At 38.5% G+C, this 71,034-nt stretch overlaps 5 protein-coding genes, 1 non-coding gene and 1 pseudogene across 9 annotated transcripts in view; 3 read left to right on the forward strand and 4 right to left on the reverse strand.

The window, feature by feature from the left end:
* LOC107483114 (uncharacterized protein At4g37920) overlaps window positions 1–2,669 on the reverse strand; it is a 3,152-nt gene extending 483 nt beyond the window's left edge. Inside the window, exons 1-6 of one of the 3 annotated variants that reach the window (XM_021139989.2) lie at window positions 2,475–2,669; window positions 1,923–2,263; window positions 1,293–1,461; window positions 678–922; window positions 228–415; window positions 1–127 (exon numbers count right to left, since the gene is read on the reverse strand). The exon at window positions 1–127 is cut by the window's left edge and continues 483 nt beyond it. In XM_021139989.2, coding sequence (XP_020995648.1) covers window positions 58–127; window positions 228–415; window positions 678–922; window positions 1,293–1,461; window positions 1,923–2,263; window positions 2,475–2,616 — 1,155 coding nt within the window. In that variant the 5' untranslated portion in view covers window positions 2,617–2,669 and the 3' untranslated portion in view covers window positions 1–57. Of the gene's footprint in view, window positions 136–227; window positions 416–677; window positions 923–1,292; window positions 1,462–1,922; window positions 2,264–2,474 lie in introns of all 3 variants that reach the window. The other 2 variants (XM_016103725.3, XM_016103724.3) reach the window with 2 other exon arrangements.
* A 342-nt stretch (window positions 2,670–3,011) lies between these two features.
* Window positions 3,012–5,805, reverse strand: LOC107483115 (uncharacterized). Its single transcript, XM_016103728.3, has 13 exons — window positions 5,636–5,805; window positions 5,451–5,541; window positions 5,185–5,365; window positions 5,013–5,103; window positions 4,729–4,764; window positions 4,514–4,612; window positions 4,280–4,410; window positions 4,118–4,166; window positions 3,921–4,010; window positions 3,771–3,824; window positions 3,631–3,696; window positions 3,354–3,451; window positions 3,012–3,249 (listed from the first exon to the last, which is right to left on the reverse strand). Exons 1-13 carry the CDS (start codon window positions 5,720–5,722, stop codon window positions 3,186–3,188), a joined length of 1,137 nt encoding a protein of 378 aa, XP_015959214.1. The 5' UTR covers window positions 5,723–5,805; the 3' UTR covers window positions 3,012–3,185.
* Window positions 5,806–26,454: 20,649 nt separating this feature from the next.
* On the forward strand, window positions 26,455–26,562 carry LOC127746940 (small nucleolar RNA R71). The gene has a single exon (XR_008008745.1). It is a non-coding gene; the product is annotated as a small nucleolar RNA R71 (small nucleolar RNA).
* Window positions 26,563–31,507: 4,945 nt separating this feature from the next.
* On the forward strand, window positions 31,508–32,097 carry LOC110280405 (uncharacterized). The gene is made up of 2 exons (XM_021141420.1): window positions 31,508–31,694; window positions 31,889–32,097. The coding sequence occupies exons 1-2, from the start codon at window positions 31,508–31,510 to the stop codon at window positions 32,095–32,097; spliced, it is 396 nt and encodes a 131-aa protein (XP_020997079.1).
* Window positions 32,098–40,610: 8,513 nt separating this feature from the next.
* On the reverse strand, window positions 40,611–45,332 carry LOC107483117 (sugar carrier protein C). 2 transcript variants are annotated; one of them, XM_052260135.1, is made up of 4 exons: window positions 45,219–45,332; window positions 42,369–42,820; window positions 41,655–42,284; window positions 40,611–41,548 (listed from the first exon to the last, which is right to left on the reverse strand). In XM_052260135.1, exons 2-4 carry the CDS (start codon window positions 42,678–42,680, stop codon window positions 41,087–41,089), a joined length of 1,404 nt encoding a protein of 467 aa, XP_052116095.1. In that variant the 5' UTR covers window positions 42,681–42,820; window positions 45,219–45,332; the 3' UTR covers window positions 40,611–41,086. The 2 variants fall into 2 exon arrangements, with proteins under 2 accessions (XP_052116095.1, XP_015959215.1); XM_016103729.3 differs by lacking the exon at window positions 45,219–45,332 and having other exon boundaries at window positions 42,369–42,827.
* On the reverse strand, window positions 42,892–47,760 carry LOC107483088 (NADH dehydrogenase [ubiquinone] iron-sulfur protein 1, mitochondrial-like; annotated as a pseudogene).
* A 9,881-nt stretch (window positions 47,761–57,641) lies between these two features.
* On the forward strand, window positions 57,642–58,723 carry LOC107483090 (uncharacterized). Its single transcript, XM_016103705.1, has 3 exons — window positions 57,642–57,857; window positions 57,895–58,178; window positions 58,276–58,723. Exons 1-3 carry the CDS (start codon window positions 57,642–57,644, stop codon window positions 58,721–58,723), a joined length of 948 nt encoding a protein of 315 aa, XP_015959191.1.
* Window positions 58,724–71,034: the final 12,311 nt, after the last annotated feature.

Consider the following 71,034-nt stretch of genomic DNA (forward strand, 5'->3'; position numbering starts at 1 on the left):
GTTTTAAGGACCTCCAATTTTTGGATGACCTCTGGATTCAGCATATCCCTTGCTTCCCTAATAAGGGTACCTTCTGTGCTCAAATGATAAGTATCCACCACAGTCTTTATCCATGTGTGAAGTTTCTCTGGTGTCCTAAAAATTAATAACGAAATGATTAACACAAAAGTGTAAGTAAATTCTATTTCAGTAAGTTTACATTCTGAAATTGATACATTCATACATACGTGTACAAGTTATCAACATCGATTCCTTCAAGTTCTTCTCCAGGTGTAAATGCATCTTTGAGAGCACACAGTTGTTCCTCAGGATCCTCAATTCTAATAAGATATTTGATAATTCGAATCTCTTTTGGCACAAGTCTCTGGAGGTTTCCCACAGCAGTCTTATATAAATGATAAAGTACATCTTTTACCTGCATACAATAATATAAAAAAATGGCAAGATTTGCATATAATGTTACGGTAAACATAAATCTGAAATGAGTATACCCTTTTATGGCATCTCTCCTTTAACAAAAATGGAAATTCCCATGTGGTTACACTACCGGTGTACCCTAAACAAACTATATTAGTTGCAATAATCATCCAAAAATTTCTTAACCTTCGAGCTTATAAAGTTAAGTAGATATATCAACATAGATAGGAATAGGAAAATGCAGATTTCATCATCAATACCTCATCTTTCATCATGTTTGATTCCTTAGCAGCCGACCAAGCTTTGGTGATCATCAATACCAATGTGGAATCAAGTTCCTTTTTTTCGGCCAAACTGTCTATTTTTCTGCAGGCAGCTTCAAGTGAGGGAGAATTGATAATATCTTGGAATTTCAACTCTGCTTCATTTAACTTTTCCATGCTTTTGGTTGCATCATCATAGGCTTGTACAGCAGCCAAGCAAGTGTTCCCAAGCTTTGCAAGTTCTTGTCACAGAAGGAGGGAGGGGGGGTGTTATAAACAAACAAATTAGTTAAATATGCAGGACTGAACTACCGCCATTAGTATTCTGATGATCAATTAATATTATTCTAGTTTTTAAGTTTTGATATCAAGGGTACTAAAATTTACATAAATTTAAGAGTTTAAGTTCCTTCTACCTCATTTAAATTAGTTTATGGCAAATGAGAAATAATTTAATTGTTCAAAATACGTTCAAAACTCAGAACTGAATGAACTAAATGTGGCTTGATAATTTACAAGACAAGAAATGAAGATGATATGATATTGGAATCTAAACCAAAGTGTTAGAGAAAATAGACAAAGATGCTAAAAGTCTGTGAAACAAAATCTTACCATTTTGCATTTCAGCATTGTCATAGTAGGATTCAGCTACAGTATGAAGGTGCACAAAGAATTCTTTTGTAAAATCTTTACGACGCTTGGCGACAATGTTAGTAATTCCTGATGGGTCCCCTTTGATCACTTCAAGCAGATCATTATGTCTCTGCACATCCTCATCAATCTGCACAAGAACTTCTTAATAAAATTGCAACATTCTCTACTTTATCCCTCCCAAATAAATACAGCTTATGGCAGGACTGCATTACAAAAATACAATAATGATCATATCCCATTCAAACTGTGACAAAACAAAAATGGAGGACTGAAAAGCAAGAAGATATTGTTCCTTCCCTCCTTCTTTCTTTCTTTCACACCTTTTCCGTGCACATAGCAATATGGTTACACCCTATAAACACTGCAAATGGTATATACTTAAACTCTTAAAGTGCAAGACTATTTCCTTTATACAAACATCTGTCTTGTTAGGCCCTTACAAATGGTGTTTCCAGGGCTTCAAACTTTGACCTGTAACAAATTTCCAGTATAACAGTTTGGTTTGTACTATCTAACACCTTTCTTATTTAATATTCGTTTCTTGTCTTACAAATAGTGCACATAAGGCTCTCATTCACATAGTCATACCTCTTTGAGCTTCCTTCCAAGGCGGAGCAGCCTCTCCTTCAATGTGGGATCAGCCTCGGCATCTGCCCTATCCTGACATCGCTTGAAGAAATGGGGCCTAATGCTATCCCACTCCCTGCTAAAAGCCAGCAACCTCCTCCAATCGGTAGGTGTGGGCTTGTCAACCATGAAAACACCAATAAGCTTATCACACACCCTAACCATTCGACTCTCATCCAACAGTACCTCTTCTTTTCCGCCGCCACCGCCACTGCCATCATCAACATCAACACTGCTTCCAGAGGAACTGGCAGAGGACAAGCCTTCACTAACAGTTAGACAGTGCCGCAACCTTCCCCCTGCTTCATATCAAAAATTAAAAAAAAAGGTTCACAGTGGCAGCCCTATGATTTCTTGAAACATAGAAAACAAACAAAACAAATTAAATATGAATAAATTTTGCTCCGCAAGTATGGATCCCATATAGGCATTTATACAAACATATGGAGTGCAAGCTTGAATACTAGGGTAACTAATAATTGTAACTAACTGAATAAATAAGTGGTTAATTACCTGGGGTGGAAAAATTGAGGCGCGGAAATGAAAGAGAAGTTTTGGAGGGAAAACCAAGAAATGGAGGAGTGGGTTGGATAGTGGACAATACTAGAGGAACTGAATAATAGCGAGACAGAAGAATCGTTGCGTGTGACTCCATTTAGCTTCAGCTTTAGTTGGGAAGTACTTTGAATTGAATTGGTAATTTCCTTTGCTTATTCTTGTATTCTTATATAAGGACTCCATTTTACGCTGTAGTGCCTGCTTTACCCTCTATTCTTTCTTTTCTCCCTTTAATTTTAGGTTAACAATAATCTTGTAAAAGTTATATATTTCATTTTTATTCTCTTCCAAGTTTGTAACAAAATAATTTGGTTTAGATTCTTATAGTAATATTGAACTAGTCTTTATTATTCCCCTGAAACGAAAATTCATTGAATGTTGCATCAGTAAATTTGCCTTTGCTTGTTTCATAACTTAGAATAGACACACACAAGCTTTTTCTATATAATAACAAAATAGAGCCCAGAAAAAGGAGAAAAAGAAACATACGAATTAATGAATTATACACTAGCATAGCAATATCCATCTGCTTCAAATACATTGAGTAACAAGATGAAGTTCGATAGCAAATTCATTTAAATTCAAACAAAAAAGATACATTGATCCAGCAGACCAAAATTACATGTTTATAATGAACCACTTTAAAGATTCCGCCCAACAAAGTTATTATTGAAGCTGACCCTCGCTGCATTGTCGCTTGAAGTTCAAAGCTTCATCTGCCAGAAACTCACTACAGAAATGACTCGCATTAGCTTGGATTGGATTGGATGACGCAGAGAAGAACCTACCATACATAATGGCAAAAACCAAGAAGATAATCTGGAAAACACTCACTAGATTCGCTCAGCCATCAGCAACGGTTCCCATCTTGGACTCCATGGATAATCAGCTATAGAACGCGACTTAAGTGGCGCCATTTGGGAATTAAAATGCTAAAAAATAACAAATGCAAAATAGGGTGAGTTATAGCCCAATGAAGAAACGTTAGCTACAAGCCTAGATGAGTAAAACTGTCCCACAAGAGCATCTTATTTATCTGCTGCCCAACATTTCTAACACAGTAATGCCTATTTTAAATTTCCAAACAGAAGTATGTTGAAATGAAAATAACCTGTGAACTTTGAAGCATAATAGCTGGCTGTTGCTTTGGAAACTGAGTTGGAATTAGAAAGTGTACCTAAATAAACAGAACAGTCAGACTTTTGGTCAAACTCAATTCATAATCCATCAGTAATGATATCTGTAAATTACCAGGAATGTGAAAACTCCAGTTGCAGAAAGAAAAGTTGCTTTTCTGCAGAAGACCTGACAACAAAGAAGCCAGAAACTAGCAATTATTAATGTCTAATGTCAAAACCGAACAATACTAACAATTTGAGAATACGAGTCAAGGGCAAGTACAGGATCAGCTTCAACTGGCCTTCCTAGCTGAATGGCCAATGCTTCAATGAATTGCCTTCTTAGATCAATTAACGAGACAGCCTCCGAGACCTAAGTTAAACACAACTTAAAATTTACAATAATTTTAACAAAAACAAGGATGTCCACAAAACACTTCTAAATTGTAACAGACAACACAAAAGATATTTTCAGCTAACCTGTTTCTCAAGATATTCTTCCAAGTTTGGAAGATATTCTGCCAAACACCTATGAAAAACAGAATAAACACAAAAGCCAACATATTGTCAGTACTCAGAAATCAACTTAATCTTGGATATATCTATCATTGGGGAATAAAGATAACAAGTCAAAAATCTTACATCCCATCCAACCAAGGAGGCAGCTTGACATCATCAATGGAAAATAGAGCTTTCAACTCAGAAGAAGATACCAATTTGAGCCGAGGAGCTGAAGGAGCAGAGGTATATTTCCTCCCAACAGGATATACAACCTACATTTAGCATATGATAAGGTTTTCCCTTTATTTGTTTGTTGCCAAAAACAAGTCGTTAAGATGTTAAAGAGAGTCGTTTAGAAAGAGAAAAGAAAGCAACCTGCAAGTGTATCTTCTGAGGATACCTCCATGGGCAACTAGGCACCATCTTGTTTATGTTCATGTCCAGTAAGGGCACAGCAAATTTAACCTCCTCTGGCTACACTAAAATGCAAACTTATAGGAGTGAAGAACATTGTCCAAAACCTACTTTAATTTCTTCAACCATCCATGAGTAGATCGTAAAAATTATTAACACATTTCGTAAAGAAATACCTTCTCAGCAACAGAACTCATGTGCATTTCTATTCCCTGCAGCAAAGTTCCACAGTCAGACATATCTCATTCAAGGGAAGGATCAATCATATCCATATCCATTACATATAAAGCATCATCCAAAATTCAAATGTGTTCTCCAAATCAAAGAGATGGAAGAGATCAAGCTGCATCACACTAATCAAGTCAAGAACTACTTGCACAAACAGAGACATATACACCAAAAACAACTACTCAATTTTGTGAATACTTTGCAAGAATGCAGTGATGATCTGAAAATGTACCTCCCTGGATAAAATGGTGCTGATTTCGAACTTCAACCGATCATCATCGACTTCTCCTACACGCTTCCTCTGATACAACACGTATTGATCCCTATTGAAGCGAAACCACATTCACTCAACAATTACACACTAGAAAAACAAAAACCCGTAATTTTATCTAATTTCATTTCACCTCAAGAATTGAACAAGTGAAAGGAGGCGGGCAGGGTCTCTGTAGTTCCAATCACTCAAACAGTTACTAGCTTGTGTTCCATCATCAGAAGACATGGGAAATGGGTGAAAGTCTTCATCTTCGGGTCCAAATATAACATCAGGCGCAACGGTAGGACACTCGGCATTGTATATAACATCCCCTGAAATCCCATAAAAAACCCTAATGATCATCCCAAAAAAAGGGAGAATTTTTTGCAATTGAGAAAGGGGGGAAATAAATAATACACTTGATGAAGTCCAAGCAGAAGGGAATGAGGAGTGTGAATCTATCGAAGGGGCCGGAATTGTACTTATCACCTGACCACATTTGTTCAACCTGCAAAAAGCCCCAAATGTAAGATAGAAAACCCTAATTAGGGAAATAACTTGGTGGGAGTGAAAAAAGCGAGAATATTGGGAGAGTGCCTTGCCTTGAGAGTGAAACGAAAGTGAGAGAGGAGGTGAGTGAGCTGGGCGGCGATGAAGGGAGGGACGTTATCTGCGGCTGAAACAGCCATTCTTGGATCTTCTGTTCTCTCTCTCTCTGCGTCTCTTGGAAGTGTGTATGTAATATGTAATAAGAAAAGATTTTTATTTTTTCCCTTCACAAGCTGATTACTATTTCTTTTCAAATAATGGTACATCCCAAATTCGGATTTTTTTCATTTATAAAATAAAAAAATTATTATTTTTTTCAATATAATTTTTGAATTTTAATTCTCTAAATATGATTTTTTTGACATTTAAACAAGTTCACCTAACAAGCAAACTCTTTTTTAAATTTTTTCAATTCCGTGTTTTTAATCCATTATCATCATCTCCAAATAGTATATAGATCTACAAATAGTATATAGAAATATATACAAAAATACACGGACAACAAACATGATTTTTTTAAAGATTTTTTTAATTATAAATTAAAAAAATAAACCATATTTAACAATGCCAACCATTGTTATCATCTCTAAAAATACATAGGTACACCAGAATAAGCCATATTTAACAATGATTTTTTTAATTATAAATTAAAAAAAATAACTATTTCCCCAAAATAACAAGGATTGTTATTCTGTGTATTTTTTGTGTACTTATGTACTCTGAAAACGATGATAATGGTTACTGATACGTTACCTCAAACCTCGGCCGCCGCCCGATAAGCTCGGCACGTAGGCAGATAAGCTCGGCCTCACCCATTTGAAAAGGGAACGTGCTTAACAAACCTAATCACCAAAACAGAATATCATAACTAACCTACAAACTCGGACTTATCCACAGTAAACGGGTAAAACAGCTTCTATAAAGCCGAGCTAATATCCTCGGCTAAGGTTCAGGTTCCATTCTCAGTCTTCATACTTATTTAATTACTCTCACTCGAGATTATCACTAACTTGAGCGTCGGAGTATCTTTTGCAGGTATTCCCGCCGCGGTGTTTGATCTTGGCCGACGTAAAGCTCTTCCTCTTCAGCGACGACTTGCTCGGAAGCGCTTAAGCTCGGCCTCCCCAGTGTTCGGACGAACCACTTGGCGCCCACCGTGGGGCCGGAATACATCTAACCCCACTTTTTCCTTTGTTTAGTCTTTCACTCTATTTTGCAGGATTCCCAATCCTCGAACATGGCTGACAAGGAAAATCCACAACTCACACAAGCTGAGCTCCTGGCCCAAATCGCTGAACTTCAGGCAGAAGTACGGAGAATAGCCGAGCTATCCACGCAGAACAATGGAGAGAGCTCCAAAAGCTCGGCTCAGGGTAACACAGACCCCTTGAACGTCACTCCTCCAAAGGAGAAGCTCACCCTCGACAACCCTTTCTCCGAGGAGATCACAAAGTACCAAATGCCAAAAAACTTTGCACTTCCCTCCGCTCTTAAACCCTACAAGGGGTTCGGAGATCCCCGAGCTCATGTAAAGAAGTTCCAATCCATGATGTTCTTCAACGGTGCCAACAATGAGCTCGTCCTTTGCCGAGCATTTCCCACTTACCTCGATGGTGCTGCGTTACTCTGGTTCTCTAAGTTGTCTGCAGGTTCAATCTCTTCCTTTGAGGACCTGGCAAGGTCGTTCATTGATTATTTTGCTGCGTCGAAAATATATGTGCACGGATCAGATTATCTCAGCACCATCAAGCAAGGCCAGCACGAGAGCTTAAAAGACTACATGACCAGGTTTGCTGAGGCTACCATGGAGATCCAGGACTTGGATCCGGCCGTCCACTTGCATGCCCTCAAAGCTGGCCTCAGACCTGGCAAATTCCAGGAGACCATCGCAATAACCAAACCAAAGTCACTTGAGGAGTTCAGAGAAAGGGCCACGGGCCAGATGGAAATAGAAGAGCTTAGACAAGCTCGACGGATCAATAAACCAACTCAATCAAAAGAAGATGACCAGGAGGATCTTTGTGAATCAACAAATTGATCGGCAAGGGATTTATACCCTTCAAGCACTACTAGGCAAAGAAATATGGCTCGAAGATGTACTCTTTTTTCCACTCACACGACTTTTTCCTACACCGAATTTTGCTTGGAGAGCTTTTTAATGAGACACTTTCATCCTATACCTTTTATATTAAGAGGGTAATTCTCAATAAAGAGTATATTATTTTTAACTTCATCATTCTTTATTTTTATCTATGCCTTTAGTTTAGCTATTGTTTACGCTCTACACATATTGTGGCAAACTAATATTAAAGTTGGCATACAAAAACAAACCGACAGTTATAAGTCGGAACCAATCTAACAAATCGGCAACCATAAGTCGGAATCAATACAACAAGCCAACACCTATAAGTCAGAATCACTCCAAACAAACTGATGATAATAAGTTTGAATCAATCAAAGCAAACTGACACCTATAAGTCGGCGCCATTCCAACAAACAATCATCTATAAGCTTGTTCAAAAATATATTGAAATAAGCAACCCATTTTCCCATGACAAACTTGTCCAATTTTATTTTCAAGATTATCAGGTTGATCTTGGAGGCTAATCCTCATATCTCCGAATTAACACAACTGCATCTCTTCTATATCCTGCCGAGTTATACCTCAAAAGCTCAACCTGCTTCTTTTAAAAATAAATAGGTCAAGCTTGGAGGCTATGATCTGGTCACTATAACTCGACGAATACAAGCTATAATTCGGAGATTAGGTCTGATCTATCCTTATAAGTCGGCCACGTAAGCTATAGCTCGGCCACTTGCAAATTCAAAACAGAGCAGTTCGTGATCCATCCGTATAAGTCGGCCGCATGTGCTATAACTCGGCCACGTGCAGCAAATTCAAAAAGAGAACGGTTACTTGTTGAGAACCCTAAAAAGATCTTTTCAAGGAAGTCACAAAATGATTCTCTGCGAGATTCTCGGACCGTATCCATGCCTCATGGTACATAACGTATACCTCGGCTATCATAACAAACGTGTACCTCAGCACAAACAAAATCAAATAATAACAACCTGCAAAATCCAGACGAGCTATGTAAAGCTCGGAATCACAGCTAACAAGTCAAACGTTATCCTTATGGATAACTTCGGCAAACCCGGAGAATCCCGAAACTACAACTAAGCAACCTCAAACGCCTATATAAACAAATAGGTAACCTCGGACTAAGACAGGTTACAGAACACACAAACGTTTCAGAATCCATACAGAACCAAGCCGAGCTTGGGGGCTGTAAGGAATATACATGACAACAACTCAGCGACCGAGGCTTGCGACATCATTTTCGAAAGCTCGCCTTAGTCCTGTCCAAATCAAGGCAAGCTTGGGGGCTATGATACGTTACCTCAAACCTCGGCCGCCCGATAAGCTCGGCACGTAGGCAGATAAGCTCGACCTCACCCATTTGAAAAGGGAACGTGCTTAACAAACCTAATCACCAAAACAGAATATCATAACTAACCTACAAACTCGGACTTATCCACAGTAAACGGGTAAAACAGCTTCTATAAAGCCGAGCTAATATCCTCGGCTAAGGTTCAGGTTCCATTCTCAGTCTTCATACTTACTTAATTACTCTCACTCGAGATTATCACTAACTTGAGCGTCGGAGTATCTTTTGCAGGTATTCTCGCCGCGGTGTTTGATCTTGGCCGACGTAAAGCTCTTCCTCTTCAGCGACGACTTGCTCGGAAGCGCTTAAGCTCGGCCTCCCCAGTGTTCGGACGAACCAGTTACCATTGTTAACTTTCCAATCTGATATATTTACTGTCTCTCCTACTGACACTATCGCATCAATTGTGCCTTCTATTGACAGTACATACTCATTTACAGAGGATCCTATTCGAGTGTTGCTCAATTTGTTCCTTAATTGCATAATTCTAGCATTAATTTGAGAGGCAAAGTGAGTCTCTAATCTGTTCCAGATCTGATAGGTGAATACACAACCAACTATCCGAGTAGTGTAGGGTTTCGTCATTGCCGCTAGAAGCCAAGATTTAAGCAAAGCATCTTGCCTTTTCTATTTCTGAAATTCTGGATTAATATCGCCATTTTCAAGAAATTGACGAGTAATTCCAACTCCACTGTAAAAAGTTATCGCTGTCGAGCTTCATATAGATTGGGGTTGCAGCAAAGCCTAGTGAGCTAGCCGTTTGTGCTGAGCTGTGGGTGCTTCCTGAATCTGCCATGGCTTGGGTCTCGTTTTTCGTTAGAAGACCAGCTCTAATACCATGAAGGAATCAGAGACTGGTGAGTGAGAGCAAAAAAGATGAGTAAGAGAAGAGAGAGTTCAGAGAAGAGTGATTTGAACGGCGGAGGATTTCATTACGTTGACAGTTGTACAAGGCTTATATAACATACACTAGAAGCTTCTGAAGAGTTAGGCCACTTGTACCAACTCAGCAGACTTAACTAACCTCCTAACAAACTTAACAGCTAGATAAACCTAATTAAGTAACTGGGTTCATTTTCAGTATCTTCTTTCACTCTATCATGCCGGATAAAATTGGAAAGTTAATAATGGTAATCATTATTATCGTTTTCAGAGTACATAAGTACACAAGAAGTACACAGGATAACAATCCTTGTTATTTTTGGGAAATAATTATTTTTTTATTTATAATTAAATTTTTTTTATTAAATATGGCTTATTCCGGCGTACCTATGTATTTTTAGAGACGATAACAATGATTGACATTGTTAAATATAGCTTTTTTTTAATTTATAATTAAAAAATCCTTAAAGAAGTGTTGTCCGTGTATTTTTGTGTATTTCTATATACTATTTGTAGATCTATATACTATTTGGAGATAATAATAATGGATTAAAAACGCGAAATTGAAAAGACTTAAAAGGGAGTTTTCCGAAGTTAGGCGAACTCTATAGATTAGGCGAACTTGCCAATTTTTATAGAGTTCGTCGGACTTGCTTAAATGCCCAAAAAAAATAGTATTTGAAAAACTAAAGTCTAAAAATTATGTTGGAAAAATTAATATTTTTTATTTTATAAATGAAAAAATTCTTCCCAAATCCACGTCCAAAAATTCTGACTCTCATGGATAATATCTAATTTTTGTTAATTGATAAAATAATTTTAAAATAATTTAAAAATTTGACAAATATATCCTGAATTTGTCAGAACACATTTCTAATAGAGATAATGTTAATGTAATTATCGTATTTTACTGATTTGACAATTCTATTAATCTAATTATTTAGTTGTAATTAATATTTAAACTAAATACAAATTAGTATAATGTCACATTATAATTAACTCTAGATATGAAATTAAGACAATGTTTGATTTATTTTAAATGTTAATTACAGTTAAGTAATTAAACTAAAAAAATTATCAAATCAGTAAAACATTGTGATCACATAAGCATCGTGTTGATTAGAGATGTCTTTCGATAATTTTGGAAGTATACTTGTCAAATTTTTAAATGATTCAAACATTATTTTTAGAGTGTTTGAAAATCCTTTGATGAATTCAATTCCAGTATTTGAAACAAAAATAATTAAATCAGTTAAATTCAATTCAATTACATTGGTTTCTTTTAAAATCAATTCTAATCCAAATAAGTATGATTTAAAATTTTATTTTATTGACATTTCACTTAAAATTTAAAAATATCTAAAATATCCTTATAATTTAATTATTTATTATAATCTATTTTGTTATCACCAAAATCTTTTGAATATTGATTTGGTATTTATCTCTTTAAAAAATATTAAAAGTACTAATAAATTATTCTTAATTTTAAGGATAAACCACAAAAATACACCCAATAATTTTATCGCTGACAAAAATACACTCAAATTTTATTATCGATAAAATGTTCCCAAATAATTTTAAAACGCGATAAAAATACCTAACATTAAATATGTATTTTCAAAAAATATTTTGGAGATTGAATTTTAATGCTATTTTTTGTAAGCATGATTAGAAAAATAAAATATTTTTATTTTTAAAATTTGGTAATTTTTCGCTAAGTATATATTTTTTGTGATTTTTTTGTGAATAACTAATCATACTTTTAAAAAATCACAAAAAAATATATAGTTAGCGAAAAATCACTAAATTTTAAGCTTATTTTTTTAATTATACTTGCAAAAAACTGCATTAAAATTCAATCTCTAAAATATTTTTTGAAAAATATATATTAAATGTAGAATATTTTTATTGCGTTTTTAAATTATTTGAGAGTATTTTTATCAATAAAAAATTTAGCTGTATTTTTGTCGGGGATTATTCAAGTACATTTTCGATAATTTATCTAAATTTTAAATAAATAAAATCTTGAAATTATTATTGTCATATTTTAAAAAAATTAAATACATGTGAAGTTCTATCTATTTAAGAGATAAGAAGATATTTAAAGAAATAAAACAAATCAATCATTATTTTTCAATTTATTTTAATTTGCAACTGTATATTTATTAAGAAACTCGATCTTATCTATTTACATTTAAAACAATAAGTTTTTATTAAAAAATATAAGTATGATATTTTCAATAAATTTATTATATAAAACCTTTAGGAAATGTTTTTCTTTTTAAAGTCTTAATAAATGGCTTATATATCGTATCAACTTGTGACTTGTTAACTAAGTACTCATTTTCCTATGATTTTTACTATGTATGTATCTAATAATTCAACATGATTTGACAAAAGGTCCTAGAAGCTGGTAGGATTTTAATGATAATTATTGTTTTTGCCTATAATAACATTACGAATTATAAATTTTTTTAAATTATATTAATTTGACTCTGGCATTGTGAATTACATTAAAAAAAATATTTGCAAAAAATCACTTTTATAAAAAAATTGTAGGAACAAAAATTTTTATCGACTAAAAAAAATTAGATTATTATAGACTAAAATAAAATTAAATGATAAATTTTTTGGTTATTATTTTTCATATAAAAACTTTATTGATTTATTTAATTTATTATTTTATGAAAGAGTTTAATTTGAGTATAAATTAAAAAGATAAATAATAAAACTTTGAAACTAAATATGAGGGAGAAAAATAGGAAGGAAGGAAGGAAGGAAGGAGATAGTTTATTAATTTTAAAATATTTTAATTGTTAAATTAGTAATTGTTTCGGTCCAGCTCAACGGAGGGGAAGTTTTCTGGAAGGCGGGTCTGCTCCTGTGGGACCCGTCCTAGGTGTAGATTATATAAGGGGAGGGCCCTACCCCTCCCCCTAGGTACGTTACTATATCTACACCTTTTCTGCCACCTTGTACGGATTCTGGCTTGAGCGTCGGAGCCCCTTTTGCAGGTGCCCTCCTTCAACACTCCAACAACCTGTGAGGTCATGAAACTCTATCCTTCGCTCATCAACACTAGCCCGGGAGATCCACTCATACGCCAGCAACCTAGATCTAGATCCCCTCCAATCAACACACGCTCATAGTATCCCCGACTCGTTCAGGAATCGACATCCCGAACATTGCCGCCGTCTGTGGGGACTCTGGCCTGAATGGATTTTCTGTTGGGTCCAGTGGAAGGAGAAGATGGAGGCGAGCCGCGCGTAGAAGAAATCGCTCACCGAACCAGTAGGGTGGCCTCCTTGGCTTCTTCCCGTGAACGCACGAGATCTCCCCAGCTTCCCTCATGTTCCCAAGAAAGGCGTCCCTTCAGAGGAATGGAGAGCGACAGTGTGAGAATAATGCAGGAGCTGTGCCACAGGGTGCAGAACCTTGAGAGGGAGCTGGCGACCAGGGAGCGCTACCAGCCCTGTCTGAGTCAATCTCGTTCCTGGTCTCCTCATAGAAGAGGGGAAACTCAAGAAAGAAGCCTCCGGAGAAACCGCTCCAGGCACACATCGACCTCCCGATCCCCCCCGACACGCGGGGAGTTGGAGGGCCAAGGGGAAAGCAGGGAGGTACCGCGAAGACGGCAAGACCCCGTAATCTACACGCGACCCCCAGCGAGACACGCCGAGGAGGAAAACTGAGGAGATAGCAGGGAGAGACCAAGAAGGCGACGACATCCCGTAATCATGGGGGCAATCCCTTTTCCCCACTCTATTCTCGAGGTCCGGCTGCCGAAACATTTCGACAAGCCAACGGACATGAGATATGACGGAACCCAGGACCCCCAAGAACACCTAACGGCCTTTGAGGCCAGGATGAACCTGGAGGGTGTGGGTGACGAGGTGAGATGTCGCGCTTTTCCCGTGACCCTCGCGGGACCGGCAATCCGGTGGTTCAACGCGTTTCCTCAGGGGTCCGTGACGACTTTCGCGAACATAACTCAGGGCTTTCTAGCACAGTTTACCACGCATATTGCCAAATCCAAGCACCCGATCAACCTTCTAGGGGTGACCCAAAGAAGCGGAGAACCGACCAGGAAGTATCTGGATAGGTTCAACGACGAATGCCTAGAGATAGACGGCCTGACCGACTCGGTGGCCAGCCTTTGCTTGACAAACGGGCTGAATGGACTTCAGGAAAGACCTCACCACCGAACCCGTGTGGACAATGCAGGAAATCCAGAATGTGGCGAGAGAGTACATCAACGACGAGGAGGTCAGCCAAGTGGTAGCAGCCAACAAGCGGCAGCACGCCTATCATCCTACTCGTCAGCCCCGGAACGGGGAAAGGCCCAAAGAGCACTCCAAGGATGGGGGGACCTTTTAAACCATTTCTCCAGGTAGAAAAGTTCACTAACTATACCTTTTTGATGGCCCCGATCGTGGAGGTATACCAACAGATAGCCGACAAAGGTATCTTGTTGAAGCCTCACCAGCTCAAGGACAGAATTGGAGGAAACAAGAACCTCTACTGTGACTACCACAAGGGTTTCGACCATAAAACCCAAGATTGCTTCAACTTGAAGGACGCTCTGGAATAGGCGATCCGTGAAGGAAAGCTGGCAGAGTTTTCGCAGTTCATAAGAGAACCCAGGAGGCGAGAGCGCGACCAATCTGATAACGATAGAAGCCGTGTCGTGAAGCCAAGGCAAGAGCCCGAAGAAGATAACGATTGCGGCCTCACCGTCGTGAATGTCGTAGTTGGGAGGGACGCTGCACCGAGATCGAAGTTGGCAGCAAGGAAAGACGCTAAGATCTTGGCTGTGTCATTGGCTAATCATGGACCCTCCCCCAGGAGAGTCCTAACGATGTCATTCGGACCAGAAGACCAATGGTTCCATGATGTACTGGAGAACCCTCCCATGGTAATCACAGCAAGAGTGGGAACAGGTTTGGTCAAGTGAATTCTCGTTGACACCGGAGCCGACTCAAACATTATGTTCCGGAACGTGTTTAACGCCCTGGGCCTCCGAGAATCCGACTTAAAAACTTACCAGCATGGGGTGGTCAGCTTAGGGGATAATTTTATCAAGTCCGATGGAATAACCTCCCTCCCGGTCTCCATAGGGGGAGGTCAAGGAAAGAGGTCGCTAACGGCGGAGTTTGATGTTCTGAGGGACTCCACGGCTTATAACCTTATCTTGGAGAGGAAAACAATCAACGAGTTCGGAGCAGTAATATGTACCAAGCTGCTAATAATCAAGTTTGTAGCCGACGATGGGTCGGTGGGATCCATTAGGGGAGATCTGGAAACGGCGGTTGCGTGCGACAATGCCAGCCTCTCCCTAAGGAAAAAGTTGAAGGAGGCATCTGGGGTTTTCCTAGCCGATCTGGACGCTAGGATTGACGATAAACCAAGACCAGAGCCTGAAGGAGACCTGGAAAAATTTAGGGTCGGCGACTCGGAAGACAAGTTCACGTTTGTGAACAGAAACCTCCCCTGCAACTTAAAAGAGCCTTTGATGGAGATGATTCGAGCTAATGGCGATTTGTTTGCTTGAACACCAGCCGACATGCCGGGGATCGATCCCCAGTTCATGTCACACCACCTGGCCGTAAGAGCAGATGCTAAGCCCGTAGCCCAACAACGAAGGAAGATGTCCCTGGAAAGAGCCAACGAGGTGGCCAAGCAGACGGCCAGCTTGTTGGAAGCTGGGTTCATTCGAGAACTAAACTACTCAACTTGGCTGTCGAATGTAGTTCTAGTCAAAAAGGCAAACGGAAAATGGAGAATCTGTGTAGATTACTCGGACCTCAACAAGGAATGCCCCAAAGACTCATTCCCCCTCCCTAACATTGATGCTTTAGTGGACGCGGCTGCAGGATATCATTTTCTGAGTTTCATGGACGTATACTCTGGTTAGAACTAGATACTGATGCACCGACCTGACGAAGAGAAAACAGCGTTACTTCCACCAGAAAGTTGGCCATAGCCTGGGCCTTAATTGCATGTCTGGGTTCATATTGCAGGTCAAACTAGGACAGCTCAACTGCCTAAGACATCATCCGACCCGCCAGGTCGGATTTTTGCAAGATCTGGCGGATCGCTTGATCTGTTCTGACAACCACCCGATGGCCTTGGAAGTATTGTCGCAACCTTCGAGACGAGGTCAAGAGCGCATACGCTAGCTTTTGCAACTTGCTATACCTTAATTCTGCCCCTTGCAGTGCCTTGCTGACAAAGTAGGCTGGCTACTGTATCCTCCCCTCCTCTCGCCCCAAAATGGCCGCCAGGGTTTTGTCTGTTACTGCTAAGTATAGGAACAACGTCTCACCGTCCTTGGGATTGCCGAGGACCGGGGGTGCCGAGAGTGTGCTCTTGAAATGGTTGAATGCCTCTTCACACGTTGGTGTCCACTCGAAATCTATTCCTTTTTTCATCAAGCTGAAGAATGGGAGAGAAAACGGGATAGGGCCGTGAGCCTTTCGGCTAGCCTTTGCACGTCCTTGATGCATCCTGGGCTCGTCATTAGCAAAATTGCCTCGCATTTCTCGGGGTTGGCTTCAACTCCCCTCTGGGTTATCATGAAACCCAGGAACTTTCTGGCCTCCATGGCAAAGGCGCACTTGAAGGGGTTAAGCCTCATATTGTGTCGCCAGAGGAACGCGAATACAACCTTTAGGTCACCGACTAGGTCTTCCGATTGGCTGGTCTTTACCAGGATGTCATCCACGTACACCTCTACCGACTTTCCGATTAGGTCACTGAAGACTGTGTTCATCAGCCTTTGATAAGTTGCTCCCGCATTCTTTAATCCGAATGGCATTACCCTGTAGCAGTAAGTACAATTAAGAGTTTTTTGACACACACTTTCATTGTTTTAATTGACACAATTTTCCTAACTTCAGAAGTAACAGAATCTTAACTTCGTAAAGTCGTTTCTTTCATATGTTAAACTCTAGGTGTCAATTAAATTTGATAAAATTTCTAATCCTATAAAATCTCCACACTAACACTCTAATAGTTTTGACTCCAAGCGCTAATAGACTCAACAGAATTTCTAAGTCAATTAGGCTTTTGTATTTATGAAGTACATACCCAAATGTCAATGAGAGATTATTTTTGTCCATTTCAATCTCTTTTTCTGCACCAAGAAACCAAGAAAATTCCCTGCACTCACACCAAAAGCACATTTTAAAGGATTCATTTTCAATTTATGCTCTCTCATTCTTTCAAATGCTTTTTTTTTAAATTTTCTACATGCTCTTTTTAAGAATTTGATTTGACAACCACATCGTCAACATAAATTTCCATAAAATTTCCAATAAAGTCATGAAAAAATTTTATTCATCGCTCTTTGATAAGTTGCACCAGCATTTTTGAGCCCAAATGGCATCACAACCCATTCAAAAATTCCTAAAGCACCTGGACACCTAAGTGCAGTTTTTGACACATCTTCCTCAGCTATGTATATTTGATTATAACCTAAATATCCATCCATAAAACTTAACATTTCATGACCAGCAGTAGAATCTATCAACATATCAGCTATAGGCATTGGATATTCATCTTTTGGTGTTGCAGAATTTAAATTTCTAAAATCAATGCAAACCCTTAATTTTCCATTCTTTTTCATGACAGGAACAACATTAGAAATCCAGTTGACATACCTTGTTGTCCTTATAAACTTAGCCTTAAGAAGTCTTTCAATCTCTTCTTTAATCTTCTGCATGACTTCAGGAGCAAATCTCCTTGGTGGCTGCTTGACATGTTTGACATTGGCTTTCAATGGCAATTGATGTTCTACTAATTCACGATTCAAGTCTGGCATCTCTGCATAATCCCACGCAAAACAGTCGCAATATTCCTTCAAAATTTCCACCATTTCTTATTTGAAATCATCAGGCAGCATCTTGCTTACATATGTTGGTCTAGGATAATCACCGTTACCAATATCTACTTCCTCCAAAGGATCCTGCACTTCAACCTTTTTTACAGTGTCAGTGTTATTTTTTTCAAAACCTAAAGGACCATCATCATATATACAATCATAAGATACATTGTCAATGCACTCTTCTCTGTCTGCCATATAGGCTGACAGCCGAGCCAGTTGGCTCGTCAAGCTAATCTAATTTTCTCCTGAGGCCGTATCCGCCCCGGCCTTAGGGACCAAAATAAAACCATTCATATCTATTTTGCACATCTCAATATTTTTAGGATTAAATGCATTGGTGTTAAGTGTCAGCGGCTTGACTCCAGGATTATACATCCTGAACTCCACATGCATCTCATCATAGTAACAGGTACTGTTGTCAGCAAGAACTTCTTCCACTCCTTCATCTTCATTCCAGAAAGTCAATTTTTGATGTAAAGTGGATGGAATAGCACCCATTCCATGAATCCAATCACGTCCCAAAAGCAAGTTAAAACCAGCCTTTGAAGGAACCACAACAAATAGAGTTGGCCTATTGACAGAACCAACCTCAATTGACAGTAGAACCACACCTCTAACAGAAGAAGTCTTTCTATTAAAATCTATTACCCCAATGCTACTTTTAATTAGATCTTTTTCAGTCTTTTCAGGCCTTTCCATCATTCTTTCAGGCATGAGATTAACAGCAGCTCCCCCGTCAACCAAAATCTTATTGACTATCCTTCCATCAACACGAGCCTTGATATGCAATGGACGTAAGTGTTCCTTATCATTTTCAGTAGGCTTCTCAAATAATCCTCCACCACACATATTGTCATCTAGCAATAAGCATTCGCTTCCAGGGAAGACATCATAACAATCATCTTCTAATGACTCTACTTCCTGGACTTGACTATACTCCTCAGGCAGTATTGACACCACAGCTATAGGTTGCTTAATACCAAATATTGCTTCTAAACTGTCATCAAAACCAATGTCAAAATTATCAGTAATTAAATCTTCATCATTTTCTCCCTTGTTTTCAACCATTACTCTCTTCCCAGTAAGATTCTTCTTGACATTTTTATTGCATTTAGGGTGATTACAAGAATTGCCTGTTTCTGCAGACTTGGCCATGGTTGGAAAAGGAGGAAAATCTACTCCGTGTCCTTTGTATGGATCCAAAGGAACATACTCAGGTATATTCTCTTTCTGCTTAAAAGTTGTAAAAGGAGAATATTTTGGAATATTTTGACAATTTGGCCAAGGAGAATAATTAGGAACCTGCTACATGTTAGGATTATAATAAGAATAAATTGACTTTGAAGGAATAGGCACATTTTTTGGAATATATATACTACCTCCATTTTGTGCATGATTCATGTTCCATAACTGAGACTCATAGTACCTGGGCTTGAAAGGTCTAGGCTTCACCCATTTGTTTTTTCTTCTTGCAAAAGCAGTAGGTTGATTCTGCACATTTCTCACATTCTGGACCCATTTATCATTTGAAATTTTTGTGGGAGGAACTCTTGTCTTTTAAGAAAACCCATCAGGTTTTCCATCAATCATGACCACAGTCTTCATCTTCTGGTTGACGGGTTGTACCCCAGTGTTGTTGACGCACTTGTTCAAAGGAGTTTGACCGCCCAACTTTTGTTTTTCCTCGGCTATCTTCCGCTTTAGCTCATTAGTTTCATTTCCTTTTTCAACAATCTTCTTTCTCAACTCAGCCTTTTCTTTCTCTTCAACTTTGTACTTTTCAAACTCTTTTGCAGCTTCCTTGTCAAAAACAGCATTGCACTTTGGGCACATGGCGATGGTGCTATCAGATTCTTTAATTCTCAACAAAAAATCTAACAAATCCTCACCAGGACGAGGATAAATTGGCTTCTTGTCTTGCTCAAAGATCCTCAGGTCTTTATTTTCATCTTTAGCACTAACCATTGTGGCATCAACTTCTACCATTGACTGACGCCCCAGAAACAGGTACATTTGACATACCATATGGATTTTGATAAATAGAATTTTGAAAAGTTGAGTTGAGAGGCACAGACAATCCTTGTGTCACCATGGAGGGGACATACCCCAGTGGCAAGCCATATGGCGGCCACCCCACGATATTTATTTGAGTTGCATTTAACCCTGTATGGGCATGGCCAACGCCATCATGCCTCACTGACATCAAGGTAGGCTCTGCGTTTGAAATCACAGGAGAATTTTCGGATTTATTTCCTCTAATCTCATCACTAGAAGTAGAAGAAGATGCTACAGAAGTATTTGACATGTCAACTGACGCTGATTTCGTTGGCTCTGGACGCACGAACCTACCACTGCGCAACCACATGGAAATTCAAAACCCTTGGTTTTCCTTTTGATAATTATAATCTATTGACAAGATCCCACCGGGCGTGCCAATTTGTTTTACTCAAATTTTTGTTCTATTGTTAACAACAAATAAATCAACAATTTTTGAGTTTTGTTTCACAATCTTAATTTAAGGAACGGAAACGATTCCTTTGTGGGTGTCTCAAGGTCTCAATTGTAGTTTCGAAAGTAAAATTAAAGATGAAAAGAAAACATGCAAGGTGCCAGAGGCAAAGTAAAATGCAGAAATTAAAAGAGAAAGAAAGAAGAAGATGAAGAAGAACAAATAAAAAGTAAAGAACTTTGATTAAAAATAGAAAATAAAGTACAAGTTTGAGTTCAGACTTCAGAGGAATTACTTAAGATTCTCTGTTTTACTCTGTGATGCCAGGGAGGCTGAAAGCGTTTTTGAGTCTCCAAGTGTTTTCCAAGAAGAACAGAACTCCTTACAATATTTTCCTAAAGCTCTATTTATAGACTAACCTAATGTTAGCTAACAGTTACCATTTGCACACCACTTGCTTCCAACCAAACGTCTGGATGAGTAGGGATAATCCTCGAGAGCCCGACATGAATAGTATATGAGCAGTCTATCAAGTTCGAGTTCCTAGTCTCCAACAACCAGGCAGAGTATGAGGCCTTTATTGGCGGTGGTGCGCAAAATTCGTGACGGTCCATCTTCTTTGGTAAAAGCGTTGAAAACTCAATATGCGCGTTTATGATCTTTAATTCTTTGTCACAACTTCGCACAACTAACCAGCAAGTGCACTGGGTCGTCCAAGTAATAAACCTTACGTGAGTAAGGGTCGATCCCACGGAGATTGTCGGTATGAAGCAAGCTATGGTCATCTTGTAAATCTCAGTCAGGCGGATTCAAATGTTTATGGTGAATTAATAATTAAAATATAAATAAAACGTAAAATAAAGATAGAGATACTTATGTAATTCATTGGTGAGAATTTCAGATAAGCGTATGGAGATGCTTTGTCCCTTCTGTCTCTCTGCTTTCCTACTGCTTTCATCCAATCCTTCTTAATCCTTTCCATGGCAAGCTGTATGTTGGGCATCACCGTTGTCAATGGCTACATCCCGTCCTCTCAGTGAAAATGGTCCAAATGCTTTGTCATAGCACGACTAATCATCTGTTGGTTCTCGATCATACTGGAATAGGATTTACTATCCTTTTGCGTCTGTCACTACGCCCAGCACTCGCGAGTTTGAAGCTCGTCACAGCCATCCCTTCCCAGATCCTACTCGGAATACCACAGACAAGGTTTAGACTTTCCGGATCTCCGGAATGGCCATCCATGGGTTCTAACTTATACCATGAAGACTCTGATCTCACTATCAGGAGGCTAAGAGATACACATTCAAGCCTTGTTTGCATGTAGAATGGAAGTGGTTGTCAGGCACGCATTCATAGGTGAGAATGGTGATGAGCGTCACATAATCATCACATTCATCATGTTCTTGGGTGCGAATGAATATCTTAGAATAGGAATAAGCTGAATTGAATAGAAAATAGTAGTACTTTGCATTAATACTCGAGGAACAGCAGAGCTCCACACCTTAATCTATGGTGTGTAGAAACTCTACCGTTGAAAATACATAAGTGATAATAGGGTAGACATGGACGAGTGGCCAGCCTCCCATGGAGGTCTAAGATAGCATAAAACTAATCAAAGATGATCCAAAGATGTAAATACAATAGTAAAAAGTTCTATTTATACTAAACTAGTTACTAGGGTTTACAGAAATAAGTAAATGATGTAGAAATCCACTTCCGGAGCCCACTTGGTGTGTGCTTGGGTTGAGCATTGAGCTTTAAACGTGTAGAGACTTTTCTTGGAGTTAAACGCCAGTTTTGGTACCAGTTTGGGCGTTTAACTCTGCTTTGCAATGTGTTTCTGGCGTTTGACTCCAGAATTGGGCAGAGAGCTAGCGTTGAACGCCAGTTTGCGTCATCTAAACTGGGGCAAAGTATGGATTATTATATATTTCTGGAAAGCCCTGGATGTCTACTTTTCAATGCAATTGAGATCACGCCATTTGGAGTTCTGTAGCTCCAGAAAATCTATTTCGAGTGCAGGGAGGTTAGAATCCAACAGCATCAGCAGTTCTTTGTCAGCCTCTGAATCAGATTTTTGCTCAGGTCCCTCAATGTGATTTTTAATTAAAGACTAACAAAAATATAATAAAAACTAAATAAAACATACTAAAAACAATGCCAAAAAGCGTATAAATTATCCGCTCATCACAACACCAAACTTAAATTATTGCTTGTCCCCAAGCAACTGAAAATCAAATAGGATAAAAAGAAAAGAATATACTATAAAGTCCAAACTATCAATGAAACTTACCTCCAATCAGATGAGCGGGACTAGTAGCTTTTTGCCTCTTGAATAGTTTTGGCATCTCACTTTATTCTTTGAGGTTCAGAATAATTGGCATCTATAGGAACTTAGAATTTAGATAGTGTTATTGATTCTCCTAGTTCAGTATGTTGATTCTTGAACACAACTACTTTATGAGTCTTGGCCGTGGTCCAAAGCACTCTGTTTTCCAGTATTACCACTGGATACATACATGCCACAGACACATAACTGGGTGAACCTTTTCAGATTGTGACTCAGCTTTGCTAGAGTCCCCAATTAGAGGTGTCCAGGGTTCTTAAGCACACTCTTTTTGCTTTGGATCACGACTTTAACTGCTCAGTCTCAAGTTTTAACTTGACACTTTCACGCCACAAGCACATGGTTAGGGACAGCTTGGTTTAGCCGCTTAGGCCAGGATTTTATTCCTTTAGGCCCTCCTATCCACTGATGCTCAAAGCCTTGGACCCTTTTTATTACCCTTGCCTTTTGGTTTTAAGGGCTATTGGCTTTTTCTGCTTGCTTTTTCTTTTTCTTTTCTTTTCTCTTTTTTTTTCTGCAAGTTTTTGTATTCACTGTTTTTTCTTGCTTCAAGAATCAATTTTTATGATTTTTCAAATTATCAATAACATTTCTCCTTTTTCATCATTCTTCAAGAGCCAACATATTTAACATTCATAAACAACAAATTCAAAAGACATATGCACTGTTCAAGCATTCATTCAGAAAACAAAAAGTATTGTCACCACATCAATATAATTAAACTAATTTCAAGGATGAATTTGAAATTCATGTACTTCTTGTTCTTTTTGTAATTAAAACATTTTTCATTTAAGAAGGCTGATGGATTCATAGGACATTCATAACTTTAAGGCATAGACACTTAGACAACGATGATCATATAGTAAAGACACAAATATAAATAAAACATAAAGCTCAAAAACCGAAAAACAGGAAAATAAGAACAAGGAGATTAAGGAGCGGGTCCACCTTAGTGAGGGTGGCGTCTTCTTCCTCTTGAAGAACCAATGGTGTTCTTGAGCTCCTCTATGTCTCTTCCTTGTCTTTGTTGCTCCTCCCTCATAGCTCTTTGATCTTCTCTAATCTCATGGAGGATGATAGAATGCTCTTGGTGTTCCATCCTTAGTTGTCCTATGTTGGAACTTAATTCTCCTAGGGAGGTGTTGATTTGCTCCCAATAGTTTTGTAGAGGGAAGTGCATCCCTTGAGGCATTAGTGGTTATGGAAAAACAAAAAGCAACACTTTTACCACACCAAACTTAAAAGGTTTGCTCGTCCTCGAGCAAAAGAAGAGAATAGGGAGTAGAAGAAGAAGAAAATAGATGAGATGGAGATGTGAGAGTGGTTTGGCCAAGGGGGTTTTAGGTGGTTATAATGTGTGAAAAGGAAGGATTGATGGGTTGACGTTGAGTGGGTGGTTGTGGGTGGGTTGTATGATGGTTTTGGAGGAGGAATGCAGGTGATTGGTGGAGGTTATTTTGGAAAAGAGTATTATAGAAGGGTGTGAAGAGGAGAGAAGAAGAGGTGGGGTAGGTGGGGATCCTGTGGGGTCCACAGATCTTGAGGTGATCTTGTAGGGTCCACAGATCTTGAGGTGTCAAGGAATTCACATCCCTGCACCTTTTAGGCGTGTAAAACGCCCTATGTATGCAATCCTGGCGTTTAACGCCAGACTGCTGCCCATTTCTGGCGTTAAATGCCACTTTCATGCCCATTTCTGGCGTTAAATGCCAATGCCATGCTTGTTTCTGGCGTTTAATGCCAGCTTTCCCCAGGGTGCAATCCTGGCGTTTAAACGCCAGACTGCTGCTTGTTTCTGGTGTTTAACGCCAGTTTCATGCTCTGTTCTGGCGTTAAACGCCAGACTGCTGCCCATTTCTGGCGTTTAACGCCCAGAATGGTGCCAGACTGGGCGTTTAACTCCCATTCTGCTAGCCTTACTGGCGTTTAAACGCCAGTAAGCTCTTCCTCCAGGGTGAGCTATTTTTCATTCTGTTTTTCACTCTATTTTTCATTCTGTTTTTGATTTTTCAGTAATTTTTGTGACTCCACATGATCATCAACCTAGTAAAACACGAAATAAATATGAAAATAAAAATAAAATAGATATAATGAAATACATTGGGTTGCCTCCCAACAAGCGCTTCTTTAATGTCAATAGCTTGACAGTGAGCTCTCATGGACCCTCACAGATGTTCAGAGCATTGTTGAGACCTCCCAATACCAAACTTAGAGTTTGGATATGGGAGTTCAACACCAAACTTAGAGTTTGGTTGTGGCCTCCCAACACCAAACTTAGAGTTTGACTGTGGGGGCTCTGGTTGATTCTACAGTGAGAGAAGCTTTTCATGCTTCCTCTTCATGGTTACAGAAGGAGATCCTTGAGTTTTAAACATAAGGTTGTCCTCGTTCAGTTGAAGGACCAACTCTCCTCTGTCCACATCAATCACAGCTTTTGCTGTGGCTAGGAAGGGTCTTCCAAGGATGATGGATTTATCCTCATCCTTCCCAGTGTCTAGGATTATGAAATCAGCAGGGATGTAAAGGCCTTAAACATTTACTAACACGTCCTCTACTTGTCCATAAGCCTCTTTTCTTGAGTTGTCTGCCATCTCTAATGAGATTCTGGCAGCTTGCACCTCAAAGATCCCAAGTTTCTCCATTACAGAGAGTGGCATTAAGTTTATGCCTAATCCCAGGTCACACAGAGCCTTCTCAAAGGTCATGGTGCCTATGTTACAGGGAATTATGAATTTACCAGGATCTTGTTTCTTTTGAGGTAGAGTTTGCTGAACCAAGGCATTTAGTTCCTTGATGAGCAATGGAGGTTCATCCTCCCAAGTCTCATTACCAAATAATTTGGCATTCAACTTCATGATTGCTCCTAAATATTGAGCAGCTTGCTCTTCAACAATGTCTTCATCTTCTTCATAAGATGAGTAGTCATCAGAGCTCATGAATGGTAAAAGGAGGTTCAATGGAATCTCTATGGTCTCTAAATGAGCCTCAGATTCCTCTGGTTCCTCAAAGGGAAACTCCTTATTGGTCATTGAACGTCCCAGGAGGTCTTCCTCACTAGGATTCACGTCCTCCTCCTCCTCTATGGGTTCGGCCATACCAAGCAAGGTTATGGCCTTGCACTCTCCTTTGGGATTTTCTTCTGTATTGCTTGGGAGAGTACTAGGAAGAGTTTCAATGACTCTTTTACTCAGCTGGCCCACTTGTGCCTCCAAATTTCTAATGGAGGACCTTGTTTCGTTCATAAAACTTAGAGTGGCCTTAGATAGATCAGAGACTATATTTGCTAAGCTAGATTGATTTTGCTCAGAATTCTCTGTCTGTTGCTGAGTAGATGATGGAAAAGGTTTGCTATTGCTAAACCTGTTTCTTCCACCATTATTAAAGCCTTGTTGAAGCTTTTGTTGATCCTTCCATGAGAAATTTGGGTGATTTCTCCATGAGGAATTATAGGTGTTTCCATAGAATTCCCCTATATAATTCACCTTTGCTATTGCAGGGTTCTCAGAATCATAAGCTTCTTCTTCAGAAGATGCCTCTTTAGTACTGTTGGTTGCAGCTTGTAATCCATTCAGACTCTGAGAAATCATATTGACTTGCTGAGTTAATAGTTTGTTCTGAGCCAATATGGCATTCAGAGCATCAATTTCAAAAACTCCCTTCCTCTGAGGCGTCCCATTATTCACAGGATTCCTTTCAGAAGTGTACATAAACTGGTTATTTGCAACCATGTCTATGAGTTCTTGAGCTTTTGCAGGTGTTTTCTTTAGGTGAATGGATCCACCTGAAGAAGTGTCCAATGACATCTTAGCTAACTCAGACAGACCATCATAGAATATATCCAGGATGGTCTATTCTGAAAGCATGTCAGAAGGACACTTTTTAGTCAGTTCCTTATATCTCTCCCAAGCTTCATAGAGGGATTCACCTTCTTTTTGTCTGAAGGTTTGAACATCCACTCTAAGCTTACTAAGCTTTTGAGGAGGAAAGAACTTGGCTAAGAAAGCCGTGACCAGCTTATCCCAAGAGTTCAAGCTATCTTTAGGTTGAGAGTCCAACCATATTCTAGCTTTGTCTCTTACAGCAAACGGGAAAAGCATAAGCCTGTAAACCTCGGGATCAAGCCCATTGGTCTTAACAGTATCACAGATCTGCAAGAATTCAGTTAGGAACTGAAAAGGATCTTATGATGGAAGTCCATGAAACTTGCAGTTTTGTTGCATCAGAGAAACTAATTGAGGTTTAAGCTCAAAATTGTTTGCTTCAATGGTAGGGATTGAGATGCTTTTTCCATGTAAATTGGATTTTGGTGCAGTAAAGTCACCAAGCATCTTCCTTGCATTATTATTATTTTCAGTCATGTCTCCTTCTTTTTCGAAATTTTCTGTCAGATTTTCTCCAGAGAGTTGTGCTTTAGCTTCCCTTAGCTTCCTCTTCAGAGTCCTTTCAGGTTCAGGATCGGCTTCAACAAGAATGTCTTTATCCTTGTTCCTGCTCATATGAAAAAGAAGAGAACACAAAAGAAAATATGGAATCCTCTATGTCACAGTATAGAGATTCCTTATGCAAGTATAAGAAGAGAAGAATATAAAAAGGAGAAGAGGAAAAACTCGAACACGGAGAGGAAGATGGGGTTCGAATTTTGGGTGGAAGAGAAGTGTTAGTAGATGAATAAATAAATAGAAGGAGATGAAGAAGAGAAGAATTCGAAAATTAAATAAAATAAAAATAAAATTTAAAGTTAAAATTCGAAAATTAAAATTGAAATTAAATTAAATTAAAATTTAAAACAATTAGTTAATTAAAATTGAATTTTGAAAAAGAAGAGGGTGATTTTCAAAAATTAGAAAGAGAAAACTAGTTATATAGTTTTGAAAAAGATAAGAATTAAACAAAAAGATAAGATTAATTGAAAAAGATTTGAAAATCAAATTTTGAAAAGATAAGAAGTTAGAAAAGATTTGAAATTGATTTTTGAAAAAAAGATGTGATTGAAATTTATTTTGAAAAAGATTTGAAAAAGAAATTTAAAAAGATTTGATTTTGAAAACTAAAGTTGATTACTTGACTAACAAGAAATAAAAGGATATGATTTTAAAATTTAAAGATTGAACCTTTGCAAGTAACAACTTAATATTTTTGAATCAATCACATTAATTGTTAGCATTAAATTCAAAAATATGAAAGAAAGATAAGAAAAAGATTTTTGAAAATGAATTTTAAAATTTTTTTGAAAATATTAAGATAAAAATTGAAAAAGATTTGATTTTTGAAAAAGATTTGAAAAAGATATAAATTTTAAATTGAAAATTTGATTTGACTCATAAGAAACAACTAGATTTTAAAATTTTTTGAAAAAGTCAACTCAAATTTTCGAAAATTATGAGATAAAAAAAATGGAAAGATATTTTTTGATTTTTAAATTTTTAATGATGAGAGAAAAACATCAAAAATGACACATGACATAAAAATTTTGAATCAAAACACACAATGCATGCAAGAACACTATGAAAGTCAAGATGAACACCAAGAACACTTTGAATGTCATGATGAACATCAAGAACTTATTTTTGAAAATTTTTAAGAAAAGAAAAACATGCAAGACACCAAACTTAGAAATTTTCACACTTTAGACACTAACAAATTGAAAATACATAGGAAAAACAACAAAAGACACAAAACAAGAAAATATGAAGATCAAACAAGAAGACTTGTCAAGAACAACTTGAAGATCATGAAGAACACCATGCATGTATTTTCGAAAAATGCAAGAAACATAGAAAAATGCAATTGACACCAAACTTAAAAATTGACACTAGACTCAAACAAGAAACATAAAATTTTTGGTTTTTTTTCTTTTGATATTTTTCGAAAATTATTTGGAAGAAGAGAAATAAGGATTTCAAAATTTTTAATGTGAATTCCAGGAATCAAGCAATGTTAGTCTAAAGCTCCAGTCCAGGAATTAGACATAGCTCACTAGCCAGCCAAGCTTTTGTGAAAGCTCCGGTCCAAAACACTAGACATGGCCAATGGCCAGCCAAGCTTCAGCAGATATTGATACCTCCCTTGTATACAACAACTATGTGTGTAACTGCCAAATGGGTGAAGATCAACAAGCTCTTGTGATGATGAGTTGAAACCCCGGTCCAAAAGATTAGACATGGCTTACAGCCAGCCAGGATTCAACAAATCATCATGAAACACTAGAATTCATTCTTAAAAATTCTGAAGAAAAATATAAATTTTTTTTGAAATTTTTTTTGAGTAATTTTCGAAAATAGAGATAATAAAAACAAAAAGCTTAAAATTAAAATAAAATTACCTAATCTGAGCAACAAGATGAACCGTCAGTTGTCCAAACTCGAACAATCCCTGGCAACGGCGCCAAAATATTGGTGCGCAAAATTCGTGACGGTCCATCTTCTTTGGTAACGGCGCTGAAAACTCAATATGCGCGCTTATGATCTTTAATTCTTTGTCACAACTTCGCACAACTAACCAGCAAGTGTACTGGGTCGTCCAAGTAATAAACCTTACGTGAGTAAGGGTCGATCCCATGGAGATTGTCGGTATGAAGCAAGTTATGGTCATCTTGTAAATCGCAGTCAGGCGGATTCAAATGTTTATGGTGAATTAATAATTAAAATATAAATAAAACGTAAAATAAAGATAGAGATACTTATGTAATTCATTGGTGAGAATTTCAGATAAGCGTATGGAGATGCTTTGTCCCTTCTGTCTCTCTGCTTTCCTACTGCTTTCATCCAATCCTTCTTAATTCTTTCCATGGCAAGTTGTATGTTGGGCATCACCGTTGTCAATGGCTACATCCCGTCCTCTCAGTGAAAATGGTCCAAATGCTCTGTCACAGCACGGCTAATCATCTGTTGGTTCTCGATCATACTGGAATAGGATTTACTATCCTTTTGCGTCTGTCACTACGCCCAGCACTCGCGAGTTTGAAGCTCGTCACAGCCATCCCTTCCCAGATCCTACTCGGAATACCACAGACAAGGTTTAGACTTTCCGGATCTCGGGAATGGCCGTCCATGGGTTTTAACTTATACTAGGAAGACTCTGATCTCACGATCAGGGGGCTAAGAGATACACATTCAAGCCTTATTTGCATGTAGAACGGAAGTGGTTGTCAGGCACGCGTTCATAGGTGAGAATGGTGATGAGCGTCATATAATCATCACATTCATCATGTTCTTGGGTGCGAATGAATATCTTAGAATAGGAATAAGCTGAATTGAATAGAAAATAGTAGTACTTTGCATTAATATTCGAGGAACAGCAGAGCTCCACACCTTAATCTATGGTGTGTAGAAACTCTACCGTTGAAAATACATAAGTGATAATAGAGTAGACATGGCTGAGTGGCCAGCCTCCCATGGAGGTCTAAGATAGCATAAAACTAATCAAAGATGATCTGAAGATATAAATACAATAATAAAAAGTTCTATTTATACTAAACTAGTTACTAGGGTTTACAGAAATAAGTAAATGATGTAGAAATCCACTTCCGGAGCCCACTTGGTGTGTGCTTGGGCTGAGCATTGAGCTTTAAACGTGTAGAGACCTTTTTTGGAGTTAAACGCCAGTTTTGGTGCCAGTTGGGCGTTTAACTCTGCTTTGCAACGTGTTTCTGGTGTTTGACTCCAGAATTGGGCAGAGAGCTGGCGTTGAACGCCAGTTTGCATCGTCTAAACTCGGACAAAGTATAGACTATTATATATTGCTGGAAAGTCCTAGATGTCTACTTTCCAACGCAATTGAGAGCGCGCCATTTGGAGTTTTGTAGCTCCAGAAAATCCATTTCGAGTGCAGGGAGGTTAGAATCCAACAGCATCAGCAGTCATTTGTCAACCTCTGAATCAGATTTTTGCTCAGGTCCCTCAATTTCAGCCAGAAATTACCTGAAATCACAGAAAAATACACAAACTCATAGTAAAGTCCAGAAATGTGATTTTTAATTAAAAACTAACAAAAATATAATAAAAACTAACTAAAATATACTAAAAACAATGTCAAAAAGCGTATAAATTATCCGCTCATCAGGCGGCCTGCTGTTGTCAAAAGTATTCGGGGTGACAAGAGTGGAGGTGAACAGCGATTCTCAAGTCGTCACCTCCCAAATCAATGAAACTTATCAAGCCAAAGACCCTCTGCTACAAAAATACCTGGAAAAGCTTAGGGGTCTAAGTAAGGATTTTGAGGAGGTCGTGGTGCAGCATGTCCCATGGGAAAGAAACACACGAACTGACCTCTTATCCAAACTGGCCAGCACAAAGCCAGGAACGAAAAATCATTCCTTGATCAAAGGATTGGTAAAAGAGCCAGCAGTCGCCCTGTGCATGACCCGAGCAAATGTCGCTCCTTCATGGATCGACCCAATTACTGACTTTCTGGAAAACGGCAAGCTTCCTGACGACCACAAGGCGACGAAGGCGTTAAGAAGGGAGGCGGCCAAGTACGTAATAGTACAAGGCCAACTATTTAAGAGAGGACTAAACCAACCCCTGTTGAAATGCCTACGACCCAACCAGACGGACTACGTGCTAAGGGAAGTCCATAAGGGATGTTGCAGCCACCATATCGAGGGAAGACTTTGGCCTGGAAACTCGTGAGGGCCGACTACTTTTATCCCTCGATGATGATGGATTCCCAAGAATTTGTCAAGAGATGCAAGAAAAGCCATGAAAATGCTAACTTTCATAAGACCCCGGCAGCCGAGCTAAGCTTGCTAATGGCTTCCCGACCTTTCAGCCAGTGGGGGTCGACCTTTTGGGACCCTTCCTGGTAGGCCGTGGATAGGTTAAATACCTGATTGTGGCCATTGATTACTACACAAAGTGGGTTGAAGCAGAGCCACTGACCAGCATTTCATCAGCAAACTGCCATAAGTTCATGTGGAGACAGGTAATTTCCAGATTCGGAATCCTAGAGTTCGTGATATCAGACAATGGGACGCAGTTCATGGACAAGAAATTTAGGGAGTTCCTCACGGGCATGGGGATAAAACAAAGGTTCTCATCAGTGGAGCACCCACAGACCAACGACCAAGTTAAAGCTGCAAACAAAGTCATCCTCCAAGGTCTCAAGAAGCAACTCGACCAGAAGAAGGGAGCGTGGGCAGACGAACTCGCGTCAGTCCTATGGTCGTATAGAACAACACCTCAATCCTCCACCGGGGAAACTCCTTTCTGACTTACCTACGGGATTGATGCAGTAATTCCTGTAGAGGTCGGGGAGCTAAGTCCACGACTATTCCTGGGTGGAATTGAGGAGGCTATAGAAAAGGATCTGGTCGACGAATCAATGGAAATGCGCACTTGTCGGAGACGGCGCTGAAGCAAAGAATAGCACTTCGTTACAATGCTAGAGTGCTAAGGAGGAGTTTCGAGCTAAATGACCTGGTCCTACGACGCAACAACGTAGGCCTCCCAACCCTCGGGGAAGGGAAGCTGGCGACTAATTGGAAGGACCATATAGAGTGACGGAAGTGGTCGGCAACGGGGCTTAAAAACTGGAACGTTTAAACAGAAAAGTGGTACCCCAAACTTGGAACGTGGCAAATTTGACAAGGTTCTACCCTTAGCATCCAGAACGACCACCCGTTTCACCGACTTAGTAACACCCGTTTTACTTTGTGTTGAACTATTGTTAATTTTTTATTTTTGTTAATTTTTTATTTTTGTCATTGCCTAACATGATTCTCTTTCATTTTATTCTATTTTTTCTTTATTTTTACCTTTATATGGCTTGTCAACTAACCAGTTTAGCGCGATTACGGCTTCACGGGACTGATCACCCCAGGAGCTAACGACATCGTGAACAATACATTAAGCGGCTAGAAAAGTAAGCCAGAATTTGAACTTTTGAAAGCCACGAACCGGCTTTGCTAATTACTAATGTCAAAATAAAACGGTAAACAATTTGCTATTACCAATGTCAAAACAAAATGGTACACAAGCTCGTCGATTACCAATGTTAAACAAAACGGCAAACAAGTTTACACAAACTACTAAAGAGTTCAAACAAGATATTACAAAGTCTATATACATCACTTATTTGGGATGTCAACAATCTGACCATCCCGAATAGTTTTGAAAGCTCCAATTGCAGAAGTGTCAAAATCGGGAGAAAGCAGCTTGATCTGGGCCTTGATCGGTTCCTCGACCTGTGATTTTTGTAGTTTATCGAGCTTCAATTGGTGTGTTTTAATTGTAGAAAATTAATTCCCATAAGGAATTTTATTATCTCCTTGTGTTGGAGGTGTGTCGCAACCTGGGTAGTTCGTCACCTTTGAAGTCAGACACTTTGTGGTAACCATTTTCTAAGATCTCAGTAATCTTGTAGGGTCATATCCAGTTTCTTGTCAGCTTTCCTTCGCCCAACCTTTATAACCCGATATTATTTCTTATCAGGATAAGGTCATTTGTGGCGAATCTCGTAGTCATTCTTTGTCTCAAAATCTCTTTTCTTATCCGAGTTTGCTCTCAAGTTTTTGAAAGAAGGTCGAGCTCTTCTTTTTGAGCTTGAATGTTACCAACCTCATTGTAGAATGTTGCCCTTTGTTTTTCTTTATTTATGTCAATGGGAATCATGACTTTTGTGCCATATGCATGTCAAAAGGAGATTCTTCAATAGTAGTTTGAGTCGTTTTCATATGCTTATAACATTTGTGTGAGTTCTGAAAAGTCAGTTAGTAAAAGCCAGCTCATAACACCTTTTTGCTAGTGACCTGCCCCCAGATGAATTCCATAGATTTCACTTTGGGTTTCATCTAGAACCTCTTGTATTCGAAGTCAGGACGCACTTTGATAGAGGTGTTGAGATCCCTCTTTTATAGAAAATATTACAGACTAGGATGTAATGCTGAGCTTCTTTCATTAATTTTCTTACCTTCCTTTACTCTTAAGGAAGGATTTTGAATTTGATATATTCAATGCTTGGAGTCATCTATCCCTAAATTGTGAGGATGTTCATCTTGTTGACTTCTTTTGATACTGAAGGTAACTTTAGTGTTTCTTGAATCGGGATTTTATTATTATCCCAAGTTTTGTACTGGCTAGCTTGGAGAAGATATCAACTTGACCATTATGCTCTTGGCTTATATGCCTGATCTTTCCTTCTTCATTTTTTAGGATGATCCCTGTCCTACTATCAGCTTTGTTTGATGATTTATCCCTTAGTCATGGAGCTCTCTTTTTGTTCTTTCCGCAAGGAAGTCGGCCAAGTAATGTGACTTGATCACCGCGAGCTTCGTGCTTCAAATTGAACTCGAATAGCTCCTATCTCACTGTAGCATCTGACGTGCACTATCCATTTTTTTGAAGGATATGCTTCATGGACTGATTGGTTCGGGCTTTGATGGTTTGAGCTTGAAAGTGGGACCACAATCTCTAGGATACCAGGACCAAAGCATATGCAACTTTCTCAATTTCTAATAGATGAGCTAAGCTCTTTGTAGTACCTTATTGGTGAAGTAGGCAAGCTTTTCCCCATCATCATCTTCTCTGAATAAAGCAGAGGCTACTGCTTTGTCAGCCATAACTAAATATAGAACGAGTTATTCTCCCATATCAGGTTGGGTAAGAATTGAAGGGTGAGACAAGAATTGTATGAATTCTTGAAAGACTTGTTCAAATTCCTCAGTCCATGTGAAGTCGAGCTTCCTTTTAAGCAGGTCTAGTTAACTTCAATGCCCCCTTTTGGTGAGCATGAACCCCAAAAATTTCCTTACTTCTACGGCGAAGGTGCACTTTGTTTGGAATATTTGTAGGTGTAGTTAAGATTCTACACACCAAATCAGACGGATAAGGTCGAGAGTAAGTTTTGAACTCTGGATACAAGTCGGGTATTGTTCATACGCTGGGTCGAGCTGTCCGACCCGGGATGTTCTACAAACAAAGCGACCAACTTCTTCAGGTCAGGACGACCTGACCTCTTCTCAAAGAGCTCGGCCAAGTCACAGGAAAGCCCAAGAAGGGCCCAAATCGAGAACCACGCCCCAAATCCTAAGGCAGTCCAAGCCTACAGAGAGAAGGGTGGTTCCTTGGAAGATAAGATGACCTCACTTAAAGATAAGATAAGATAACTAACTTATCTTATCTAAGAAGGTCACTCAATGCCATTATAAATACACTGGAGTACCCAGGTATAACTCATACTCTGATTCTACTGAAAACCTGCTTAATACCCTTGCTAACTTAAGCATCGGAGTCCCTTGCAGGTACCCCCACCCTCCGGTGACGAAGGATCAGCACCACCACCAAGTCCAATAAGTTGGACACAACAGCTCCGACCAGTATAGAAGATCTCGTCCGAGATCGACCTACAGTTTCAGGTAACCCTCGGAACAGGTATATTAAGTCGGGCATAACTGCCAACGTAGATCTAGTCTCTTAATCTTTGTAGATTGTTGATCGGATTTTTAATAATTTTGGACTTGGCTCTCATAATAAGCCAGTGCATGAATGGTGCCCCTGCTCGAGGTCGAACTTTATGAAGTCAAACTCAGGCAATTAGTCATGGCATTCTTGAATCTTACTATTTGTTGCTATGTGATTTTTACAAGTTATTTTGGACTCTCTTTCTGGGAGGTCAGGTAACTTGTTTTATACTTGTTGTGTCGATCTAGTAAGGTCGGATACTTATCTCTTGGCTTGAGGAGGCATTCTTACAAACCACCATCCTTTTTCAATTTGTTTTAAACAAATTGTTGTGAGGTCGGGTTACATTCTCTTCGTGTTGATATTTGATTATGATCACGCTGTCATTAAGTTATTTTTGCGATTCATTTTAGGTTTGCCCCTTGCCAGCTTGTTTTAGTACAAGTGGCTTAATGAGGTCGGACCACGATTTGCATTTATAACTTCTTACACCACTTTGGATTTCGTCACTTAAAGTCAGAAAAAGTGTGCATTAGGGAGTAAGGTGCGCTTTCTAGCTGTAGTATCCCTTTTGTTGTAGACATGGTACAATCTAGGTAGATCGTTTTCGAGTAAGTTGGATATGTTGTAGTAGTTCTTTTCCAAGTCTTAAGTGACTTTGTTGGGATCTCTTCATTTTGGTGTTGGCTTTTCTTCGTCCGATTTTGGCTCGATGTCATTTTGGATCAGGACAAGGTCGCCAGTTGAAAAATTCTTCGTATGACCTCCTTATGGCCATTTATGCTTAGGATCTGGCTCTTGAAGTCATACCTCGAGAAAGCGGTCGGAATTTCTTTGTAAGCTCTAAGCTTATCCGACCTTGTTGTAAAGTCTGACCTTTAAAAGAGGTCGGATTTTTCATTGTGAGCTTTTAAAGAGATTGGATTTTTATTTGTAGACTTGAATCCTCAAAAGAGGTCAGATTTTCTTCATAAGCTTCGATCCCTAGAAAAGGTCGGATTTTTCTTTCAGGTAAGCTTCGAGGTTTTCGACCTCTTTGTAGAGTTGATCATGAAAGAGGTCGGATTTTTTTTTTCATAAACTCCAAAAAGAGGTCGGATTTTTCTTTATCAGCCTGGAGGTTTTTTTATCTCAGTGTAGAGTTTCACCTTTAAAAGTGGTCGGACTTTTCTGTATGAGCTCTAAAAGAGGTTAGAATTTCCTTTGTAAGCTTGGAGATTTTTGACCTCATTGTAGAGTTCAACCTTTGAAAGAGGTCGGCCTTTTCTCTCTGAGCTCGAAAAGAGGTCGGATTTTGTACAGTATTTTTTGATCTGGAGACTTCTTTGCAATTGCTCATATGGTTATGTTGATCAGTAGATCTATCACAGGAATCTACGTTGGGATGTTGGAAATTTCTTGGGACCTTTGCGCGTATGACCTCTTTAAAGAAAAGATCGTCCCCTCCAATGAAGACTAAGCCTTTGTCATCCTGACTTTCTTTTTCCCTTGTCTCGGATTCCAGTTTTCTTGATTTATCTTCAATCTCTCTTCTATTGTGAAGCTCTTTTTGGAGTAGGCTCTCCGATTCTCTTCGTCGTTGTAACTTGTTTTCCAAGAGGCCTCCATTTTTTTCTGAAGTTGGACGCAATTTATCCTTCTAGATGTTGATCATCCACCATTATCAAGGGTTGAGCTCTAGGTTCCCGGCAATGGCGCCAATGTTTCGGGACTTACCTAAAACCAAATGATTAGGCTCGAATGGAAGGCCCAAACGTTGAAGGAAGGTGGCCTCTGAGTTATCCTATGTCAGCGAGCCGCCGTTCGAGTTGTGTGTTTGGAAAGGTGGGAGGTGGTACCTACAAGACACTCCAATGCCTAAATCAGCAAAGGGTTAAGCAGGTTTAAGTGTATTGGAACCTAGATGTACCAGAGTGTGTCAGGGTATTTATAGGAGACGAGCCAATAACCACGTTGAAGTAGTTCCACTTCTGATGGTGGATAACCGTCTCTTTATCTTAGGATTGTTGGGATCTCCCTTCTAGAAGTGGGAGAGAAATTTACGGAGGCAGTTATTCACTTAGATAAGTGTTAAGTCCCTGCTTACGTCGAACCCAACCTCTTGAAGAAGGTCGGATAAGTGGTGAAGGCCAATCTGCTGGATTGAGCCTTTTAACTTAATTTGGGCCTGGTTTATGATTTGGGTCAGGATATGATTTAACTTAAAGGATGTGAATCTGCGATTCCCTTCCACGTAGTTTTTTATTTTGCTATTTATTTTATGTAAAAACTCATTTAGTCTCTAGCGGTCTATTTACAATTTAATATAAGTATAAATTACGATAATTTGTAATAGTTTATGTATAAATTTTAAAATTTCTATACTCTATAATAATTTATATAATTAAAACAAGTTTCGATACATGTTTTAAATGTTCGTAATATGAAGAGTTCAAGTGTTATTTAAAAGATATTAGTTTATACTTTTAGAATGTTTTAATTTAATTTGATGTATTTTGATTTTGTATATTTAATTATTAGATTGGGGTTTATGTTTGTGAGTTTAGAGCTTTTCTATATTTTAACCTAATAAGAAGTTATAAATATCTCATAAACGAGGGTAGTCGTAGGTTATAAATATCTCATAAACGAAGGTAGTCGTAGTATAGAATGATTTAGAAATTTAAAATTTTCTTTTGGTTTCGTAATAAAACCATGGTGTGGACAATTGAAGTTGAGAAGTCTCTATTGTTGCATCAGAAAATTGGATAGAAGATTGAGAAGTCCTTCAATTCAATTTCCAAACTAAGGCGTTGACAAGTTAGGCTGAAGAATCCCTTTCTTGTTGCGTCAAGAAATTGGGTAGAGAGTAGAATAATTCTCTTTGTATTCAATTTCAATATATCCTTTTTGTTTCTATTTCAATTTCAATTTATCTTTTTTTATTCCGTTTGAATCTTTATCTTTTTGTTTATCTTTTATTCCTTTATCAGTTCAAAAAATATAATCATTATCCGAATGTTGTAATTGAGTAATTTAAATTCTATTTTATTTATTTATGCATTTTGTCTTAGAAAAAGATAAATAACTGCATATTATCAGTTAAATATTATTAGGGATATTCGATTTAGTAGGATATCAACTGTGTCCCTAACGGAATTCTTTCTAAAATAGTGCCAAACATACAGATTGTTAAAAAAAAAAAACAAACGGACTCTAAGTGAAATTTGGTTTTAGTTGCTCTGACAGTCTTGCGTATTCTGGCATTAACCATAGCAGCTTCCACCCTTGGCTGCAAATTTGATATTAAACACACAAGATAGTATTAGATAACCAAATACAAAAAAATAATGCACCCAAGAAAGCACAATGTGTAATTAGTAGATGAACTCAGCAAAAATATAGAATGCTTCACAAAAATTCTTTGTTGTTGATAGTCTTGTATTCTCTAAACCTACCCATGCCTATAAACCCCAAAATAACAGTTATAGAATCAAGTGCATGGACACGGTAACTACTAAAAAGAAATGGAATTTGAATAAAACAAGAACCATTTGATCATCAGCATAGTTAGAAAGACGTACATAAGGAATATTTAGAAATGACTCACTAAAATCAGAGACTAGTGATATACCTGGGTACCAACCAACAAAAAGACATCTGCATTCTCAAGACCAGCAATGCTAGTATTCATAATATATCCCGATCTCAAATCTGCACTAGTATTTTCACCAATGCCTTCACACCACACATTATTTGATCCCATCTTATTTACAAAATCTTTTAGTGCAATCATGGACTCAGCATCGGAAAGTTGCCAGCTATTCCAACAATTTCTTCTGGTTCAACTTTGTGGGCAACCTCAGCTACCACAGCAAGGGCATCGCGCCAGCTGACAGACTTAAAACGTCCATCAGGACCACGAATCATAGGTTCATTTAACCTCTGCCTCTTCAAACCATCATAACAAAAGCGGGTCTTGTCTGAAATCCATTCTTCATTTATGTCCTGCAAAGGGAATGCAGAATAAACTATATCGGCAAACTATAAATATAAAAATGAACCTTCTAGACAGAAGAAAAAAGGTGCTACAGTAACAATGACAAAGAAGCATGGAACTATGAAAAAATATGTTGAACAACAAAAATTTTGCAGGCCAAATTTTGTGGGGTCCAATATAAGGCATGCAGGGAGTCTAGGTAAAGCACCTTATTCTCCCATCCCCTCCCCTTCCTCCCCCCACAGGATCCTGTTGAGTGAAAAACTAATGAGGGAATGCAACCCCACCAAAAATACATTAACATGTTAAAACCTTACTGTCCCTCCAATATCTCACCCACAAGAGGATCAAGTGCTCCTTAAACATCTGCAGACTAACAACAGCTTAGTGTATCAACAGAGTGATGATTTTTGTTTACAGAAACAAATAAATTTAAATGCCACAAAAATAATTGGAGCCATATCAACCACAAGAAAGAACCACAAACAGTTAAGTAAAATATTTTCATCAGATCAAACCTCATTTAGACGAGGGAGAATACGCATGACTTCAGGTCCTCTGCTGTCAATTCGAATATTGGATCCAACGGCATCAGTAACATCAATGCTTTCTGTTCCCTTTAATTCCCAATTTCGGGCTTTAAAAGCAAAAGGTTTCGACGTGAGTGCTCCAACAGGACAGATATCTATCACGTTTCCAGAAAGTTCACTTGTCATAAGTTTCTCAACATATGTCCCAGGCTCCTCTCCACTGCCACGACCTAACATGCCAAGATCCTGAACCCCAGCAACCTCTGTTGCAAACCTAACACACCTGTTTTTTGGAGGGGGAAGGAATTTCACAAGAGCCTTTTAGCAAACCACATAACATTGCTTTACACAACATTTAGCATTCAAGTGAGTAAGTGAAAACATAAAATGGAAGGTAATTTTTACTTCATGTAAATTAGTTTAAGACAACTTAAAAGAAGCCAAAGCCAGCCCAAACAGGAACAAAATGAAAATCAGATTAACATATCTCCAAGGAAGGCAATTTTCACTCCATGTAAATTAGTTTAATACATAATCTTTTTCAAAATCTTCCATAATGTGGTATCGACCACTGACTCATTTTAGAATAAGGGGATGCTTAATTCTTTTAAAGATTATTCCACAAATAAACATGATATAAACCATTAAAGTGGAAGTTACTTATCTAGAACAATATAATCATAGCTTGTATAACATAATGCATTCCTGACTTCCACTACACAGAACCTTTATTTATTTATTTTGATACAAAAAGAAATAGCACCTTTATATCCAAAATTCACACAATTAGATTTGCAAAATAGTGTGTTCGGCTTAATGCGAATGATAACTTATAATTTCTCTATTATAGAAACACAATACAGGGAAATATGTGTGCAAAGAGAGAAAGGGAGAACTAGTGAGAAATCTGCAAAATTAACAATTGACACGGATAATTACTAAACACAGAAACAACGGTTTGAAAGTTTGTTCTTTTTAAAAAAAATATAAAATAAAAAAAGCACCAAAGATAACTGGATTAAAGCTAAATGATATTTCATTACCATCCTCTGCAAACTACATCATGTCAACAAGGCATCAACGTAACCCGATCAAACTTCATAATATGTTCAAGGAAGCACAAATTTGGACATAAACTGTTAATAACAAAGTTTTGTACATGCCAGTGGAAATCAATTAAAGAAAAAAGAAATCATCATAATGTGCCGAATCCCTCTAATCATGAACATGATCAAATTCCAACATGTCATAACCGTATCCGGCAATCACAATACAAGAGGGACACCAAAATGAAATCCTATGCATATAATCAACAAAAGGACGAACTACAACAGCTAATCATTCAAAAAGAAAAAGAAGAAGAATAAGAGATAGTTATACTATTTAATTGATTAATTAAAAATAATAGATAATAGACATACTATTTAGCCAATTAGTTATAGTTCCAATGGCATAATCTCCACATTACTCAATTAACAAGTTCGAATCTCCTATCTTTGATTAAAAAAAAAAAAGACATACTATTTAATTAATTATTATTTTTATTTTTTTGTATAAGATCTTAAAGAATATTTATGGAATCCTAAACTTGAGAATCTGGAGCAGCAGTTTTGTTCTTTTGAGCAGAGGACTTGACAAATTTGTTCCAATATGGATGATTCTCCCACACAAGAGAAATTTCTTCAATGGGAACACCCTTTGTCTCTGGCAAGAACTTGTAGATAAAGATACTCATAACAATCACAAAGAATGCAAAGAAGATGAAGAGCCCGAACTTCATATGGCACAACATCGCAGTGAAAACTTGGGCAACGGCAAAGGTGAAGATCATATTAACTGAAACGTTGACGCTCTGAGCCGCCGATCGAACTTCAAGCGGGAATATTTCACTGGGTACCAACCATCCTAGTGGACCCCACGACCATGCAAATCCCGCCACGTAGATACATATGAATACCACAACAGTTAAGGCAAACCACTTGGGAAGAACTCCAGGGTTTCCATCTGTTCCAAATTTGCTACCTATTGCAGCTGCGATCACAAGCTATACATACACACATACACAACAAATTAAACTTATATATATACCAACAATAATATTAATAATGAAATTTTTATTTTAGTTAATGAAACACATGTAACTAATATACCTGACAGATAAACATTTGAGCACCACCTTCGAGAAAAAGCTTTCGTCTGCCAACCTTGTCAACGGTAAAGATGGAAACAAGGGTGGCAAGGGCGTTACAACCTCCGGTAATCATGGCAGACATAAGGGAAGCAGTTCCACCAAAGCCAATAGTTTTGAACAAAACAGGAGCATAGAATGTGATGACATTCATGCCAGTGAGTTGTTGGAAGAAGGGAATGGCTATGGCCATGGTGAGGTGAGGCCTGTACTCACTTTTGAGCAAAGAAGACCAAGGATGCTTGACCTGTTTGGAGGCTTCACTGGCAGCAACAAGATCCTTAAACTCCTCGTCAACATCATCGGTTCCACGAATCTTGATTAGTTCCTCCTTGGCCTTCTCAGCTTGTCCACGCTCGATCAACGAGTTTGGAGACTCAGGAAGAAACATTGCACCGATGATGATCATTATTGCAGGGACTCCTGCCAAACCTAAGCTATAGCGCCACCCTTCGCCGTTCTCCATCTTGGCAAAAAGGTAGTTCAGAATATTGGCAACAAAAATGCCAATGGTGATTGCCAATTGAAACAACATGTTAAGTGCTCCTCTGTATTTGTATGGAGCAACCTCGGATACGTAGATCGGCACAGACTATCAACAAATAAGAACATGTAATGATTATTATGAATTAGGAAGAAACATCATACAGATAATTATTATTATTATTAGTAGTACCTGATTGGCGCATCCGATTCCAAAACCTAGCAACATGCGGCCAACAATAAGCATCCAGACTTGCTGGGCGAAGCCGTTCAAAGCTGCACCGGCGAGAAAGAGAACACCGCCGGAGATCATGGTGAGGCGCCTACCGAAGGCTCGAGTTACCTTGGATGCAAATATTGAGGCCACAAGAGCAGCCAAATAGAGAGAGGAAGTGAAGAGTGTGAGCACTTGGCTATCAAATTTACAATATTGGTTATCAGTGGGCTTAATGTTGTGCTCCTTTGCGTACACATCAGGGAAGAATTTCTTCAAAAAAGGATCCATGGAGGTGACTCCACCTGAAATGCCTAAGTCATATCCAAAGATAAGACCTCCAAATGCAGCGGTGACACATGTTATGAAGACTCTGAAAGTGAGTTTTCCGGGATAGTTCTTTTCGGAAGACCCCTTCTCTATGAAACCACCTGCCATTATCGTATTAGCCAACACAAGCAATCAGTTAAAACAGATGAACACTAAACAAGAATAGCTCTTATTTATAGTTGAATTACTTAGCGGATGAAATTTATCTAACCGATTAATTATCTTTCTAGCTGAATTACTTTGCGGATAAAGCTTATCCAAGTGTTTAAAATTTTAAATTTAAATATCTATCTTCGGTTATTCAGTTAGCATAAAATCTTTTTCAAAATCATATATTTTGATTTTTGAATTTTAAATAATCTATTTTCATCTCTTATTTATCTATTTATATATAAGGTGAAAACTCAGGTACAGTCGATCCGAGTTTTCATCTATATATAATTATAATTATAATTATAATTCTTTTGTTGTTTGAGGAAGTGTGATTGTGCGCACTTGTTTAAAAGAAATTTGTAATATACGTAGCTGGTTCTCTCTCATCTTGGCGCAGTAGGTTTGGGGCTACAATCTTGATTCGAGCACGAAGAGCACCAACTGAATCGTAGGGCAAATCGATTCCAGACACCTTCAGACAGAGCCCGAATTATCTTCCAATCATCCCTGGAGTCACCACTGTTGGAACTGCAGGCAGAGTTTGTTGAGTGCATCCTTCAGTATTTTCATAGGTTCCTTCCTTCTCACTGAATGCTGCAGCTGGCAAAATGATGTTGGCACGATAAACACTCTTGTCACCATGGTGACCTTGATAAACAACAAAAGAATCAGCTGGGATCTTGTCCAAGTTTATATCATCGGCACCCATCAAATATACAAAATTTGCAGACTCGAGACTTTTTTCAGATTGAGGCACAAGTCCAAGGTCAAATGCAGCAGCCTGGGCAGCATGAAGAAGTAATACATTAAGGCCGTTCCAATCAGGTCTGACAACCTTCCCTTGTTTTGCAATGGTTTCAATAGCTGCAAAAATTGCATCCTGGTCCTTTCTCTCGAAGATTCCAGCACCAACAATGATAACAGGGTTTTTGGCATTTGATATAGTCCTGGAGAATGGGTGGTGGCCCTCAGCAATTTCAAGTAGTGTTTGGGGGCCAGTACCAAGATGTTGGTGGTCATAGTTGAAATCAGTAGCAGGACCGATGTACCCAACCTTGGCTTCAGTTGCTCTGACAGTCTTGCGTATTCTGGCATTAACCATAGCAGCTTCCACCCTTGGCTGCAAATTTGATATTAAACACACAAGATAGTATTAGATAACCAAATACAAAAAAATAATGCACCCAAGAAAGCACAATGTGTAAATAGTAGATGAACTCAGCAAAAATATAGAATACTTCACAAAAATTCTTTGTTGTTGATAGTCTTGTATTCCCTAAACCTACCCATGCCTATAAACCCCAAAATAACAGTTATAGAATCAAGTGCATGGACACGGTAACTACTAAAAAGAAATGGAATTTGAATAAAACAAGAACCATTTGATCATCAGCATAGTTAGAAAGACGTACATAAGGAATATTTAGAAATGACTCACTAAAATCAGAGACTAGTGATATACCTGGGTACCAACCAACAGAAAGACATCTGCATTCTCAAGACCAGCAATGCTAGTATTCATAATATATCCCGATCTCAAATCTGCACTAGTATTTTCACCAATGCCTTCACACCACACATTATTTGATCCCATCTTATTTACAAAATCTTTTAGTGCAATCATGGACTCAGCATCGGAAAGTTTGCCAGCTATTCCAACAATTTCTTCTGGTTCAACTTTGTGGGCAACCTCAGCTACCACAGCAAGGGCGTCGCGCCAGCTGACAGACTCAAAACGTCCATCAGGACCACGAATCATAGGTTCATTTAACCTCTGCCTCTTCAAACCATCATAACAAAAGCGGGTCTTGTCTGAAATCCATTCTTCATTTATGTCCTGCAAAGGGAATGCAGAATAAACTATATCGGCAAACTATAAATATAAAAATGAACCTTCTAGACAGAAGAAAAAAGGTGCTACAGTAACAATGACAAAGAAGCATGGAACTATGAAAAAATATGTTGAACAACAAAAATTTTGCAGGCCAAAGTTTGTGGGGTCCAATATAAGGCATGCAGGGAGTCTAGGTAAAGCACCTTATTCTCCCATCCCCTCCCCTTCCTCCCCCCACAGGATCCTGTTGAGTGAAAAACTAATGAGGGAATGCAACCCCACCAAAAATACATTAACATGTTAAAACCTTACTGTCCCTCCAATATCTCACCCACAAGAGGATCAAGTGCTCCTTAAACATCTGCGGACTAACAACAGCTTAGTGTACAACAAGATGATGATTTTTGTTTACAGAAACAAATAAATTTAAGTGCCACAAAAATAATTGGAGCCTTAGCAACCACAAGAAAGAACCACAAATAGTTAAGTAAAATATTTTCATCAGATCAAACCTCATTTAGACGAGGGAGAATACGCATGACTTCAGGTCCTCTGCTGTCAATTCGAATATTGGATCCAACGGCATCAGTAACATCAATGCTTTCTGTTCCCTTCAATTCCCAATTTCGGGCTTTAAAAGCAAAAGGTTTCGACGTGAGTGCTCCAACAGGACAGATATCTATCACGTTTCCAGAAAGTTCACTTGTCATAAGTTTCTCAACATATGTCCCAGGCTCCTCTCCACTGCCACGACCTAACATGCCAAGATCCTGAACCCCAGCAACCTCTGTTGCAAACCTAACACACCTGTTTGGGGGAAAAAAAGGAATTTCACAAGAGCCTTTTAGCACACCACGTAAGATTGCTTTACACAACATTTAGCATTCAAGTGAATAAGTGAAAACATAAAATGGAAGGTAATTTTTACTTCATGTAAATTAGTTTAAGACAACTTAAAAGAAGCCAAAGCCAGCCCAAACAGGAACAAAATGAAAATCAGATTAACATATCTCCAAGGAAGGCAATTTTCACTCCATGTAAATTAGTTTAATACATAATCTTTTTCAAAATCTTCCATAATGTGGTATCGACCACTGACTCATTTTAGAATAAGGGGATGCTTAATTCTTTTAAAGATTATTCCACAAACAAACATGATATAAACCATTAAAGTGGAAGTTACTTATCTAGAACAATATAATCATAGCTTGTATAACATAATGCATTCCTGACTTCCACTACACAGAACCTTTATTTATTTATTTTGATACAAAAAGAAATAGCACCTTTATATCCAAAATTCACACAATTAGATTTGCAAAATATTTACCTTGTACATTGAATGCAACGAGTCATCACAGTCTTCACCAAAGGTCCAAGGTTCTTATCTACCACAGATCTCTTCATTTCAGTGAACCGACCACGATCAGAACCAAAAGCCATTGACTGATCCTGAAGATCACATTCCCCACCTTGATCACAAATTGGGCAATCTAGTGGATGGTTCATCAATAAAAACTACATCACTCCTTCTCTAGCTTTCTTTGCAACAGGTGTGTCGGTCTTAATTTTCATTCCTACAGATCAATATCTCATTAGCATAAATCTTTAACAAGAATCAGATCAATAAAAGGTTAAAAACCCCATCCAAACAAAATCCAAGCATTGTATTCATTTAGTGTGTTCGGCTTAATGCGAATGATAACTTATAATTTCTCTATTATAGAAACACAATACAGGGAAATCAGTGTGCAAAGAGAGAAAGGGAGAACTAGTGAGAAATCTGCAAAATTAACAATTGACACGGATAATTACTAAACACAGAAACAACGGTTTGAAAGTTTGTTCTTTTTTAAAAAAATATAAAACAAAAAGCACCAAAGATAACTGGATTAAAGCTAAATGATATTTCATTACCATCCTCTACAAACTACATCATGTCAACAAGGCAACAACGTAACCCGATCAAACTTCATAATATGTTCAAGGAAGCACAAATTTGGACATAAACTGTTAATAACAAAGTTTTGTACATGCCAGTGGAAATCAATTAAAGAAAAAAGAAATCATCATAATGTGCCGAATCCCTCTAATCATGAACATGATCAAATTCCAACATGTCATAACCGTATCCGGCAATCACGATACAAGAGGGACACTAAAATGAAATCCTATGCATATAATCAACAAAAGGACGAACTACAACAGCTAATCATTCAAAAAGAAAAAGAAGAAGAATAAGAAGCCGACCAGGAAGAGCAGGCATGGCGCAAGAAGCAACAGGCTTGGGAGACTTCCCGACCACGACAAGACACATGCGGCAGTTACCGGCAATGGAGAGGCGGCTGTGGTAACAGAAGCGGGGAATGTCGACGCCGGCAACCTCACAGGCCTGAAGGACAGTCATGCCCTTGGGGATTTTCACCGGGTACCCATCCACGAAGACCTCGATGGCGTCCTCCGGGTTAGGGAAGTGTACCCTAGCGCCGGCAACGGGGGTCCGGGGCGGAAGATCCGGGGGAGGGGCCTGGGCCTGGGCAGCTCGGGCTTTTGGAGCTCGGGCTTGGAGACAATGGTGCGGATGAAGATGTTCCTAGGGTTTTGAGAATTGAGTAGCCTTGAGGTGGGTCTCATGGCCTTTGAAGCTAACAAGCCCAGCCCCATTTTTCGTCCGATTCCTTCTTCTTCTTCTTCTTCTTCTTCTTCTTCCTCCTCTCTCTCTCTCTCTCTCTCTCGCTATATATATCTATGAGATTGTGTTACGGCGTTCCTGTGGGATTTGAGGGGTGCTGTCGGATCGTTGCAGGAATCTGAATCTCCGATTGATCTTTGGGTCTATTGATTTGAGTGGGGAGAGTGTTGGTGTGTGTGGAGTTGAAGGGGAAGAAGAAAAATTATGGTGGGATGCTCCGGTTTATTATTCGGGTTGATCCGGTCTGTATACGAATGGTGTTGGTGAATGAAATGATGAATGTAGAATGTTGTTCAAATGGGCCTCTCAATTTCATGCTGCTTACGCTTATAGTTTCCTCTCCACATTTTTTGGGAGTATTGCCCATTCGTTCAGTCACCGACCTATGCTTGTGATTGTGACCAGTGAGGGACTACGCCAGTGTTTTTTTTTTCTGGATGTGGCCCAATGGCAGCTAGGCTGCCCAAAGACCCGAAACCGCCCTACCCGGACAATAAACCGGATCTCACTCAAGCTTCTCTCCAGCCTCCAGGCACTAGGAGGAGGTCTTCACTCTTCATCTTCTAGCCACCACTCCGTCGTTGAGGGCCTGTCTCATCTTTTCAATTGCCTCAAAATACATGAGATTTCGTTTTGGGCATAAACCCAATTGTTATGAAATAAAAAGCTAGTCACCACAGACACAGAGGTTATCTCTTGGTCTTGATTCTCTTCGAAAAGAAAAAATTTAATAAAAAGGAGTCCTTTAAATTTGATAAAAGATTTAAAAATATTTTTAAATTTTATTTTGTTTCAATTTTATCTTAAAAATTTTTGATTTCCATCAAATATATCTATGACGACTAATTTTTCAAAAAATTTAAGACAAATTCAACAACAATTTCATAATAACAACCCTCGACACAAACAAATCAAGCATAATTTTCATACATTATTATTAGATTGGTCTTAAATTTTTTGAAAATTTAGCCGTCGAAGAACCACCGGGCCGACTTCGGGTGACCCGAGCTATGACCCGGACCCGACCCGAAATAATGACCGGGTCTATTTTTGAGACCCGTACCCGACTCCAAACCCGATGAAATCACTCCAAATTAGTTCCTAAAGTGTTCGGGACCGGGCCGGGTCTGTGCACCCCTATTCCTCGCATTGCTCTCTGTTAGCGCTTTATGTTGTCGCCAGAAGCTCCCTTACCAGACCGACTTGTTGCATGGATTTGACGCCTGAAGCATCCTTCCCTTTTGGTGTCCTCCGGTCCAATCTGCAATGTATCTTTCTGAGTTCTCCCGCAACCGCCGTTTTCCTCGATAGCCCGGTAATGAAGCCTCTGATGATGGGTCCGCCTTGGAGCATCCATTCGGTCTGTCTCGGCCACAGTGATCGCCTGCCTCGAAGCAGTCCGCATAGAACTAGGCCCCTCGGCGCTCCCTCCTCGATCCAATCTCCAAGCTTCGTCAATTGGATTGCTCCTCTCTTCAGTTGGCCTATGCGATGCCATGGGTCGATGCTGCGCTCCCCCTTCAGCTTCTTGCATGCCCCGATCTTCCATGTCCACCCCCTCAGGTAGCTCCTCTTCTGTTTGATTTCACTCTTCATCTTCTAGCCACCACTCCATCGTTGAGGGCATGTCTCATCTTTTTTTTTTTTGGTAGATTGAGGGGCCAAAGGCCCAAGACAAAGGAAAACTAAAGGGTTACATTACGAGGCATAGGAGCCCCAAAAACATCATCAACAACTATGGAATTAAGCAAGGGTGGAGGTGAGTTCCAGTATCTAATCTCCAGGTTCTGTTCAAGACTATGGGTGGCAAGCCAATCTGCACATCTGTTCGCTTCTCGATAGATATGTGTGAATTTAATTTCCCAATCTCCATTGATAAGGGTTCTTATTCTATGATATAGCGCTGAATCCGAACCCGTCTTCTCCTTGTGACTCAATATGCTCTCCACCACCGCTTTTGAATCGCATTCCACCCACACCTTTGAAAAACCCAGCGTCTTTGCTGTCTCCAAACCAATACACACTCCCCAGAGCTCAGCTATGAAGGCTGTGTAGAAGCCAATATTTTTAGAAAAACCTATTATCCATTGGCCATCACTATTTCTAATTACTCCACCACAACCTGCCTTTCCTGGATTATTTTTTGCTACTCCATCCGTATTCAATTTTACCCAACCATCAGGGGGTCTGTCCCACTTAATATTCATGAGAGAATATTGCTTAGGGTTGGGTCTATTTCGGCTAAAAATTTCCTGAATTTTCAAAGCATCTTCTTGAATAATCAAGTGTGTCATTGGAGGTCTTCTATAAGGGTATTGGAAGATTTCCATGTTCCTCCAACTCCAGAGTTTGAAACAGGCCACCATGAAAGTGTTAACCCACTCCACTTGAATCGAGCTACCCCAATCGAAGTTTAAACTCCGCTGAATCCATTCCTTCCCCTGGATGTTGAAGAATAAAGGCAGGGCATCTGTTTTGACCAATCTCTTCCACACCTTCTTGGCTTCAATGCAGTCTCTGAGAACATGAATTGTATCTTCGATCTGATTGTTGTATTTATGGAAATTGGGGGAATTTCCATGCCACTTTTGCCTCCTTGAGTTCGTTGGCAGTTTCCCATGAGCAGCTAACCACATAAAATTTTTTATCCTCTGAGGTCCTTTCCAGTGCCAAATCTGATTCCACATACCGTTCTGACAAGTTGGTAGATTGGCCAGAGCTTTATAAGCCGACTTGATTGAAAAATTGCCATCCTCTGAATGTCTCCATGCTATATTGTCATGAGGGTCAGTTTCCTTTGGGGCAGGGATTACGTTGATTCAAAGGATGAATTCTTCGGGCAAGTACTTTCTGAGCTCCTCTATATTCCATTTGCCATCTTGAGTAACTAAATCTGCTACCCACGCCTCTTCTTCAAAATTGGGGCCATTTGTATTTGCATGCTCAATCAGGCATCCATTCATGTTAAGCCAGTCCTCCTTCCAAAATCTGGTGTGTTTGCCATCTCCAACTCTGTGAATGGTACTTTCGGCTATAAAGGGCCAAATCTGTTGGAGAGCTTTCCATAGTCTCGAACAATTTGCTTTGGCATATGGATTGAGCGTTTGATCTCCTGAATTGTATTTATGCCATAACACTTTGGTCCACAATGAAGATGACTCTGTTATCATTCCCCAAGACAACTTTGCTAGGAAAGCCGTATTCATAACATCTAATTTCCTCAAGCCTAACCCACCAGCCTCCTTGGAAAAACACAAAGTATTCCAATTTATGAGGTGTGCCTTTCTCCTATTTTGATCGTCGCCCCAGATAAAGCGTCGCTGTTCTTTCTCCACCTGATTGCAGATAGACTTTGGGATCTTGCTGTGTTGCATCGAAAAAAAGGCTATAGGTGTGATGGCTAATTGAGCTAGAACCACTCTCCCTGCCATCGATAAGCTATCTCGTTTCCATCCCTGCAAACGACCCTTCACCTTGTCAATAATATGACTGTAGCTTCGTTTGGTGCCTCTACCTTCCAAGATGTATGCCCCCAAATATCTACCAACTTCCCTTGTCTCTTTGAAACCTGCAAGATCAACAATCTCCTTTCTCTTAGCCGGGTTAACCTTCTTGGAGAAGAAAACTTGTGTTTTTTGGCCATTCACTATTTGTCCCGATGCTTCACAAAATTTATCCAGACAGGATTTAATAACTTCCATTTGGATGCTTGAAGCTTCTCCAAAGAGCATCAGATCATCTGCAAACATCAAGTGTGAGATAGGCAGACCATGCTTACCAATTCTGAAAGGCCTCCATTCGCCCTCGACAACCTTATCCTCAATCAAATGTGCTAATCTGTCCATGCAAATAACAAAAATATAGGGAGACAAAGGGTCCCCTTGCCTAATACCACAGGACGGTGCAAACTTCTCTGAAGGCTCCCCATTCCATAAAACCTGGAAACTAGTTGTTCGAATACATTGCATAATAATGTGAATCATTTCTGGAGGCAGGCTGAATTCCATGAGGCACTTTTCAACAAAATTCCAATTAAGATGGTCATAAGCCTTCTCTAGGTCTATCTTTATAGCCATGGACCCTTTTCTCGCATTGGATCTTCTCATACTGTGAATAATCTCTTGGGCAATCACTATATTATCTTGTATTCTTCTACCTGGAATAAAGCTCGATTGAGTGGGAGAAATTCTTTTATCAAGGACAGATTTAAGCCTATTAGCAATTACCTTTGTAATCGTTTTGTAAGAAACGTTACATAAGGAAATAGGCCTGAATTGAGTAACGAATTCTGGTTGATCATTCTTGGGGATCAAAGCAAGGAAAGTGTTATTGACCTCCTTAATATTACTAGGGTTGGACCAACAATTCATGACGAAACTCTTTAAACTGCTACCCACCAGTTCTCAATTAGCTTTATAGAATCCCGCTGGTAATCCATCTTCACCAGGGGCCTTGAGAGATCCCATGGCAAATATGGCTTGTTCTATTTCATCCGCCTCTACAACTCTTTTCATCTTGAGCAAGTGACCTTGTTCCATCTCCGGATAGATAGTCTGCGTGTGAAGATTACAATCTCTGTTGGGATTGGTTTCCTGGAACAGATGCTTGAAATAGGAACAGACATGCACTTTGAGACTGTCAAGGTTATCTATCCAGCTACCACTAGAATCTCTTAGCTTGAAAATCTTGTTTCTTCTTCGGCGAATAATGGCTTTGGTGTGATAATATCTTGTATTACGATCTCCTTCAACCATCCAAGTCTCTCTAGATTTTTGTAACCAGAACATTTGTTCTCTATCCAAGATCACCTCTAGCTCTTTGTGAAGATCTTCCTCCAAATTGTCCAGGAACTCGCTTCTCCCATATCTAGGAGAATTCTGAATCCCCTTTAGCCTGCTGAGTAATATCCTCTTTTGATTGAAGATATTTCCAAAAGTGTTGAGGTTCCACTGCTTTACTTTCTCCACAAACACCTTTATAGATTGATCAAAGGCCAAATCTCTGTTCCAGTTATTCTTGAGAAAGGGTTGAAACTCTTTGTGCTGCATCCACATATACTCGAAACGAAATGGCTTGTATTTCAGAACATGACTGTTGCCTGTACACTTAATCAAAATGGGATGGTGACCGGATTTTATCCGCGGTAGAGTCTCTACATAGGACTCATGAAAATATATCCTCCAATCAGGATTGGATATGGCCCTATCCAAACGCTTGAAGACTCTTTCTCTGCCCTACCAAATCGGACCTCTCCAGGTAAAGCGCGTACCTTGGAAACCCAAATCCATAGCTAAGTTGGGAGGAGCTCCTCCTTTCTTTTCGCTTATGTCACTGATATCGTTGAAGTCCCCGCAGAGCATCCAAGGACAGTTCATCGTAGGGACCAGATTAGCAATATAATTTCTCAACTCCCTTTTCCTTTCTTCATTTGGATTAGCGTAGACGATAGTAAGGAACCATTTGCTCAGATTGTATGAAACCAAGACGTGCAAAGCTTGTTCATTTCTACTTATCTCTTGAATATAAAGACTGGGATTATTCCACATGAGCCATATTCCTCCTGAAAACCCCTGAGCATCAATCATCAAATTGAAGTTAAAACCTGTTTTTTTAATAGCATTTTGTGCAACTGTACCACTGCACCTCGTCTCCTGAATTGCAACTAAATTCGGCTTGTATTAAGACACATACTCTTTCAACACTTTAGTGAAATTTGGGCTGGCAGCCCCTCTAGCATTCCATGAGAAAATAATCATCACTATAACAAGAAAAGAAGGAAGCTTAAGGCTTCAGTGTTCAAAGATGTACTCTGAGAACATATAGGCCCATTTAGGCCAAGTTCATATCCTCCCCTACGGGTGCAGCATCTCTATTACCCCATTCCATCACAGTCAAAGTGCCTTCTGCCATGACTTCATCTAAGTCTGATCCAGAAAAGCATGGAACAGTTGGGTCCGGCGGTTTTGGGTTAAGGATTGGGTCCATAGGGGTTTCCTTCATCACTGTTTCATTTGAGAGAGTGAGTTGGGTTTGAAAAGGGTTGGGTATGTTTGAGGAAGGCATGTTTGAATGGTGGGCCAAGGTTTCTTTTGGTTGATTGGCCCGAGAGACTGAGATAGGCTCAAAGTTGCTACACTCATGATGGTTACTCGTTTTTCTCTTTGGTGTCTGGGTTGGATTACCTTGGGCCAAAGAGATTGGCTCTACAACTGTGCCTGTCGTGGACGCTTTAGTTTTCCTCATTTGACTCCCATTAAGAAACTCCTTTGGTGCACCGTTTGGGATCACGTTGCATGAGGACACTTGCTGACGAAGACCATTCTCATTGTCACCTTTGGCTTGCACATAATCCGTACCTTGTGCCAGAACATCGTATCTTGTCGTATTCGCCATCTTTTCCATATTATTCTTCTCCCCACGATCCTTATGGCCACTATCTCCACTCTCCTTGGCAGCATATTTTCTTGTCCTTTTTTGCTTTTGTACTATCATCCATGCACCAAAATTAGGATTCTCATTAATGACTTTTTTGCCCTTATCAACCTCCTTCCTCCCTGATTCCTCCTGCCTCGCCTGAGCTCCTACCTATGCATTTTCCTTCTCCGTTTGGGCTGAAGTCGTTGGCCCCGCTTGCATACAGCCTTTATTAACATGCCCAAATTTACCGCAATTGAAGCAAACCATATGTAAACCTTCATATTCAATGAAGTAGTTCTGGCCATTCACTAAATATTTGGCATCTAGAGGCTTGTTCAGATCAATCTCCACACACAGTCTTGCGAATTTTCCTCTTGATTGATTGGCCGTGTTCATATCAACCTTGAGGGTTTTTCCTATCTGGTCTCCAACTGTCCCCAGAAATCTCTTATCATAGTACTCAATGGGCAAGTCAGGAAGACGGACCCATGCCACTATCTTATTGATCGACACATCGAAGGGATTAAAATCTGGCGTCCATCGGCGGATAGTAAGGTAATGATCAAACAGCATCCATGGTCCTCCTTCTAGAACATACCAGTAGTCATCTTCATTGAATAGCCTGACCACAAAGAAATCGTTTCCTAGATCAATCAAGTCTAGCCCTCCAGATTTCGCCCACATTGTGTCGAGCCTCCTCTTAAGTACCCCGTAGGAAATACTCCTTCCCAGCAGCTTGATAATAAAGGTGTGTTTCCACGATCTTTCTAGTCTTTTCTTCTCAGCTTTATTTACCTGGATGTTGAAAATGCCATTCTGTAAACGGTTCACAATGATGGAAGGGGTTGCTCTCTCCTCCTTTCATGCCTTCCTGTAAGCTTTTCTCTGTGCTTGGCTCCACTCCAACATTTCTTCCATCATCCCCGATTCATCTTCATCGGAAGACTCCCCTTCGTTGGTCATTTCCTCATCTGAGTCTTCAGAGTCCTCATTGTTCTCTGTGCTACCATGGATTACCAGGTCTGCATATGTTCTCCTTCTTCCCTTGGCTCCCACAAAAGTGGTCTTATCATACATCCAATCCTCCTCTCTGGAAATTCTGGAAGTCTCTCTGATATAAGTGCCCCCGTCATTTCGAAGCTTTTTCTTGCTCCTCTGTAGCTGGTTAGCCTCCTCCACAGTCGTTTCCGGCGGGTTCATATCTCTCCTCCCAAAATTGTCTCATCTTTTCAATTGCCTCAAAATACATGAGATTTCGTTTTGGGCACAAGCCCAATTGTTGTGAAATAAAAAGCCTAGTCACCACAGACACAGAGGTTATCTCTTGGTCTTCATCCTCTTCGAAAAGAAAAAATATAATAAAAAAGGTAAAATATCATTTTTGTCGTTGAAGTTTGATAAAAATTTTAAAAATATTCCTAAGTTTTATTTTGTTTCAATTTTATTCTAAAAATTTTCGATTTGCATCAAATATATCCATAACGGCTAATTTTTCAAAAAATTTAAGACAAATTCAACAACAATTTCATAAGACCAACTCTCAACACAAACAAATCAAGCATAATTTTCATACATTAATGTTATATTGGTCTTAAATTTTTTAAAAATTTAGCCGTCGAGGATATATTTGATGCAAATTAAAAACTTTTGGGACAAAATTAAAATAAAATAAAACTTAGAGTTATTTTTGAAACTTTTGCCAAACTTCAAGAATAAAAAATATACTTTACCCAATTTATAATTTTTAATATAAGAGGTAAAACATATAAAATAAGTATACAAAGATCGCGTATATAATATATCGTTCCATGTTATATTATGAATCTCAAATATTTATAGTAATTATCTTTTATGATTTTTTTTCCTGTACGTTTTTTATGATTTTGTCTAAAGCTAGGAGGAGATAGAGGTTTTTTTTTTTTTGGTAAAAGGAGACAGAGTTATTAGCAGTTGCCCACTTGCCCTAATACAAAACGTCTCAAATTCAAACTCGTCCACAAGCTCTACCATTTCTTTGGCCTTGCAGGCTTCACTATTTAGTTAAGCCAAAATTATGAATTCAGCTACATGCTTTTTTTCGGTCTACATCTACGTGGTTATAAACTGAGCCTTTTTTTTATATATACATGAACCGAGTTAAAGGCACACGAAGAAGAAATAATAAATTTCAAACTAAACGGGATAACAAGTCCAAAAAAAAAAAAGAGTAACTAAACGGGATAAAATATTTGTTTAATTCGTTCATATCTATTAAGAAGGAAACTATTTCTTTAGGAGGAATATATTTGTTTATTGATTTTTTAGGCTTTTAAGTAGTTCTTGATGATCTCTGTAAAAAACAATAGAATAGTTCTTAACAAATACCCAAGCCCATCGTGGGTTGTTGAGTTGGGTCCCGCCCAGTGATTGCTTCCACCGTTTTTCTCAGTGCAATCCAAATTCCAAAGGAAAAAAATCTATATATGTACAAAACAAAAATCATTATATATGGAAAAAAAGTTAAACTAAAAATAATTTTATAAAATTTGAATATTTAACCTTTATTCATTTATAAAAAAAAGTTATTTTCTTATTCATTTATAAAAAAAAAGTTATTTTCTCCTCTAGGGAGCTCTTTTTCTCTCAATAGGAGAGTCTTCTAAGAACTTCGGGTTCTTCTCCAAAAAGGAAGTTATTTTCAACCTTGTTTCAATTGTCGAATCTATATTCTCACATAATCCTTGCTCAACTTGAACCTTCAAACCACTGGGAAAGGCGAAGCCAAAGCAATACTAAACAAGCGAAAAAAGCCCTTTCTATTCTATTAGTAAAGCCTAAACTTATTGAAAACTAAAGCGCTAATGAGCAAGAAAACGGGAAGGTTGGTTCGAGGACCCGTTGGTCAAAGGAAAGGGGGGTCCTTCTTCCGGGGCAGAGCCCCATCTTCAAGTCGCTCCAGGCTCTACCGGAATCGAGCCTACCTTGGGGCCTTACGAGTGAACTGCCTTACCTTAAGGAGACGTCGGACTGCCCTTTGGCAACTTCCCATGAAGTTGTGCTTTCTTCTTTACTGGCTATAACGTAACAAGGAAACCTGAAATACACAACAACTCTTCTTTAGCAACCTACAACATGAACAATATCGAAGGAAAAGTCATCAAACTCAACAAGCCTGGAGAACTGGGATATAAGAAAGAATGCTTAAATGTGGTGGGTAAGTTAATAAGTGACAAGGAGATAAATTTCAAAATATGTAAGAATGCTTTGCTGGGAATGTGAAAAAACCCTCAAGGTGTTGCAGTTACAGGCATTGGATGGAAGAAGATGTTATTCAGCTTCAAAGACAGGAAAAAAGGGCTGCAGATTATTCGGAATGGACCATGGAATGTCAAAGAAAACATGGTCAATCTCATATTATGGAGGGGGCGAATCAGTTTTCGAAGTTGACCATGACTTCATGAAATTTTGGATTCAAGTGCATGGCATTCCACATGACTTCATGGATAATGAGAAAAATATTCTTATCGGCGAAATGTTAGGAGTCTTGGCCGAAGCTGAAGATCCAAAAGTAGATGGAGTCCTTAGGAGACCATATCTGAGAATCAGGGTTAGCATCAATATCACCAAGGCTCTACCTACAAGATTTTGGTTAGATAAAGAGAAGTTGCCACAATTGTGGGTCTTTTTCAAGTATGAGAGGCTGCTGGACAACTATTGTTTCAATTGTGGTATATTAGGACATGAGAAGAAAACATGCAAGAATCCAACAGTCATGGCATGCTAGGATCAAACAAAGAAAAAATACTCACCGGGACTGGGAGTAAGCCAGGGACGACCAGGTCCAACCATGGGAGGAGGCATCTCAAAACAACAAGGATGGAGAGAGGAAGGGGAGGAGCAGGCGCGTGAGCAACTGAACCCTGATAGAGAGAGTGGTGAAGAACAAAGCTCTAAGGAGAGTAGGATTAGGGATGAGCGAGTACTGCAGCAGAAAATTCGGGAGGAAAGTGTCTGGGAAAACCAAATGAGGAGAGAAGAAGAGATGGCAGATGCAGAAGAGCAGGTAGAAGAAGTACTAAATAAAAATCTCTGATTTTCAGGAAGAGAGGGATATGCAGCGTGACCTAGGAGCAGCCTATAAACTCAGCAATCTCATTAAGGAGATAAGAGAGAGGAACAATGAGTGGGCCAATAACAAAAAGGCCCAGAAGGGAGAAAGGAGGTATGAGGTGCAGAAATCAGGTGAAAACGGACAAATAAGGAATATTAGGCCCAACACAAAGGCTTTACATCAGCAAGCATGGAATGTTGAAGGAAATGGGATGAATAATTATATAACTGAAGAAGAAGAAGAAGTGAACAGCTATAAAATGGAAGATTGGAAGTTGGGCCCGGAAAAAAAAAGAAAAAGAAACCATAGGCCAGGAATTAAAAAGACTTATGTTAGCAAGAACGAGGGACAAACAAGCGTGTGAAGCCAGAACAGAGGGAAAGGAAAATCAAGAACTGCTGAAGGGGGGAACGGAGGAGAATGCTTTAAGAAAGCTATCCAATGAAGCTCAGAATGGAGAACATGAATTTGTGGGTCAGCATGTCAAGCCAGGTGAGAACGTCTACTATGTAGAGTTAGCAAGCGATGAAGACGGAGATAAAGGAATGGAAGTACAGACAGATTGGGAAACACGACTAGCTAAGAAGTTGGAATTGAAGCTGAACTTGAAAAGGAAACGAGAAAACAAACAGGTTCCACTGCTAATATACAGGGAATGGAAGGAGGAGCAAGAGGACAGGGAACCCAAGAAAGTAAAGAACAGCATCACCGCTCTGGGCACAGGGGAGTATCAATTAGCTAAGCATGTCTCTAGTCAGATTAAAGGAATACAAATGGTTGAGGAGGTGGATCTTAACATGCCCCAACCTCAGCCATGAGTATCATTAGCTGGAATTGTAGGGGAATAGCGGCTGTCCCGACAATTTCTGAGTTGTATAATCTATGTGAAAAGGTAAAGCCGCTTATAATGTTTTTAATGGAAACTAGGGCCAGTCAAGAAAAAATGAATAGGATAAGAAGAAGGCTTAATGTTGACAAGATGTTTTGCGTAGAACCCCGGGGCTTGTCTGGTGGACTATGTTTGTTATGAACATCTAATACTAATATCGATGTTTACGAGTGGTGTGATAACTATATTAAAGCTAGTATTAACATTAATAATGTTCTGAAATGGCAGGGCGTTTTTGTGTATGGTAACCCAGTTTTCCAAAAGCGAAGGAAACTATGGCAGGAGCTTACGGTAAGTAATAGGAGCAGGGAAGAACCTCAAGCTTATTTGGGGGACTTTAATGATATTCTAAGTCAAGACGAAAAGGTAGGCATTCATCCACAACCAAGAATTTATTTAGATACATTAGAAGGTTTGTAGATGATAATGGTTTAATGGATATTGACCTTAAAAGAAGTAGGTACACATGGTACAACAATCCAAGAAACAACTTTATCACTAGGGTAAGTTCGGACCATTGTGCCTTAATTTTGGAAACACAACCGCGAGATCGGATAAAAAAAATTCAGGTTTGAGGCCTTTTGGACAGAGCATGAGGAGTGCAATGAGGTAATTAGGAGGAGTTGGCAGCAGGATGATGGAAATGGAAAATGTTGGAATCAATTTACTAGAAAGAGAAGCAGATGCAAAAGGTAGTTGACGGAGTGGAGCAGAAGAAAGTTTAAAAGAGTAAATAAAGAAATAGAAAAAAAGGAAAGTGAGCTACATCAAATACAAGAGGGCGATATGACGGATAGAGATCAAAGAGAAGAGAGAGAACTGAATAACCAGATATCAGATCTTTGGAAACAAGAAGAAAAATATTGAGGGCAAAGATCAAGGTTGAAATGGTTAAAATGGGGTGACAAAAACACAGCCTTCTTTCATGCAACAACCATACAGAGAATAATGAGGAATAGAATTGACAAATTGAAAGATGAGGCAGGACATTGGATACAAGGTGAAGTAGACATAATGAGATTAGTAGAAACACATTTTACTAAGCTGTTTACTTCTGAAGGGGATAGGAACCTGGAATAGTGCATAAGAGATATACCAACGAGAGTCACTAGAGAGATGAATGATGAGCTAATGGCAAAGATCAAAGACGAGGAAATTAAGGACGCAGTCTTTAGTATGGAAAGCTTAAAAGCTCCGGGGCCAGATGGTTTAAACGGACTATTCTTTCAACAGCATTGGGATATTCTGATTAAAGAAGTGTGTGGTGTAGGGAGACAGATTTTTGAAGACGGTAGCTTACCAGAGGACTTAGGAGAAACAATTGTTGTTTTGATTCCCAAAGTGAGTCAACCGGAAAGCCTGAATCACCTCATACCCATCAACTGTTGTAATTTCATATATAAGATTGTAACAAGGGTCTTGGTTGGAAGGTTGAGGAAAGTGCTAGATTTCATCATATCTCCAGTTCAGAGCGCTTTTATAAAAGGAAGACTCATACAGGATAATATAGTAGTAGTACAGGAAGTGTTTCACAAATTAAATAGAAAAGGAAATCATGGAAGCAATGACATAGCCATCAAATTGGATATGAATAGGGCATATGATAAATTGGAATGGAATTTTCTGCAAAGGGTCATGGAAAAGTTCGATTTTAGTAAAGAATGGGTGAAGTTGATGATAAGCTGCATGAAAAGTGCTACTTATAGATTTAAAATTAATGGAAAATTGTCAACCAAGATCTACCCTCAAAGAGGTCTCAAACAGGGAGATCCTCTATCGCCTATCTCTTTATCTTGGCAGCGGAAAGTTTTACTGTTCTCATGGAAAAGGCGTTGAGGGATAATCTTATTTCAGGAATAAGGTTAGCTCCAACTGCTCCAGTCATAACTCATCTATTATTCGCTGATGATTGTATTATTTTTGTAGGTGCGCAAAAAGAGGAGATTTATCAACTAATTCAGATCATAAACAAATATATGGAGGCATCGGGACAAAGAATTAATACGGAAAAATCTGGACTGATTTTTGGAAGTCAGGTATCTATCCAGAGGAGGGTAAACATTGAAGAGATCACCGAAATGGCATCGTGGGAAGATTCTGGAAGATACCTAGGGTTACCAGCGAGATGAGGAAAATCCAAGAACAAGGCGCTGGAGTGGATACAAGAGAAGATTCTAGACAAAATGCAAGGATGGAAAGAGAAACTATTAAATCAAGCTGGAAAGGAGGTTTTGATAAAGGCAGTTATACATGCGATTCCAGTCTATGCCATGAACATCATCAAATTCCCTAAATCCTTTTACAAGAAAATTGAATCAGCAATTGCGAGATTTTGGTGGACAAACAATGGAAAGTAAAGAAGCATTCATTGGAAGAGCTGAACAAAAATGACCAAGAGTAAATTAAACGGAGGCTTGGAGTTTAAGGATTTAGAATGCCAAAACATAGCACACTTGGCTAAGCAAGTTTGGAGACTTCTAAAAGAGGAAGATGCAATATGGGCTCGGATACTAAAGGCCAGTTACTACCCTAATTGCAGCCTATGGGAAGCGGTAAGAGGAGGAAACACATCATGGATATGGAAGAGTATGTTGGCGAGAAGAGATTTCCTCAGAAGAAAGGGAAGGTGGAGTGTAGGAAGTGGAGCTGGGATAGATATTTGGGAAGATAATTGGGTGGTAGGAATAGACAAATTGGGGAGAGGCGGAGAAAATCGATATAGAAGAGTGAGCGAGTTGGTAAGAGAGGGCGAGGGCTAGGACTTAAACAAAATTCATGACATTTTTCATGGTAATGTGGCTGAACTAATAACCAAAACGCCCATTAGTTTGATTAATAAAAAGGATCACTTTGTTTGGCCGTATAGAAATAACGGACAGTACTCAGTCAAAACCGGATACCATGCTGCGAAGGAAGAGAAAGACACAAATGAAGAGACAAAACTTAGCAAAACATCGACAAGTCAGAATTTGAGGGAGGTATGGGAGACTATTTGGAGATTACTAGTTCCGGGAAAGGTTAGAATGTTTTTATGGAAAGTAGTGCACGGAATTCTGCCAATGAAAACGAAATTATATCAGCGCAAAAGTGCAGTTTCACCCACGTGTAGCATATGCCAAGAAAAAGATGAGACAATAGAACATGCGTTACTTTTGTGCCCATGGACTAGAGCAGTGTGGTTTGGATCTAGCCTTCAAATTGCGCCGACGGCTTATAATGTGGGATCTTTTGTAAAATGGATGATGAACACAATTGACAAAATCAAGACCGAGACAGGAAATGAACAGGACAAAATTTTGTGCAATTTGGGATGTGTTTGTTGGTGCATTAGGAAAGCGAGAAATCAGAACATATTCCAGCAAACAAAAATCAATCCACAAAAGGCAATAATCTATTCAGAGCATCTTCCAGCAGAATACCATAATGCAACAAAGGCACTCAATAGAGATAACAAACCTATAATAGGCAGGAATGGTGAGAGTGGGAGAATTACTTGGAGGCCTCTGCCACAAAACAGGGCGAAAGTGAACACAGATGTGACATTTCACAGGGAAACAGGCATGGCAGCGTCAGCAGCGGTGGTCAGAGACTGGCAAGAAAAAATCATCACTGGGACAACATCAATATTCAAAACAACATCAACTTTAGCAGCAAAAGCTCAAGCATACAGAGAAGCTCTCATTCTCATTAAAAATCTTCAGATATGGAATTGTATAATTGAAACAGATTGCATACCTCTGGTTCAAGCGATTAAAGCAAGAACGACCTTAGCTGAAGCAAACGCAATCATCAAAGACATTCTCCAACTGTTGGAGGAGGCTCCGGATGTGGGAGCTACTTGGACTCCACGAGAAGGCAACAATTTAGCTCACCAACTGGCAGCGATGGTAGTGGGGAATCAGCTACAGAGGCAGTGAACAGTTATTCCGCCTGTACAGGTCAGGAATACAATCAAAACAGAAGCAGAATTCACAATTCTTCAGCATAATCAATACAATCGAAATCAAGACAATCAGGTTTCAGTTTCAACCAGCCTTCAAAGATGCCAAAGAGAAGAGGGGTTACCTGGGAGGGTGGAAACAGAAACCAGTGACAGGCACGCAGCTGAAGGGGAAGAGCGGATGCCGACGGACTTACTACTTGGCAGGAGGTTACGCGGCAGAGGAGCAGCAATGGCTATATCATGGCTGTGAGACCAGGAACTTCAAGGCAGACCCAAGTGTACCACCAGGAGCTGCATCGAGGCAGGTCTTCGGCGTCGGGTGACTATGGCAGAACACAAGCAGAAAAGCTGGAAATTGGGGCTGGTGGCATTGCTGAGGAGGACTGACTACGTCAGCAGCTCCACGCATCAAGTCCCCGAGCTTCTCACGGAGGTCTCAATGACAACGACAGAGCGACGTGACATTGGCTTCGAGGAAGAAGAGAAGAGCTTCGATTAGGGTTGGACATTAGGGGGTTGGGTAGCTGGGCGAATTCGGGTTCTGGGTGTTAGGTCGGGTCAGTTCTCTGGCCCAAGGCCAAGTAAAAAAAAAAAACCTTTATTCATTTATAAGATCACACTAACCCAGTGGCATAACTTCATTGCACGTTTCCAACAATGGATGCCACTAAGGGCAATGAGCGCATGCTCAATTTGGTGCTTCTGCTTCCCCGTCAAAACGCACTTCCATTCTCTAATGTGTAAGTGCCTTCACTTCATAAAGCTTGCAACTTTGTTCCAACTTTTATCCGTGGTTGCCATTTGATTGAGAGAATAATAAAAAGCTTAGTAGTGGTGATATATCTACATTTATCCGGAGCAAACCTTGGTAAATGTTATCCTTTGCAGAAGAACAATATATTGTTGCAGCTTTTGCGTTTTGATTATGGGAGCGTTGAGGTTTCACCAGGAATCCAGAACTTCTACTGATGCAAAAGGTGCTAAAACTTATAATGATATTTTAGACTTTATTTATTTCTCTTAACTTTTTTCTTCTGAATAAAGAAACCATTGTTTCTTCTTGAACTCATTTATTGATAAGGTTGAAAGTTGATGAGAAAATTAGCAGGAATCTTAGGGGGCTAATGTCAGTTGTTAGGCTTATCTAATTGGCATGAGTAATTGGAGTATCAGACAACTATGAGTAATTGGAGTAGCAGACAACTTTTGTTCTTCAAATTTCCCTCAACAATTAATAATTTGCATATTCAGATGCCAATTTCTAGATTAATATACTATATTTCTTAGCACACTAATTCTAGTCATACAAGGTAATACTTAATTTTGCTAATCACAATGTGCTTGGTGATCGATCAGAAGGAAGCATCACCGCCAAATAAACACCTGTCCTGGTTTAGAAACTTAAGGAAGAAAAAAAACAAGATGGGCGACTTCATAGAGTAATATCTACTGAGTAATCCTTTTCTCTCTTCCTTTCCTTCTTGTTCATCAGCGAGACTCTCCAATTGAGTCTCAAATTTCTCTATTGGCTTCTTTTCATTCTGAAGTAATAAAAAGACAAGATGCTCTGAAACGCTTCATCTCATAATTTGCACTGAGTATGCCTTACAGAACACATATTTTGACCAGAAATTGGTAAACATGTTCCCCTATTTCCTTCTTGCTCAGTAGCGAGTAATGAGACTCGTCCAATTGAGTCTCAAGTTCTTCTATTGTCTTTTTTTTATTCTGGGGCACAAACCAAATTTTCCATTTAGATCTGAAAGTAGGAACGTATGAGTTCCTCTTCTCTAAGAAAGTGGCCAAGGTAGGCGTACATAATTTTTTTTCTTATATATGTTTTCTTTGCATAATATTTTGAGAAGCATTAAGCAAATTCTCCTTTATCTTTGGTATCCTATTTGTTCTTGTCGCAATCATAAGAAAAATTGAATCAAATGGAGTGTTTCTGGAGGACAACTTGTTCATGGATTGCTATTTATATGGCACAAACACTTTTTGCTTGATAAACCATTTAGAGAGAAAGAGTATACCAATTTCATTTTCAGATGCACTTAAATTGAATGCTAGTCAAATGAGTAGCTAAAAGTGAGCAGAATAAAGATTTGGTTTCTCAGTTTATATTCTCACGATGGAAATTAAATAAAAGGTTAATAAAACTTGAATGGATTTTAGATATATCAAACTGTTAGTTCTTAAAGGCGTATTTTTTTTCGTAGATTCAGTCCTAATGTAATTAATACGAAACATTTTTTATTTTCTATTTTGGTTGAAGATTGTAGTCTTATGAATTTTCCCAGGATTGAAATGTGAGAATTTATATGTTGTCAGATTTGAGTAGCAAAGTGCTTCAGCAAAGACAGAAAGGATTGCTGCAGTTTTTATTTTCAATGTGATCCTCAAATTGTAGCCTATATTACTTAAAATTAATAGATATTGTTATTTTAATGGCGGCATGTGTATTTCTTTCTTCAGTTTCAAATATAAAAGACAACATTGTTTTGGTATCAAAGTGAATTTGGATGCATTGATGCGTCCAATAAACAAACTATGTTTCTCACCACATAATGCAAACATTCTAGCAGGATACTTGACTTTTATGGAACACAGAAAATTGAAGATAAACAGTGAGTTTTTTAATTTTTTTTATTATTATTGTTAAGAAAAATAAGGTGGGTGAGATTTTGTATCTCTTTAATTTGAAGCATAAACTTTAACGATGTGTTAACTTTTTAGGCTAAGAAAGTGAAGAAAGCTCTTCAGCCAGAGTGGCTTAAGTCTCTTCTGAAAAGGACTTTCTTTGAATCTTCCTGTGCAACTCATGCCGTGCTTAAGAAATAGTTAAACCAATACTGCATAACCTGTACCGATTTAATTTGCCAAAATCGTGCATCTGGACCCAAACATGTTCTTCATAAGGTGATCACAATCTACAGGCATATTTACAAAGATGTTGTTCACATTGATGCTATGAGAGAGCATATTAACTGCTCACAAATTCAGGTACAATATCCTACCTTAATGTAAGTTTCTAACATATTATTTCATGTGTAGTTTTCGAATCTTATATGGATGTTATTTAACGTACTATTGGTTACCTGAATTTATGTGGAGAAGTCGTAGCAGGTTTGGCCTTTGATAAATCTATTGTCTATCATGTGAAACGTAACAAGAAAAAAATATAGCTGACAATATATCGTTGCAGCTTTTGCGTTTTGATTATGGGACCGTTGAGGTTTCACCAGGAATCCTGGACTTCTACTGATGCAAAAGGTGCTAAAACTTATAATGATATTTTAGACTTTATTTATTTATTTATTACTTCTCTTAACTTGTTCTTCTAAATAAAGAATGCATTGTTTTTTCTTGAACTCATTTGTTGATACAGTTGAAAGTTGATGAGAAAAATTTCATGAATCTTAGGGGGTCAATGCCAGTTGTTAGGCTTATCTAATTGGGATGAGTAATTGGGGAATAGGTCAAATTTTGTTCAATTTTCAATCAACAATTAATAATTGGCATATTCAGATGTCAATTTCTGCATTGATATACTATATTTCTTGCACTCTAATTATAGTCATAAGGTAATACTTAATTTTGCTGATAACAATGTGCATGGTGATCGATCAGAAGGAAGCTCCACTGCTAAATAAACACCTGTCCAGGGTTTAGAAAATTAGGGGAAAAAGAAACAATTCTAGTCATATAAGGTAATACTTAATTTTGCTAATGATAATGTGCTTGGTGATTGATCAGAAGGAAGCACCACTGCCAAATAAACACCTGTCCTAGGTTTAGATAATTAGAAAAAAAAAGATGCGCTTCATACAGTAATGCTACTGAGTAATCCTTTTCCCTCTTCCTTTCCTTCTTATTCATCAGCGAGACTTTCCAATTGAGTCTCAAATTTCTCTATTGTCTTCTTTTCATTCTGAAGTAATGAAAAAATAAGATGTTCTGATATGCTTCATCTCAATAATCTGCACTGAATATGCATTACAGAACACATAATTTGATCAGAAATTGGTAAATTCATTCCCCTCTTTCCTTCTTGCTTAGTAGCGAGTAACGAGACTCATTCAATTGAGTCTCAAGTTCTTCTATTGGCTTCTTTTTATTGTGGGGTACAAACCAAATTTTCCATTTCGATATGAAAGTAGGAATAGATGAGTTCCTCTTCATCTAAGAAAATGGCCAAGGTAGGTGTACATAATTTTTTTTCCTTATATATGTTTTCTTTGTACAATCATTTAAGAAGCATTTAGCGAATTCTCCTTTATCTTTGTCATCCTATTTATTCTTGTCGCAATCATGAGAAAAATTGAATCAAATGGAGTGTTTCTGGAGGACAACTTGTTCATGGTTTGGTATTTTAATTAAGAATTTATATGGCACAAACACTTTCTACTTGATAAACCATTTAGAGAGAAAGAGTAATTAGGAAAAAAAAAGATGCGCCGTTTCATACAGTAATGTCTACTGAGTAATCATTTCCCCCCTTCCGTTCCTTCTTGTTCATCAGCGAGATTCTCCAATTGAATCTCAAATTTCTCTATTGTCTTCTTTTCATTCTGAAGTAATGAAAAAACAAAATGTTCTGATACACTTCATCTCAGTAATCTGCACTGACTATGCATCACAAAACACATAATTTGATCAGAAATTGGTGAATCCATTCCCCCTCTTTCCTTCTTGCTCGGTAGCGAGACTCATCCAATTGAATCTCAAGTTCCTCCATTGACTTTTTTTTATTTTGGGGGGCAAACTTAATTTCCTGAAATAAACACCTGTCTTGGGTTTAGAAAATTAGGGGGGAGGGGGAAACAAGATGTGCCGCTTCAGTATCCTTTCCCCTCTTCATTTGCTTCTTGTTCATCAGCGAGATTTTCCAATTGAGTCTCAAATTTCTCTATTGTCTTCTTTTCATTCTGAAATAATGAAAAAATAAGATGCTTTGATACGCTTCATCTCAGTAAAGTATGCTTTACAAAACACATATTTTGACCAGAAATTGGTGGATCCGTTCCCCCTTTTTCTTTCTTGCTCAGTAGCAAGTAACGAGACTCATCCAATTGAGTCTCAAGTTCTTCTATTGGCTTCTTTTTATTCTGGGATGCAAACCAAATTTTCCATTTTGATATGAAAGTAGGAATGGATGAGTTCCTCTTCATCTAAGAAAGTGGCCAAGGTAGGTGTACAGAATTTTTTTCCTTATATATGTTTTCTTTGTTCAATCATTTGAGAAGCATTTAGCAAATTCTCCTTTATCTTTGGTATCCTATTTATTCTTGCCGCAATCATGAGAAAAATTGAATTAAATGGAGTGTTTGTTTGTTTTTGAAAATTTTCTCATCAACTTTCAACTGTATCAACAAATGAGTTCAAAAAGAAACAACACATTCTTTATCCAGAAGAAAAAGTTAAGAGAAGCAAAAAATAATATAGAGGGAAGGAGTAATTGGGATATAAGTCAACATTTGTTGTTCAATTTTCTATCAACAATTAATAATTGGCATATTCAGAGCCAATTTTTGCATTAATATACTATATTTTTTAGCAGTGTAATTCTACTCATATGAGGTAATACTTAATTTTGCTAATGACAATGTGCATGGTGATCGATCAGAGGAAAGCTCCACTGCCAAATAAACACCTGTCCAGGGTTTAGAAAATTAGGGGAAAAAAACAATTCTAGTCATATAAGGTAATACTTAATTTTGCTAATGACAATGTGTTTGGTGATCAATCATATGGAAGCACCACTGCCAAATAAACACCTGTCCTGGGTATAGATAATTAAAAAAAAAAAAACAAGATGCGCTTCATACAGTAATGCTACTGAGTAATCATTTCCCCTCTTCCTTTCCTTCTTGTTCATTAGCAAGACTTTCCAATTGAGTCTCAAATTTCTCTATTGTCTTCTTTTCATTCTGAAGTAATGAAAAAACAAGATGCTCTAATACGCTTCATCTCAATAATCCGCACTGAGTATGCATTATAGAACACATATTTTGATCAGAAATTGGTAAATCCGTTCCCCCTCCTTCCTTCTTGCTCAGTAGCGAGTAACGAGACTCATCCAATTGAGTCTCAAGTTCCTCTTCTTTTTATTGTGGGGTGCAAACCAAATTTTCTATTTCGATCTGAAAGTAGGAATGGATGAGTTCCTCTTCATCTAAGAAAATGACCAAGGTAGGTGTATAGAAAATTTTTTTTCCTTATATACGTTTTCTTTGCACAATCATTTGAGAAACTTTTAGCAAATTCTCCTTTATCTTTGGTATCCTATTTATTCTTGCCGCAATCATGAGAAAAATTGAATCAAATGGAGTATTTTTAGAGGACAACTTGTTCATGGTTTGGTATTTTAATCAAGAAATTATATGGCACAAACACTTTCTGCTTGATAAACCATTCAGAGAGAAAGAGTAATTAGGGAAAAAAAAAGATGTGCCGTTTCGTACAGTAATGTCTACTAAGTAATCCTTTCCCCCTTCCCTTCCTTCTTGTTCGTCAGTCAGATTCTCCAATTGAGTCTCAAATTTCTCTATTGTCTTCTTTTCATTCTGAAGTAATGAAAAAACAAGATGTTCTGATACACTTCATCTCAGTAATCTGCACTGAATATGCATTACAGAACATGTATTTTGATCAGAAATTGGTGAATCCGTTCTCCCTCTTTCCTTCTTGCTCAGTAGCGAGTAACGAGACTCATCCAATTGAGTCTCAAGTTCTTCTATTGGCTTCTTTTTATTCTAGAGTGCAAACCAAATTTTCTATTTCGATATGAAAGTAGGAATGGATGAGTTCCTCTTCATCTAAGAAAGCGGCCAAGGTAGGTGTACGGAAATTTTTTTCCCTTATATACATTTTCTCTATACAATCATTTGAGAAGCATTTAGCAAATTCTCCTTTATCTTTGGTATCCTATTTATTCTTGCCGCAATCATGAGAAAAATTGAATCAAATGGAGTGTTTCTGGAGGACAACTTGTTCATTGTTTGATATTTTAATTAAGAATTTATATAGCACAAACACTTTCTGCTTGATAAACCATTTAGAGAGAATGAGTAATTAGGAAAAAAAGAAAACAAGATGCGCTGCTTCATACAATAATGTCTACTGAGTAATCCTTTTCCCTCTTCCTTTCCTTCTTGTTCATCAGCGAGATTCTCCAATTGAGTCTCAAATTTCTCTATTTTCTTCTTTTCATTCTGAAGTAATGAAAAAACAAGATGCTCTAAAATGCTTCATCTCATAATCTGCACTGAGTATGCGTTACATAATACATATTTTGATTAAAAATTGGTAAACACGTTCCCTCTCTTTTCTTCTTGCTCAGTAGCGAGTAACAAGACTCATCCAATTGAGTCTCAAGTTCTTCTATGGCTTCTTTTTATTCTAGGGTGCAAACCAAATTTTTCATTTTGATCTGAAAGTAGGAACGGATGAGTTCCTCTTCATCTAAGAAAGTGGCCAAGGTAGGTGTACAAAATTTTTTCTTATATATGTTTTCTTTGCACAATCTTTTGAAAAGCATTTAGCAAATTCTCCTTTATCTTTGGTATCCTATTTATTCTTGCCACAATCATGAAAAAAATTGAATCAAACAAAGTGTTTCTGCAGGACAACTTTTTCATGGTTTGCTATTTTAATTAAAAATTTATATCGTACAAACACTTTCTGCTTAATAAACCATTCAGAGAGAAAGAGTATACCAATTTTATTTTAATATGCACTTAAATTGAATGCTAGTCAAATGAGTAGCTAAAAATGATCAGAATAAAGATTTGGTTTCTCAGTTTATATGCTCACAATGGAAGTTAAATAAAAGGTCAATGAAACTTGAATGGAATTTAGATATATCAAACTGTTAGTTCTTAAAGGCATAATTTTTTCATAGATTCAGTCCTAACGTAATTAATACTAAACATTTCTTATTTTCTATTTTCGTTGAAAATTGTAGTTTTATGAGTTTTCCCAGGGTTAAAATGTGAAAATTTATATGTTGTCAGATTTGAATAGCAAAGTGCTTTAGCAAAGACAGAAAAAATTGCTGCAATTATTATTTTCAATGTGATCCTCAAATTGTAGTCTACTTTACTTAAAATTAATAGATACCGTTATTTTAATTGCTGCACGCATATTGCTTTCTTCAATTTCAAATGTAAAAGACAACACTATTTTGGCAACAAAGTGAATTTGGATGCATCTGTCCAAATGAATAAACTATGTTACTGACCTTATAATGCCAACATTCAAACAGGATACCTGACTTCTATGGCACACAGAGAATT

This window comes from Arachis duranensis, chromosome 4, assembly GCF_000817695.3.
Source record: "Arachis duranensis cultivar V14167 chromosome 4, aradu.V14167.gnm2.J7QH, whole genome shotgun sequence".
NCBI lineage: Eukaryota > Viridiplantae > Streptophyta > Magnoliopsida > Fabales > Fabaceae > Arachis > Arachis duranensis.

What these genes read in the sequence shown, in the direction of transcription:
- LOC107483115 (XM_016103728.3), bottom strand. Translation starts at nt 5,722, where the DNA reads ATGGCTGTTTCAGCCGCAGATAACGTCCCTCCCTTCATCGCCGCCCAG. An exon ending in ACTTTCGTTTCACTCTCAAG is followed by an intron (nt 5,542 to 5,635) that starts GCAAGGCACTCT and finishes GGCTTTTTGCAG; the next exon opens with GTTGAACAAATGTGGTCAGG. An exon ending in CTGGAGTTTTCACATTCCTG is followed by an intron (nt 3,697 to 3,770) that starts GTAATTTACAGA and finishes CTGTTTATTTAG; the next exon opens with GTACACTTTCTAATTCCAAC.
- LOC110280405 (XM_021141420.1), top strand. Translation starts at nt 31,508, where the DNA reads ATGTGGAGACAGGTAATTTCCAGATTCGGAATCCTAGAGTTCGTGATA. An exon ending in AAACAAAGTCATCCTCCAAG is followed by an intron (nt 31,695 to 31,888) that starts GTCTCAAGAAGC and finishes GGAATTGAGGAG; the next exon opens with GCTATAGAAAAGGATCTGGT.
- LOC107483117 (XM_016103729.3), bottom strand. Translation starts at nt 42,827, where the DNA reads ATGGCAGGTGGTTTCATAGAGAAGGGGTCTTCCGAAAAGAACTATCCC. An exon ending in GAATCGGATGCGCCAATCAG is followed by an intron (nt 42,285 to 42,368) that starts GTACTACTAATA and finishes ATTTGTTGATAG; the next exon opens with TCTGTGCCGATCTACGTATC. An exon ending in CTCAAATGTTTATCTGTCAG is followed by an intron (nt 41,549 to 41,654) that starts GTATATTAGTTA and finishes GTGTATGTATAG; the next exon opens with CTTGTGATCGCAGCTGCAAT.
- LOC107483090 (XM_016103705.1), top strand. Translation starts at nt 57,642, where the DNA reads ATGGGAGGAGGCATCTCAAAACAACAAGGATGGAGAGAGGAAGGGGAG. An exon ending in TGGCAGATGCAGAAGAGCAG is followed by an intron (nt 57,858 to 57,894) that starts GTAGAAGAAGTA and finishes TCTGATTTTCAG; the next exon opens with GAAGAGAGGGATATGCAGCG. An exon ending in TATAAAATGGAAGATTGGAA is followed by an intron (nt 58,179 to 58,275) that starts GTTGGGCCCGGA and finishes GTGTGAAGCCAG; the next exon opens with AACAGAGGGAAAGGAAAATC.